General features: G+C 33.0%; 5 protein-coding genes across 5 annotated transcripts; all 5 read left to right on the forward strand.

Annotated features, from left to right (window-relative positions):
• The first annotated feature begins 20090 nt into the window (after positions 1-20090).
• LOC141719954 (cyclin-D2-1-like) lies at positions 20091-20634 on the forward strand. Its single transcript, XM_074522312.1, has 3 exons — positions 20091-20097; positions 20195-20316; positions 20404-20634. Exons 1-3 carry the CDS (start codon positions 20091-20093, stop codon positions 20632-20634), a joined length of 360 nt encoding a protein of 119 aa, XP_074378413.1.
• Positions 20635-26851: 6217 nt separating this feature from the next.
• LOC141719955 (cyclin-D4-2-like) lies at positions 26852-27761 on the forward strand. The gene is made up of 3 exons (XM_074522313.1): positions 26852-27148; positions 27413-27499; positions 27609-27761. Exons 1-3 carry the CDS (start codon positions 26852-26854, stop codon positions 27759-27761), a joined length of 537 nt encoding a protein of 178 aa, XP_074378414.1.
• A 5707-nt stretch (positions 27762-33468) lies between these two features.
• Positions 33469-34012, forward strand: LOC141719956 (cyclin-D2-1-like). Its single transcript, XM_074522314.1, has 3 exons — positions 33469-33475; positions 33573-33694; positions 33782-34012. The coding sequence occupies exons 1-3, from the start codon at positions 33469-33471 to the stop codon at positions 34010-34012; spliced, it is 360 nt and encodes a 119-aa protein (XP_074378415.1).
• A 14957-nt stretch (positions 34013-48969) lies between these two features.
• LOC141719957 (cyclin-D2-1-like) lies at positions 48970-50738 on the forward strand. The gene is made up of 5 exons (XM_074522315.1): positions 48970-49225; positions 49752-49819; positions 49982-50201; positions 50299-50420; positions 50508-50738. Exons 1-5 carry the CDS (start codon positions 48970-48972, stop codon positions 50736-50738), a joined length of 897 nt encoding a protein of 298 aa, XP_074378416.1.
• Positions 50739-60406: 9668 nt separating this feature from the next.
• LOC141719958 (cyclin-D2-1-like) lies at positions 60407-60950 on the forward strand. Its single transcript, XM_074522316.1, has 3 exons — positions 60407-60413; positions 60511-60632; positions 60720-60950. Exons 1-3 carry the CDS (start codon positions 60407-60409, stop codon positions 60948-60950), a joined length of 360 nt encoding a protein of 119 aa, XP_074378417.1.
• The last annotated feature ends 11139 nt before the right edge of the window (positions 60951-72089 follow it).

Consider the following 72089-nt stretch of genomic DNA (forward strand, 5'->3'; position numbering starts at 1 on the left):
TATTGTTAAGGGACTAACAATTGGTATTAGAGCAAGCTCTTAATCTACAAAGAGTTTAAAGATCAAAACAATTCAGCAAGATGAACAAGAAAGATGTTGGAGTCAAGATTCCTTTTCTTGATAAAGATAATTACCATCATGGGAAGGTAAAGATGCATCTTCATATGCTTTCTCAATATGAGGCCTATGTGGACTGCATAGAAAGAGGCCCTCATGTTCCAATGAGAGCTGCAACAGGAAATGAACCATCTGTTCCAAAGCCAAGGCATGAATGGTCTGATCCTGATATTGAACAAGTCAGGAAAGATAAAAAGGCCATGAACATTTTGTTCAATGGTGTTGATGCAGACATGTTTGATAACATTATCAACTGCAAGACTGCCAAGGAAGTTTGGGACACAATACAGATAATTTGTGATGGTACTGAGCAAGTAAGAGAAAATAAAATGCAGCTCCTGATTCAGAAATATGAGCATTTTCACAATGAAGAAAGTGAGTCACTCACTGACATTTTTAGTAGATTCCAAAAGCTACTAAATGCTCTTAAATTGCATGGAAGAGTCTATCAGACTAAAGACTCCAATCTGAAATTTCTCAGATCTCTTCCAAAGGAATGGAAACCAATGACAGTCTCATTAAGAAACTCCCAAGACTATAAGGAGTTTACTTTGGAGAGACTGTATGGCATTCTGAAGACCTATGAGCTTGAAATAGAGCAGGATGAAAGAATGGAGAGAGGAAAGAAGAAAGGAGGATCCATTGCACAAGTTGCTGATCTGGAAAAGGAGAAGGAAGTGAAGATGGAAGCTGTGGAATCAACTTCAAAGGCCTGTGAAAGCAAGGGTAAAGGGCTAGCTGCAGAAAATGAAGATTCATTGAGCCAAGATGACATGGAGGACATTGATGAGCACCTAGCATTCCTTTCAAGAAGATTTTCCAAGCTCAAGTTCAAGAAGAACTTTGGAGCTGCCAAGCCAAATAGAAACATGGTGGATAAATCAAAATTCAAGTGTTTCAAATGTGGCTTGGCAGAGCATTTTGCTAATGAGTGTAAAAAGTCAGATTCCAGTAAGAAAAGATTTGAGTCTGTAGATTACAAGCAAAAATACTTTGATCTACTCAAACAAAAGGAAAGGGCTTTTATTACACAAGAGAATGACTGGGCAGCTGATGGCTTGGATGAAGATGAAGATGTCAGCTATGTCAATCTAGCCCTTATGGCCAAGTTTGATAAAACAGAGACAAGTTCCTCAAGCAATCAGGTAATCACTACAAACCTTGCACATTTATCTAAAGCTAAGTGTAATGATGCAATAAATGACATGTCTACAGAATTGTATCATTTGCGTGTTACACTTAAGTCCCTCACTAAAGAAAATGCTAAAATCAAAGAAAACAACTTATTTTTGAGTGAGAGGAATAATGTGCTTGAGTCTCAATTTGTTGAGTTTGAGAAGCTAAAAATTGAGTGTAGAATTGCCAAGGAGGAATTAACTGAGTCCTTGAAAAAGGAAGAAATTTTTAAGAAGCAGCTCGATCGTGAACAAGAGGTGATTAAAGCATGGAAAACATCCAGAGATGTTCATACTCAAATCACCAAGGTTCAAGGAATTGAGTCTTTTTGTGAAGAAGCCTAGAAAAAGAATAAGGAGAAACTAGAACCTATTTTGGTAGATGGGTTGCTGACAGATGTAGACTCGACAGATGATGAGGACTATCCGTCGGATAACAAAAAGTGTTATCCGTCGAATGATAAAAATCCTCATCCGTCGGCTGCAAGCAAACCCATTAGCAAAGCCAAATTAACCAAGCTAAATGATAAGTATGGGTCTGTTTCCAAGAACTTTGTTTCAGGAGAGTTAAGTCAAGCCAAGAAAGGGAAGAAGGCTAATGTTGGTCACATGACTGTCAAACAGTTAAGTGACAGACTTGAGAAGATAGAGGTAAAAACAGAGACTAAAAGGAAAAACAATAGGAATGGTAAAGTAGGGATTAACAAACACAATAACTACACACCTGACAAATATGCTCCTAGAAAAATCTGTGTCAAGTGTGGTAGTGTAAATCATTTGTCTGTTAATTACAAATCTGCCATGCCTACTCCCATGTCTGTTCAGCCTCAATTCTCTAACATGAATTCCATGCCTCCCATGCCTGTTAATGTTATGCCTACACAGAACATGAATGCACAGTTTTCTAATATGCCATTTACACCTAATCCATATTATGCTGCTTACAATATGCCTCAAATGCCATTTAGCATGCCTTACTGGAATAACATGTTTGTACCAAGCATGCTATTTCCTGTTAGCCATAACATGCATGATAATTCTGTTTCATCTAGAGGTTACAAAGGCCCAACCCAAATGACTAAGGAAGAATCTGAAATTCCTAAGTCAAATGAGTTAAGACCTAAGAGACAGAAGAAGAAAGCTAACAAGGCAGGACCCAAGGAAACTTGGGTACCAAAATCAACTTGATTTGATTTTGATGTGTGCAGGGAAACAGAAGGAATCTTTGGTACATGGATAGTGGTTGTTCAAGACACATGACTGGTGATTCTACCCTACTCACAGAGTTTGAAGAGAGAGCTGGCCCAAGTATCACTTTTGGAGATGACAGCAAAGGTTATACTGTGGGATATGGCTTGATTTCAAAGGACAATGTCATCATTGAAGAGGTTGCCTTAGTGGATGGTCTTTAACACAATCTGTTGAGTATCAGCCAGCTTTGTGACAAAGGCAACTCAGTAACCTTCAACAAAGAAACCTGTGTTGTGATTAATAATCAAAACAACAAAGTGGTTCTCACTGGTGTGAGAAGAGGAAATGTGTATCTAGCTAACTTCAACTCAACTAAAGCAGAATCTGTAACTTGTCTTCTTAGTAAAGCAAGTCAAGATGAAAGTTGGCTATGGCACAAGAAGCTATCCCATTTGAACTTCAAGACCATGAATGAGCTGGTAAAGAAAGAGCTAGTTAGAGGCATTCCTCTGGTGGAGTTTACAAAGGATGGACTGTGTGATGCCTGCCAAAAAGGGAAGCAGATTAAAGCATCATTCAGGAAGAAACTTGATTCAGCAATTGAAGAGCCTCTGCAACTGCTTCACATGGATTTATTTGAACTAGTCAATGTATTGTCAATTTCAAAGAAATGATTTTGCCTAGTAATTGTAGATGATTTCTCAAAGTTCTCTTGGACCTATTTCCTAAAGTCCAAAGATGAGGCTAGTGAAATCATCATCAATCACATAAGGCAAGTTAACAATCATCCTGATTTCAAAGTTAGAAGAATCAGGAGTGACAATGGAACTGAGTTCAAGAACTATGTCATGAGAGTATTTTGTGAGGAAAATGGGATCTTGCATGAGTTTTCCGCAGCAAGGACTCCACAACAGAATGGAGTAGTGGAAAGAAAGAATAGATCTCTTATTGAAGCTGCAAGGACAATGCTTGAAGAATCAAAATTACCAACATATTTCTAGGCTGAAGCTGTAAACAATGCATGCTACACTCAAAACATCTCTGTGATTAATCAAGCAAGATGCATGACACCTTATCAATTATTCAAGAACAAGAAGCCAACTCTAAACTTTCTTCATGTCTTTGGCTGTAAATGTTATATTCTGAGAAATCAAACTGATCAAAATGGGAAGTTTGACGCTAAAGCAGATGAAGGAATTTTTGTTGGATATGCTGTTGGTAAAGCTTATAGAGTCTACAATCTAAGAACCAACATTGTTGTTAAATCTATACATGTTATGTTTGATGATAAAAAGATTGAAGGATTAAAAGATGGAGATTACCATGAAAGCCTCAAATTCGACAATGTTGAGATGGTCAGTGATGAAAGTGATGATGAGAGTGATCAAGAAACAGCGTCTAAGGATAATGCAGACAAATCTACCACAAATGAAGCTCAAAACTCAACATCTGTCGAGTTACATAATGTTTCATCCGTCGGAAGGCAACCCGCCTCATCCGTCGAAAGACAACCCGCCTCATCCGTCGGTACTCAAAATTCACCATCCGTCGGGTTATCAAAAGGAGCAGGAAGTCAAGGCAGATCACCTATAGAAAGTACCCCTATCTCAAATCAAAGATCCACAAACTCAGGGGGAGTTTCTAGCAATCAAAACTCAATCACACATCAAGACAACATTGAGGTCTCTTCATCTAGGGCTAATCTACCTCAACCAAGAAAATGGACAAAAGATCACCCCTTTGAACTGATTATTGGTGATGTTTCTTCCAGAGTTCAAACCAGGAGAGCAACTCAAGAAGAATGTCTATATAGCAGCTTCCTGTCTAAGAAAGAACCAAAGAAGGTAGAAGAAGTCTTGTTAGATCCTGATTGGATTTTAGCTATGCAGGAGGAGCTAAACCAATTTGAAAGGAATAAAGTATGGAAGCTGGTACCCAAACCTAAAGGAAAGAATCCAATAGACACCAAATGGGTATGCAGAAACAAGATGGATGAAAATGGCATAGTAGTAAGGAACAAAGCAAGATTGGTTGCTAAAGGCTATTGCCAGCAAGAAGGGATAGATTTTGATGAAACATTTGCTCCTGTTGCAAGACTTGAAGCCATCAGAATCTTCTTAGCTTATGCAGCCCATGCCAATTTCAAGGTCTATCAAATGGATGTCAAAAGTGCCTTTCTGAATGGAGATTTGGAGGAAGAAGTGTATGTAAGTCAACCTCCTGGCTTTGAAGATCCAAATTTCCCAGAGTATGTCTATTATCTACTGAAAGCTCTTTATGGACTAAAGTAAGCACCTAGAGCCTGGTATGACACTTTATCAAAGTCCCTTTTGGAAAATCACTTTACAAGAGGTACTGTAGATAAAACTTTATTTTTCAGAAATGTTAATGGCTCTAGCATACTTGTTCAAATTTATGTAGATGATATTATATTTGGCTCTACAGATGAGAAACTTTGTAAAAAGTTTGATAAACTGATGCAAAGTAAGTATGAAATGAGTATGATGGGAGAACTAACTTACTTTCTTGGTTTACAAGTTAAGCAAGTTAGTGATGGAATATTCATTAGTCAAACTAAATATATTTTTGATCTTTTAAAGAAGTTTGATCTAATGGATTGCACATCTGCAAAAACTCCCATGGCCACTGCAACTAAGCTTGAACTACACATTACTGAAAAGTCTGTGGATATTTCAAGTTATAGAGGCATGGTTGGCTCACTTCTGTACTTAACAGCTAGTAGGCCAGATATAATGTTTGCTACATGTTTATGTGCTAGATTTCAGGCTGATCCTAGAGAGTCTCACTTGATAGCTATTAAGAGAATTTTCAGATATCTCTCAAAGGAACACCAAAACTTGGCATTTGGTATCCTAGAGATTCTGGCTTTGATCTAACTGGGTATTCAGATGCAGATTATGTAGGTTGCAGAATTGATAGAAAAACCACAACAGGAACCTGTCAATTTTTAGGAGACAAGCTTGTGTCCTGGTTCAGTAAAAAGCAAAATTCAGTTTCTACTTCTACAGCTGAAGCTGAATATATTGTTGCTGGTAGTTGCTGTGCACAGATTTTATGGATGAAAAATCAATTGCTAGACTATGGTTTGCAAGTTGGAAGGATTCCTATTTTCTGTGACAACACAAGTGCAATTGCCATCACTGAAAATCCAGTGCAACATTCAAGGACAAAGCATATAGACATCAAGTACCATTTCATAAGGGAACATGTAATGAATGGTACTGTAGAATTACATTTTGTTCCAAGTGAGAAGCAACTTGCAGATATTTTTACCAAGCCACTGGATGAATCCACCTTTACTAGGTTGGTAAGTGAGTTAGGTATGTTTAATTACTCTTGAATTTATCTGAACTATTTTGCAAGTTGAAAAGTAGCCAGAAATTTAACTGATCTTTAGTCTTGGATGAAATTTTGGCTAAGTCAAAATTTGCATCTCGACGGATGATCATTATCCATCGAGTTGAGTCATCCGTCGATATACAAATTGTAAATAAAAATCAATTACTTTTCTGGAATATTTTAAAGCTCGACGGATAACAGTTTATCCTCATCCGTCGAAGTGTCTAAATCTTAACCGTTAATTCCCTGAATATTATCCATCGAGTATACTTACAGTTTGTAAGCATTACACGACGGATAATGGGTGGAATTGTTATAGTTTATTTCTAAAATGGCTATTTTAGGAAATTTCTATTGGGTAATTTACTTCTCTTTATTATTTTTATCCGTTGATTTTGAGTAAAGTATAAAAGCTTATTTCATTCTAATCATTTTCTTTTATCATTCTCAAATTCAACTATGTTATTTCATTCTCTCTCTCAAGCAAAAATCCTCTTTCTCTTCAAGCTTTTCTTCTCTAACAATGGCACCCGTAGTAAAGATCATGTCACAGACTGGGTTCATATATGAGAAGAACAACTTCACTGCTTTGGTCAATAAGGGTATTCAGCAATCTGAAGACTATCATAAGATGATGGACTTCGTGAAGAACTGCAAGTTAAGTTTTGCCATGCTGGAATCACCCACAATTTGTTGTAAAGTTGTTGAGGAAATGTGGGCAACAGCAATCTACAACTCTACTGACAAAACCATCACTCTGACCATCAAAGGTAATGATTTATGTATCAATAGTGATGTAATAAAAGCATGTTTCAAGATTCCTGATGATAATATAACTGCACCACACACTGACACTGATATTGTCAATATGCTCAATTTCATTCATTATGCACTTCCTACTACAAAACTAAGTGAAATTAGAAGACTAGGTCTTAGGAAGGAATGGAGTTATTTGTGTGATGTTGTAACTAAAGTCTTTTCTGGAAAAATTAGTAATTTTGATTCTGTTAACATTTCCATGCTTAACATGCTATACATGCTAGTTACAGACAAATATTATAATTTCAGTGACCTTGTTGTGTATGAGTTAGGTTTTAAACTAGGTGACTTAGCCAAAAGAGGAAAGAATATTTACTATGCTAGATTTTTTATGCTTTTGGCTAACCATCTTTGTCAAGAGATTGTACTTGAGAACCCAGACAACAAATTAGCTTGTTGGGTTCAAGAGAGAAGAATCATTGCAGACTTGAACAGAGCCAACCATCACAGGGATGTGCCAATATTCTATTTCCCTGCAATGCTGACACCTCAGGTAAGTGAGGTAAGTTCATCCATACCCTCAACTACTCCAATCTCCTCTATTTCTTTGACTTCAGGCATAGCTCTGGCAACTGTGACAATGACCAAATAGTTGCCTACCAAAGCTGTCAAAACAACTGCAATTTCTAAATCCAAATCAAAGAAAACCCCCTCTGGTATCTCTCAAAAGGTACCAGTTGAAAAATCTACCAAAGCCAAAGAGGGGAGTGTGAAGGAGGGTAAGATAGGTGAGGGAAGGGGTGAACATCAAAGAAACCCCAAGGATAAGGTTGGAGAGTTGAGTGAATCCCAGCCTAGCCACACTGCAGTTTCCCAACAAACTGCAGTGCTTAAAAAGGACAAAAGCTCACTTCTAGTTACATCCTCCCAAAAGGATGTGGCTATTGAACAAAGCTCTCATCCAAGAGCACAGGCCAAGAGGGTTAGGGACACAAGCTCACCCCAAACTTACACTAGAAAGAAGAAATCCAAAACAATTGGGGATGCACAGGGCACACACTTAGTGCAAACTGGTGCTAAAGACACAGTCCCTGCACCTTCTCAAATTCAGATTGATGTGGCTCCAATAAATGTGGAGTCACAGCCAAAATCTCTCATTATAGAAGCCACTGAAACATAATACTCACCAACTAACTCACTGGAAGTGGACATGATAAACACTTCAATTCCTAATTCCCCTTCTTTAACTCTATTGGGGAAGCCAAAATCTAGTGCAAGTGAGCACCATCTTTTAGATGATTTGTTGGCTCACTTGCCAATTCTTTCAGATTCTTTTGTGACATCTGTGCCTCAAATAACTTCAATCAACACAGAGTCAACAATAGTTTCTCTTCCCACCTCATTCATTTCTACTCTCTCGATGGATATTGCTCATCCATCGAGTAGTGATTGTATCCCGACGGATAAGCTTAACAGCAGTTATCCGTCGGATAGCTTTACCACTCACCCGACGGATATCACGTATCCGTCGAGTGTCTCTGCACAACTTCAAACTTCAATAATTTCAAGTGCAGAAGATTTAGTGGTAATACAATCACTCTTAGGACTGAGAGAGGAGAGTGCATTGAGTGAGAGGTTGGGTTGCTCCCAGGCAAAAGGAGAGGAAAAGAGTGAATCTCAGCAATCCATTCATTCAGGATTGGCAAAAGTGAGTGAGAGGAGTCCCACCTTAGTAGGTGAAGGTGAGGGTATGAGGGTGGGGAGCCAGGGTGAGACCCTGATGCAACAAAAGAGAGAATATGAGAGAAAGGCATGTACTGGAGAAATAAGGATGGAACCAGCCATTGCTAGTGAGTCGATGATTGTGGATGATGCTGAAAAGGAAAGACAATTTCAGCAACATTACAAAGCTATAATTGATAACATTTCCTTGGATGTTGACACTTTTACTCACCCTGTTTCAGCCTATCAATTGTTGGATGCTCAGGGCAATGTGGAGGCAGAGCAGACTTTGAATTTAGTGCACACCACAGAATCTCTTTAAAGAGATAAAGCTGTTGTGAATATAATGCCTTCTCAAGCTGGAGAGCCATCTGAAGAATTTGGAGTAAATTCTGATGATGATGACTCTGGTTCTTTGGATGGAAGCATGAACTTAGGGGGAGCTGAAGGCCCAAGTTCTGCTTTAAGTTTACCTGAATGGGCATGGGCAAAGGAATCTACACCAGGACAATTTGAGGTGTCTTTGGTCAAACAAGTAATAGCTATTCAACAGGCCCTTCAGGAAGCTTCAGATGCTGGTACCAAGGCTGTTCTTCAAGCTCACCTAGACTCTTTACATTTAATGAAGATCCAGCACTTAAGACAGAATCTCAGTGTGGATGAATTGAAAAGAGATATAGCTGACTTAAAGACCTATAACTCTGAGAAGCTGGATTCAGTTATGCCATATGGTACCATGCAAGATCTATTACTGAGATTAAGGAGAGAATCAGATTCTGACAAGAAGTTAGCCAAGCTGGAGAACAGAGTTCAAGTTATTGAGAATTCAGTGGCTCTACTTCTTCAAAATCAACAGACTCAGACAAATCTTCTTATGTAACTGGCTAAAGCACAAGGCCTAACTCCTCCACTTGATGATAACAAAAAGGGGGAGAGAGAATCAAGTAAGGGGGAGAAAGGACCAACTGAGGGGGAGAAACTTCTAGTTCAAATCAGCAAAGTAATTATACCTTCAATTACAATCTCCAAGCCACCAGTTGTAGATGGTATAGATCTTATCAATGCAGCAGCAGAAAATTTGAAAGATGCTGATAAAGGAAAGTTGACTCTGATCAACTGGAAAAAGATTGATGAGGAAATACAGAAAAAGTTTGAATTAGTCAAGGAACCAGTTCAGTCAGCCATCCATCACTCTCATGTCAAGCCAATCAGTGTGAATGAGATGAGCATGAACTATCTGGAGAAAGGACAATCTTCCTGCATCAAGACTACAAAGGCTGAGATAATTCTTAAACCAAGGGCAAACTATCCAAAGTCATCTTTGAAGAACCCTATGGATACTGTGTATGAGACACCCAAGCCTGATGAAAATAAGCTTCTGTCAAGATCTATTGTCTTCTATAAAGATCCAGCTGATTCAGCCTCAAGAAAGAGAATTGCAAAGATATTCAGAAATGGGAAGGAAATTTGTGTGGTAGCTGGACATCCACAATTTGCTCATGCAAAGAAAGAAGAAAAAACCAGATTGAAGCAGGAAAAGAGGCAAGCCGCTCTAGATGCAAAGAAGTCTAAACAAAAGAAAGAACAGTTTTCTATCTTGGCCAAGCTACAGGCTGTGAATTCTTCTCAACAAATTCCCTCTCAACCATCTCAAGCTACTGAATCAAAGAAGAAGATTGAAGAACAGAAGAAATCCCCAAGAAAGAAAGAACTGGCTAAAAGAACAAAAAGGAAATTGGATGTTGTTGAGAAGGAATTGGAAGATCAATTTCCTAAGGAATCCACTCAAGCTAAAACTCAATCATCAAAGCCCTCTGTGGTATTTGAAAATATAAGGGTGGTGGACCCCTACACGAACATACATGGAGAGCCTATTGTGCCAAAGGATGAGCCAATAGAGTGTTTATAAATTACCAATTCCTGACTTCAACTTGCCAATTCTTACTAAGCCAAGAAGGACAAAGTCAAGGGCAGTCAAGAAAGTGAAGTTGTCACCTCTCAAATCCAAGTCAGTAGTCAAAGCTCAACCCAAGGTCAACAGGGGAGACTACTTGTACTTATGTGACATCAAAGAATTCTCAGATCTAAACCTTTATCTGGAGGAGCTGGATGAGGTAAGGGCAATTGATGCATACAGAAACCTACCTGAAAGGTTGGTGTTCAAGTACAAAGGAGGAAGGGAGATTCAGTGGCCTCTTCATAGGATACTTCAAGAAAGCCAAGCTGTGTTGATCAAAGTCTATTCATCCTTCAAGAAAAACTTTGGGTTCAATGTAACTGCAAGAAGATTAGTATTGAAGAAGATTGAAGAGCTAAGGAGTGTTAGAGCCAAAGATGCACTTCCCAAGACTCTTATCATCCCATACACAGGGAGAAGAGTGCATCTAAGGCCCTACTGGCTGATGGAATTCATGGATGACAAGGGTGTGAGAAGATTCTTCAGATTAGATGCCCAATTGAGCATCTCTAGCAATGAGACTCTCTTGGAGATGCAGGAAATGTTAGATCTCTCAGAATCTGATGAATTAGAATTCCACAGGCAGCTCCAGAATCAAATTGAAGAAAACAACAGAAAGCTTGGAAGAAGATCCAGACCTTCAAGAAACTAGAAAAATCTGCTCAGGCTAGAGGAGCATCTTGAACTGACTGTGAGCCAATCCTTGTATATTTTATTTAATTTGAAGCACTTTCAGTTTTATCTACTTATCTCTAAAGATATATGTTAAGGATGTTTTGTAATCATCAAGTATCTCTTAATTTATGGCTACAATTCCAGTAGACATAAATTGGGGGAGATTGTTTTGAATATGTTCTGTACTTGATGATCACTTAAACAACATGTCTAAGTAGATTTTACTTAGTGAAATTATGTAGCACTCGACGGATAAGAGTTTTAGTCCTGACGGATAACTCATTATAGTCTCGACGGATGATTAACTTATTATCCATCGAGTGAGTAGCTTATGTAATAATAAGTTTGTAGCACAGTGATGTATGCACCTTTGTATAGAATCTGTAGTAGCATATAAGTCATGTTGACTTTAACTAGATATGCAGAATAGGTTGATTAACTGTACATAAGCAATGTCTTGTAATTCTGTATAAGTGAAATGAAGTCAAGTGCCAAAATAGCTACCGACGGATGATTAACAAAGCTTCGACGGATGATCAAATGACTATCAACGGATGTTTAATATAGCAGTCGACGGATGATCAATTAAGTCATCGACGGATGATCTGAAAGTCGACGGATGATCATATCAAGATTCAAACATCAGTTGAACAGTGAAAGCTGACACACAGCCGTCGAGTTGGATACAAACACACTGTGGAAGCCCATTAACTGGGTAATAGAGGACGAAAAGAAGCAAAGATCAAGACTGTTAGATTTTATATTTGTTCAGTTCTTTTGACTTTGTAATCTTGGTAATATATAAACCAAGAGAGTAGCAAATAGAAAAATAACTGAGATAGCTGAGAAACATAAAAACAAAGAAATCTTTGTAAGCACAATCTTTAGTATTTCCTGTATTCTCAGTAGTTCTATTTTGTAAGCAGCTGTGAGCATTTCTGCACACAGAGTCCTCTCGATATATTATATATATCTCTGGTGGAATTGTTTAAATCCACCAGAAAGTTTTTAAAGACTCTTGTTTTTAATTACTTATGTTTTGATTCATTCAAGTTTACATTCCGTATTGTGCTAATCAAAACAAATATATCCATAATCGAGTTGAACATTTTTATTTCAAGAAAAAGTTTCAAGAATTCCATTCAACCCCCCTTCTGAAATTCTTGCTATATTGTTAAGGGACTAACAAATCTAAAAATGTACCACTAATAAACGAACAACCTCCGATGTGAATTCCTTATTCTCCTTATCCTTGGTGTGCAAGTGAACAAAGAGGTCAATTAATTTTGGTTCCATGCCAGTTTTTTCTTCTATATCCTATCGAGTACAAATGCAAGATGAAAGCATATACAAAATAACTTCACTGTTGATTTTTTAATGTAATATTAAATTAACAAGTTTAAATGTAAGTTGTCATACCCAACCACGACGCTAAAAGGAAGTGGCACCGGAAGTGTGAGGAATTTTTTGACATTCTCTCATTTTTTTTAGCAGCATCTGATTTTTTCTGAAATTTGGGTGAATTCCAATTATCAAGCAATGATCATCTTGATACGTGTTTGCTCTTTGCACAAAGTTTTGTGCATATTTCTGTGCATATGCCTATTAAGAGTCTCATGGGCATCATTTTTTATCCCATATTTTGGGTCAAAGGTAGAGTAGGCCTGCACAAAAGAGCCAAATAAAAGATGCATATAGATAATAAACATACAATAGTAATAGGAAATAAAACAAGTTAGATGTAATAATTATAAATATTTTTATAATTATTTAATTAACAATATATTGTTATATGAAATTAATTTATAATGTAATCATTTCACTCAACTTCTTCTTGTCTAAGTTGCCACATCTCGCAATATTTGATGCACAACCATCTGGCATTTTTAGACTATTAATCCATGTATAAACTTGAAGTTGCTGCTCTCAAGAAAGTGTATATGGTGCTTGGGCTTTTGTTTTCCCTCGCATCCATAACTCTTCTCTAATACCAAATGCTTTGAAATCTTTTCTTGCATTATTAGTATCCTTGGATTTTTTTACTACCCATTATTGTGTGAAAGAAATTATCAAAGACATTCTTCTCAGCATGCATGACATCAATACAATGACGTAGACGTAGCGAGTCCCAATATGAAAGCTCAAATAAAATGGAGAAATGTGTAAAATTTTGAGTTACACCAAATCCATCAGCCCTAGACTTTGCATAACCTTTCCCATTTGGTCGAAAAGCAATTTGCACACATTTATTATGAACTTGCCATCCTATTTGCCGCGTATGAATATGGCCCAGTCTTCTAAATTTCTTTACTGTTTCCCAGAAACTAGACTTGAGGAAGTTGTGAGGCGCTGGCATTCCTCATACAAACTAGACAAGCTAGTTTTCCTTTGGTTGACCAACCGCTCAATATTGCCAATGCCAGGAAGTCATTGATTGTCCACAGCAGTGCTGTTCTCAAATTAAAATTAGTTTGTCATATGTTTGTACACCAACACTCTACAACTGTCTCAGCTCATCAATAAGTGGTCTCAAGTAGACATTGATGTCTCTCATGGGATCTTTATCCCCGGGTATGAGTAGTGTCATGAACAAGAATGGATCCTTCATGCACAAAGAAGACGGGAGATTATACACAACCATAATAACGGGCCATGCTGATTAAGTCCTGGAAGATTTGTTGCTGTAGGGAGAGAATCCATCTGCAGCAAGCCCAAGTCTAATATTTCGAATATCATGCGAAACATATGGATAATTCATGTCAAAACTTTTCCACTCTTCCCCGTCCGCTGGGTGTGTCATAATCCCCTCAGTAACCTCTCTATTCTTGTGATACCTCATACTCTCATCAATACGAGATGACATGTACAATCGTTGCAACCGCGATGTAAGTGGAAAATATCTCAAAATCTTCCTCGAAATGCATTTTTTCCTTCCCTCTCTAGCCAGGAAATAGTGCCTACGACATCACCCCTTTAACATCGGTTAAAAATGTCACCGATGTTAAAAGCAGTTTTAACATCGGTCGCTTTAAAAACCGATGTTAAAGGTGTTGTAAGACATCAGTATCTTTATCAACCGATGTCTATAATCATTTTTAAAAAATAGGTGGGGTATTATAAATTACATATTTAAATAAGATTTTAAGAAATTCAGTACTATACAGTGATATTCAACTTGAATTGTAAAATATTATTTAAAGTTTAGACATATTTAATTTATATTTTAAAATATTTTCTTATGTATAATACAAATATACTCATTTTGAATTTGAATATGATCCATTACATTTTATAAATTTTAAAGAATTTTGATATATTAATTAATATATTTTACTATAAAAAATTGAATTCGGCTAAAATCAAGAAATTTTCAATTTTTTGCATCATGTGGGGGATTGTTGGAATTAATATTATTATTTATTCCAATATTTGTTTGCTTCAAAACAAAACTAATCTTTTTAATTGTGAGTCTTTTTATTTAAGACTTTTCACTTGTATGACCTTTTGTTTTTTAGACAGTTACCTTCCTTCATCTCCGCATCATCATTATTTGTGACCTATGACCTTCTAACTATCTTGGAGTTACAAATTTTCACTCTTATAAAAGGAGATCTATACCTATCTTTTTAGATAGACAACCAAAAATCGTATTCTCATACTATATACACATACTTTGGGCAATGATCAAAAGGTGTAGTCTATGTGTCTCCCTGTACTACACCAGTGAGGCGGATGTTGTGTAACGCTGGAAGTTGATTGTCATGAGTCCGTGTGTACGTAGCTGGGAAAATTTAACTTTAGCGCAGTGATTAATTTCACGCCACGAATTTTTATTCAGATAAGTAATCCTAATTTATATTTGTTATCATAGATTCTTTCGTTATTATTACTTTTATCATTCGATAAAGAATGTTTATGATATTGACCACATGAATAAGATTTTTAGCTTTATACTTCTTAAGATATAAGGTCGAGATCTCGAACATATTGATTTTTTGAACATTTAAAAAATATTTTATCTATTTGTTAATTTATAAACTCCGGCTTCGGTATTATTTTTTTTCTCGTATAAATGTTAAGTTAGTATAATCTGTTTAATATTTGGTCTACCGTTGTGACTCAATAACCTTTTCTAACATTCTAAAGTTGAACTTGTGTTTGTTAAACAGATTTATACCAATATATCGAGATTGAGGTGCAATGAATATTATTTTGTTAAGACGATTTATATGATATCAATAATATGATAGTTTAAATAATATGCTTGTTTGATAATATGCCCGGGAAGGGTTGGACATCTTGCTAGAATTACGCTCTTAACTTAAGTGTGTAGTTTTTGACTTCTATTTATTTATATGTCATCTTTTTACGATACACTTGCAATATATATTGTAAAGTTATATGTGATTTTTTGGTATATTCAGACGTACTTGATTAAATATTTGAGGCGTAGTATTGAAAATTTTGTGGCTCTATTTTTTTAAGGAGTAGTAGTGAACAAAAACTGTTAATGATGTATATAATAGTATGTTAGTCTTGTATTTGTTCACAATATTGTGATGGATTGCACAAACTTCATGCTTATTTGATTTTTAAATGAGAATATATATGCTAGACAGTTACATGAGTAATATATCTTGTAAATAATAATAAAAATGTTAATAATATATATATATATATATATATCTTTTTTGTGGTAAGATAATAGGAGTATGAGATTTTTAATCAAAAATTAATTTTTTTAGAGTTTATAATTTTGATGCCCATTTTATTCACTGTGGGGGTTGACAAATATATCAATATTAGTTAATTGATCAATCATTTTTGTGTCTCATGTAATAGTCATTTGCGTTAGATGGACGATTGAGATGCTTGAACATGAATTTTTTTTAAATAATAAATACATGAAAGACTAGTGTAGTCTTGAGGGAGTAATGTAAGGAACATTATACATGACTGATTTCTCATCACTCTAATTATGTAGAAAAATCTTATGAATTTGTACTACTTGTCATTATTGCAGCAAGTATCTCATGTGTGGTGTGTGACCTAAATTTCACTAAATAAATATAAAGGCATTTTTTATAAATTTTATCATGTCAAATTTATTGTGTTTTCATGAATTAATGTGACATAAAATTGATCGTTGATATATATCAGGATGAATACTTTGATATTAAAAAGCTACCACATAACGAGGTTACGTGTTTTATAACTCTCCAATTACTTTGAGAGTTTTTTCCTTCTGTAAAGTAAGTTGCTACTTGAGAATGAGAAGAATAGTTCGTTAATATTTATATTTTTCACTTTATAGATGCATCTACAATATAATAGCTTTGTTAATCAGAATGACCGAGTTACATGCATATTGTTGGAGAGAAATTATATTTATAATTGATCGCAAGCACTAAGAATATACTTGAAGAAAAGAGTTAGGCCATGTGAATTGAGGTTGATAATAGTCTATGTTTATTAGAAAGAGAATATAGACACCTAAGGCATGCCATAGTGTGTAAATTTGATCAGTAGTAATGTGATATCACTCGAGTATGTAAAGTTAAAGGGGAATATTGCAGATCCTCTTTACAAAGGTCTTTGTCAAATATTGTTGCTAGAGTTGGCGTAAAACACGTTTAAACCCTATCGTGGACTAAATTGTGTTAAATCACAAAAGTGCTCATTATGACTTTGGATGGTGCTAATAGTTAGCACAATTGGAATGGTTTTAAAGCCTATGTGGAGTGAATTGTGATGGATACCCATCTTAGAAATTTCAATGGGTCAAACTAAATCTTAAAAGAACTCATATTTTACTACCACCATTCCAATTTAATGAAAAAGTGTAGTATTTTTTTATTGTCATAAATGTTAGGTTGAGTTAATGCTCTTAATAAGTTCATAGCCTTGTAATAGGTGGTTTAAGACAATACAAACTTGATGAACTTACCTATATGAATATGTGAGCTACGCCCAACTCCCGATGAGATCCTGTAGGCTAAGGAATCTAGAGCATTCATGAATATCCAGCTAAAAATGTGGGGCATCTTATAACACAAATTGTTAAAGGCATTATCAAGTTTAATGTCATGCAAGAACACCTTTTGATATGAGAAATGTTTTAGTGCGCATATATATCTTCACTAACTGCCAAGAAAGGTTCAAGAATTTTTATTTTCACCTAATATGGTTGTATGACATATAAGTTTGCACGGGGTATCAATTCAAGTCCACAAGACATTAATACTTACAAAACTGATTATCCGTTGTCCATAAAACTTCTCCTATTACACAAGCTACATTTTCTTTTGCATCATGTGAGAGATTGTTGGAATTAATATTATTATTTATTCCAATATTTGTTTGCTTCAAAAGAAAACTAATCTTTTTAAATGTGAGTCTTTTTATTTAAGACTTTTCACTTGTATGACCTTTTATTTTTGAGATATTTCTCTTTAAGACCTTCTAGATTTCATCTCCCCCTCATCATTATTTGTGACCTATGACCTTCTTACTATCTTGGAGTTACAAATTTTCATTCCTATAAAAGGAGATTGATACCTCTCTTTTTTGATATACAACCAAAAATCGTATTCTCATACTATATACACACACTTTGGGTAATGATCAAAAGGTGTTGTCTATCTGTCTCCCTGTACTACACCAATGAGGCTGATGTCGTGTAACGCCGGAGGTTGATTGTCATGAGTTCGTGTGTACATAGTGGGGCAAATTCAACTTTAGCGCAGTGATTAATTTCACGCCACGACTTTTATTCAGATAAATAATCCTAATTTTTATTTGTTATCATCGATTCTTTCGTTATTATTACTTTTATCATTCGATGAAGAATGTTTATGATATTGACCACATGAATAAGAGTTTTAGCTTTATACTTCTTAAGATATAAGGTCGAGATCTTGAACATATTGATTTTTTGAACATTTAAAAAATATTTTATCTTTTTGTTAATTTATAATCTCCGACTTTGGCATTATTTTTATTTCTCGTATAAATGTTAAGTTAGTATAATCTGTTTAATATTTGGTCTACCATTGTGACTCAATAACCTTTTCTAACAATAATAAGTGATTTTGTTAATTTAACTATTTTGTTGAAAAATTACCACCACTAATAGATGTATGACATATTTTGATCAGTTTTTTAAAAATATTGTTTAAATTTAAAATTAAAGAGTAATGTTTATAACAGTCTTGGCATACTTTCTTCACAATTATAAAATTAATTTTTAAAATATTGTAAAAAATAAAAAACATATTTCTAATTTTTTATAATATATTAAAACTTTTAAGTTCTATATAAGACTTTATTCAAATTTTACAGACTTTATTCATAACTTATGATTTTCCGAGTTTTGAACAAGTATTTTTTTTAAGAAAAACGAATAAAATTAGAAGTAGATGGACATCGCTGACTAAGAATCTGATTTTTTTTAATCAAGGTTAAATTCGAGCTTTTATGGTTTCATTTATGTTATTAGGATTTTATTAATAAATACGTCGTGTCTATGTTACTATAAGTTGAGCCGAGTTTTTTCTCGGTCACACTTTTTCTGAGTTGAATTAAACATATCTTTTGAATTCTTTATATTTTTAGCACGAATTACTATATTTAGTATTTAAATTTACATTTATTTTTGGAATGCGATATTAGGTAAATTATTTTAATATTTTGCACGCGAAAATTTCAATCTAACGAATCATTGGTTTAATTTTATTTATACAAGAGTGTTGAATTATCGATATTTATACCCTAGATCCGAATGGGCCAAATTTTAAAGTCAGAGATCAAAAATGAAAGAAAAAAATATTAAACTCCAAAAAGCGAATACAAATATTTCAAAATAATATGAATATGAGATACTATAATGTTGATTGAAATTAACGAAATATGGTTATTTTTTATAAATTATTAAGTAAATGACAAAAAAGGAGCTTCGATCTAAAAAGTGTTTGTGATAATTATATGAAAGCGTTATTAAATTCATGATTGAATTTGCCCGTAGTGAAACCCAAACTATATACCTTTTCGAAAATCCTTTTCATGATACGATATTAAAATTATCCGAAATATTTTTTTAGAAATATTAAACCGAAACATTACTATATGTTATTATTATTCGTATAAATTAAACTTTGACTTAGTTTTCTTCCTTTTTAATAAAAAAGATTAAACATATATATGTTGTTTTATTTTTCATATTCAATCTTTTTTTAGAAAATTACAATATATGTATCAAAAGAATATTTTTATAGAATTAAAGTAATATCTCAGATAGTCATAACAAAAAAAAGTAACATACATTATTCATTCCTGACCGTTTTTTATGAAAATGCACAAGTCCACGGGACTAGAAATATATTTATGAAAAATATAGTTTTTATGAAAAATATTTATATTTTTGATAATAAACCAAACACACAATTGTATATATTAATAACAATAATAAGCTACAACTTTTTCACTCTTGACATAAACACAAGGCTGCTGGCTATTTTTCTCAACAAAGAGCTTCAGCTTTGTTAACAACTATTCTGTGTTTTTTTCTTTTCAGGTGTGTTTTTTTACAAACAAATACTTAACCTATATTTATACTACTTGATGATACCGCGTGAAACTTAGCCAGCTGCATGCATGCTTTCTTTGACATTTACTGTCTAGTTAATACATGAGGACTTTAAGCTAACATTGTATTACTTCAAACCTAGATGAAGTCTTGTAATCTGCCAGCCTACCATGTTCTACGCCATCATATTTATTTAGCTACTGCGTGTACACTTCTAAGGGTGACACATTTTCCATTTGTGCTTACACATATTTGACCATCAATCTTGCATACTGTAACATTTATTTTGCCCACCATTTATCATGGGTTTAGCTAGCTGCTGATATTGATGCTTGACTTCCTATCATGTTAGATATTTAAAATATTTATTCGAACCAGCTGTTGTGATATCTTCTAGAGAGAGTTTGACTTCTAACAGATGCATGCGTGTACTCCGTTTTCGTATATAGATTTATTCATTAGAAAGCTCAAAAGTGAAGATATGATTCCATCAGAGTCTCTGATGTATGGATCATTGATCTATAAATCATGCCAGTTCATTGTGAACACAATGAAAGGTCTCATAGTTAAAATATTAAAATAAAGTTTCTTAACTGATTTTGGTACTATGATGCTCCAAGTGTTTGATACAGATTTTGGTGGAATAAAATGCAGGTGTTGATTTCCTAGAATTTAGGCCCTCGGAAATCTCAGCTGCTGTTGCAATCTGTGTTACGAGAGAAACACAGGAATCAGAGATTGACAAGGCAATATCTGGTGTCATGCATTTTGAGAAGGTAAACAATTGCGGTGTCCACTGTAATAAAAGACAGGACAAACCTTCTTGTATTTTTCTTAAACATATGATTTGTTGGACTTTGCAGGATAGGCTGCTGAAGTGTGTTCAAATGATTGAAGATTTGACAGAGATAGCAGCGAGTACTGATCTACCTGATGGTACTGTATCAGTAGCAGCTCGAGCAGGGTCCGGGAGTCCTGTTGGGGTGTTGGATGCAGCATTCTTGAGCTATAGAATCTACGGGAGAACAGTTGTTTCAGATCCTAGTTCATCAAACGCTGCTAATCAAGATCCGAAAAGGAGAAGGCTTGATTGATCATTTCAAGAGATCAAGTCATTTAATATGGACCTCTGATGCATTACTCAAGTCCCAACAGTTTCGATTGAATCGTGGTTTTGGTGTGGCTGGCTTCATGCAAGTGCCCGCATAGAAATATATAAACACAGATGACAGAATAGGAGTTACATGTTAGGATATGAATAGGATTGTTAGTTATTCTTTTTATTTCTTAGTTGTGATTCAGACAATTGTTTTAATGTTTTACGGAAGCATTTTGCAATAAACTGCGTGGTCTTTTGAATATTACTTCTATTTGATCTATAAGATACTGGAAGTTATATTTAGTTTTTAAGATACTAAAAGTTATGAAAAAAATTATTTCATATAGATTGTGTTATTCAAACGCATATTTTGGAATATATATCAAAATTTAAAATAATTAACCCTTTTGAAGCTTACATTGTTGTGTTAGATCAAAAAATTCTTTCTTGACCTAACATAAAAGAAAATATTGGAATCCGAATCTAGATATCATTAATATTTTTAGATAATATTATAATTCATTTTCTAAATAAATATTTATATTTATTATTAAATTTACCTATATTTTTTGAATAAAGAGCAGATATTAGTATTTCAAATTTTTTGAAATTAAATTAAATAATAAATTTACTTATGCACTCCTCTTTCGAAAAATTCACTTCAACGTATTTTTTGAAGTATAAATTTTTTATCTTTAAATTTAAATTTATATTTATAGTCCTTGAAATAGAAAAACAATTAAACCATATTAATATAATTTTTTCATAAGAAAAATATTTTGAACAATTAAATGAAATACCATGATTTTAAATTTTATACATATATATATATATATATATATATTATCATATATGTTCAATTTTGTATTGAGATATTACTAGATATTGATATTTGTATTCTATTTTTTTAAATACATATGAATATTATTCAAAAATCAGAATAGAAATAGTAAACAGATATTAAATATTTCATTGCACAGAAATGCACAAAAAATTCTATTAATTTCTTTCGAAAGTTATTGAAACGAGTATTTTTGAAAATCGAACCTGTATATGCCAGCTTTCTCTAAATATGGACGCGCGGCCTGAAACATTTTTTTTCCATTATATATATATATATATATAGATACTCTTTATATTCCTCTCATTTGTTTATACATTCTTTTGTTGGATGTCATTTCCACTTGTTTACATTTCAAAAAAATTTAAAAATAATAAAAAATTTATAGTATGAAAGATAACTACATACTCTACTTCTCTCCAATATAGCAACTTTATACATATAATATTAATCGGTCTCATTTTTTAAACTTTCATCCACTACTTTATTGATATATGTTAGTGGCTTACATATCGGTAAATAATAAATATTTTAAATTGTAAGAGATTGTATTTTGGACACTACAAATTATATTTTGAAGAGTAGAAAGAAATAGGCTAAATATCAGGAAAAAAAAGATATTCTTTTATTTTTTTATTTAACAATTTCCAAGAAAAACTCGTACAAACATATATATCTTATAAAAATAATTATTAACTTTCAACTCTAACAATTGTTATTAAGAATGAATTTAATATAGAAAAAATCGGATCTTGTCAGGATTTTTTAAAAAGCCTAGAATTTAATCTAGGCTGAAAGCTTTTATTCTGATTTTTTAAAATCTGGGTTTTTCTAACTTTGAAATTTTTATCTGAATTTTTCGGATTCGAGCATGACCGAATTTTCAAGAATTAAAATGACTTGTTTAACACTTGTGGGGCCGAGTTTTTTTTCGGATTTGATCGGATCGAATTTTGGGTTTCGGACTTTTTAAAAAATCTTTACCGTGAGTGTATTTTTAAAATTGTTTGCCATGATTAGTAGGACTAAAAATCTTTTATTGTTAAATTTTTTAAAGGTAAGTACATAATTAAATAATTTTTCATGAAATGATGTTAAATTTCGATATATTTAAAAGAATTGGTAAGTTCACAAACTCAACAAAAAAGAATCGATAAACTAGTTCAATTTAACTCGTTTATTAAATAAAGTTGGATGAAACATAATTTTTGAGATTGTTTAGTAGAAACACTTGTTTAACAGACGGGTAGAGTTATGTTTACTTCTGAGTTAAACAAGCCAAGTTTCTCTTGAACTTAATAATTAAAAAATAAAACTTAACTAAAATTTAGTTTATAAATAATAATAAAAAATTCGGAAAAAAAATTCATCTATTAATTTTACATGAATTTGAGCTCGAGTTAGAATCGAGCCGAGTTCTCAAATTCGAGTCGAGTTCTAGTCACAGTTGGTATGCACTCATTGTGACTCATTTTAACTAAATAAATGTGAATGTACAGATCGACTTGTATAGAAGTTCGAGTCAAGTTGAGTTCAGTTAAAAGAGTTCAAGTTCGAGGTGCTCGCAAGTTCGAGTTAGAGGTGCTTGCGAGCAGCCTTGCCAGACACGAATTACAGTCTATAGCCCCAATTTGAAGCCCTTTAGCGGTCATGTGTGTATAATTGAATAGTTTGTGTGAGTTGGTAGGTAGTGTCTTTGACAATTTATGTTGTCAAAAAAGTCGATCAGTCAATTAGAAAGCTAAATAAACTCATGCAATCTTCATAGTTTGTTCAACAACCTGTCATCAAATTAACATTTTCCCTTCTATAAATACCCATGTAAGGTATTACTTCTCAACAACAGAAAAACTGAAGTGCAAAGTTCATCATAACTTCCTCTAAAATATGGTACCTTTATTTTTGGTACTATTACTACTTACCAACCTTGAGATGAGTCTAGGAACAAGGCATCTCTTGCAGAATAGTCCCTCCGCTACCTTTCCCCCAATGATTACAATCTCGTCCCTGCCCAATACTGCATTACCTCCGTTACCAGCCATGCCTACGCTACCCAAGGTCGTATTTCCATCTCTTCCCCCTGTTTCGATGCCTACGATCCCAGCTTTGCCAATCCCCACAATGCCGACCCTCCCAAAACTAATACTACCTCATCTTCCTTCCATCCCTACTTCTAAACCAACTACTATGCCCGCAATTCCTTCAATTCCTTTCTTCTCACCACCACCATCCAATTAACTAGGCTTCACCTGAGAAGATTTTATTGATCTTTTTTCCTCAGGAAATATGTACTACATATATTAGCATTTTGTTTGAATTTCTTGTATCACTCTGTCTCATATGTGAAGTTTGGAATTTGCATTGTAGATTCATTAAAATTTATTTACGGTAAATGTTTACATTCTTATATGCACATACATAATGTTTTTAGCTTTACTCCAAAATTAGCATGCATAAACATCCCTAAATGTTGGAACCATGGGAACATTGAGTTCACACTACAAGAGGAAGGGGTTTTGCCATAGAATAAATACAAAGAATCTAGACAATAAACATCCCTAAATGTTTGAATAGGATTGTTAGTTATTTTTTTTATTTCTTAGTTGTGATCTAGACAATTATTTTGATATTTTATGGAAGCTTTTTACCTGGCGAATATTGCTTTTATTTGGTTTATAAGATACTAAAAATTATGAAAAAAATATTGCATATATATTGTGTTCAATCGAATAGATATTTTGCTATATATATATATATATATATATATATATATATAAATTTAAAACATGTAAAAAAAATATTTGAATTTGAATCTAAATATTATTAATATTTTCAGATAATATTTGAAATATTTCTTAAATATTTTCCTATTTATCATTAAATTTTAATTATCTTTTGTAAATAAATAGTAAATTTTAATATTTCAATTTTTTTTGAAATTAAATTAAATGATTAATTTACTTATGCAATCTTTTTCTGAAAATTGGCTTCAACATATATTTTGAAGTATAGATTTTTTTATCTTAAAATTTAGATTTATAATAAATGTCCTAAAATAGAAAAAACAATTAAACCTATATTACTATAAGTTTTCATAACAAAAATACTAAAAAAATATAATAAATTTTAAATTATATAAGCAATCACATAATTACATTAAATCACATAATTACATTAAAATGATGTATTTTTGGATGTAACAAAAAACAAACTGGTGCTCATTTGGTGTACGGCGGATTACAATATTTTATTAGCTAGATTTTATTTGGATTGTACACAGGGATGGCAATTTATACCGAACTGATTAATACCCGATCTGTACCGCTCCGATCGGGTTTTATCGAACTGAAATATTTCGGGTTTGGATTCGGGTTCGGGTTTGGGTTTGATTTTTAAACCCGAACCATTTTCGGGTCGGGTTTGGGTGTAGGATATACCGTTTCAAACCCGACCCAAAAACCCGAAACTCATTTCGTTCCGATCCGAACCCGAACCCGATCCGATAAACTCATGTTAATATAAAAATAATATATTACATTTTATACGTAATAATATAATATAATATATTACTAATATTAGTATTAACAAGTTATACGTTTTACAAACTATTGCACTAAAGTCGTTTAACATGTTTTCAGCAGCATGTTTATTACAAGTATACTAAAGATCAAGATTATTAAATTATTTCACCAACAGTTTTATTCAAAGAGGTATGATGCATTATCTTCTTTAAACTCTCTTATTCAACCCCAAAAATTTCAAAATTGTCATATTTATGAGCACTTTGCTCAAATCAGATCCTAGTAATCTTTCACTTGAGTTTGTGCAAATTAAGATGCAATTTGATAGAGATCTCAAATCCGAACAATTCGGGTTCGACTGGTACGGGTTTTCGAGGTTCGGATTCGGGTTTGTCACAAAAAAATCGGGTTTGGTTTTTCCTAAACCCGTTTCGATCGATCTGATTTCCATCCCTAATTGTACAAAAAAATATACGGGGAATTATAAATTACATAATTTAAATAAGATTTTGAAAAAATTCAATACTATATGGTGATATTTAACTTGAATTGTAAAATATTATTTAAAATTTAGACATATTTTATTTATATTTTAAAATATTTTTTATTTATAATACAGATGTACTCATTTTGAATTTGATGAGGATCCATTACATTTTATAAAATTCAAAGAATTTTGATATATTAATTAATATTTTTTAATATAAAAATTAAAATTCGGCTAAAATCAAGAAGATTTCAATTTTTTTATATATGATCTTAAGTATCAATCCCAAAAATTTTGTAGATTCAACAAAAATTAGTAAGATATTTTTAAAAAAAACATGTGTTATTCATCATTTTAATAAATATCTAATAAAATTGAATTACTTGCGCACAATTTCAATTTCATTTGACGAATTATTTCATGATACTTTGGAAGGAGGGGGACTCTTACGTCACTACCTCATAATTATAAGGGATTTTGTTTATTTAATTATTTTGTTGGAAAATTACCATCACATGTATGACATATTTTAATTAATTTTTTAAAAAGAATGTTTAAATTTAAAATTAAACAGTAATGTTTATAACATGCTTAACATACTTTCTTCACAATTATAACATTAATTTTTTAACATTTTGTAAAAAATTAAAAAACATATTTCTAATTTTTTTATAATATATTGAGACTTATTGGTTCTATGTAAGACTTTATTAATATTATATAGACTTTATTCATAACTTATGATTTTCCGAGTTTTGAACAAAGAAAAACGAATAAAATTAGAAGTAGATGGACATCATGTACGATGACTAAGATTCTAATTTTTTTTTAAATCGAAGTTAAATTTTAGCTTTCCTGTTTTCGTCTATATGGTTACGATTTTATTAAAAAATACGCCGTGTCTAGGTTATGAGTTAGCCCAGTTTTTTTTCACACTTTTTATGAATTAAATTAAACATATATTTCAAATTCTTTACATTTTTAGCACGAGTTACTATATTGAACATTTAAATTTATATTTATTGTTGGAATGTGATATTAGGTAAATTATTTTAATATTGTGTACGCGGAAATTTAAATCTATCAAATCATTCATTTAATTTTATTTAACAAGAGTGTTAAAATTATCAATATTGATACCCTAGATCCGTATGGGCCAAATCTTAAAGTGAGAGATCAAAAATTAAAAAAAAATATTAAACTTCAAAAAGCAAATATGAATATTTCAAAAAAAATATGAATACGAGATACGTTATTTTTTCATAAATTGTTAAGTAATTTAATTTCTTTCTGTATCATTAGCTCTTTAATCATTCATTCTTTATTTTAATTGTTTTAAAAATCTCCTTTGTTGTTTGTTTTAATGGCGGCCTCAGACCCTTTTAGTCTTGAAAACCTGCTTTGTACTGAAACTGATTGCCTGCATTTTGATGACCTTGAGGCCATTGATGATCTTAACCATCTTATAGATTCTAATAATCTCGTGGACAATGGATCAGAGCCGTTAATTGGTCTTATTCCAATGCAGAGTGATCAAGTTGTGTGTTCTTTGTTTGACAAAGAAAAAGATTTTCTCCCAGCTAGTGATTATTTAGAAAGATTGGCTAATGAGGAACTTGAATTTGTGATATTAGAAGAAGCTGTTGATTGGATGTATAAGGTTGTCTTTGTGTCTTTCTTGAGTTTTGTTGTTTTTTTAAATTGAGTAAAGGACATTCTTCGATTTTTGTTAAATTTTTTGTGTTTGAGAGAAAAAAGTGGTGGATTTTATACCCCTTCAGTCACCATTGTTGTTTGATAAATGCTTTACATGAATTTATAATCTTTATTGCATTTTTTGCTTATGCCCTTGTGAATGATGCCTAATTAGAAGTGATGCCAATGTGGAATTTCTGATTCGGGTTTTTGTGTTTTTTATTAATAGGCTCATGGGCATTTTTGTTCTCGAGCGCCGACTATTTGCTTAGCGATTAATTACTTGAATCACTATCTTTCTGTTTATGAACATCTAGTAAGTCTATGAAATTAATTAAAGTCAATGCTTTTAGCGTAATTTAGTTTTTCTGTGTGTATTAACATGCTAAATTGCTAATTGTCACTTCTTTATATGCATTGCATAGGTTGAAAAATTTTGGAGTGTTCAATTGGTAGCTGTGGCCTGCTTATTGTTAGCAGCAAAATTGGAAGATGTTGGAGTGCCATCTACTGTTGATTTGCAGGCAAGCGAAATTCTTCTAAAGATTATGACATGCCTGTATCGTGTGTGCATGTGATGTTAATGCTAGCTGTGGCCTGTGTGACATACTCTGCTTTAATTTAATGATCAAAGCTTGGTCCGAATCTTTGATAGTTATAAGAAGATGTCATTTTTTTTAATTCAGGTGCAGATCCTAGCTTTATTTTTGAATATCAGTCATTAAAATCGATGGAGCTTAATGTGTTGGCCAGCTTGAAATAGAGGATGCTGTTGGAAACGAAAAAATGGACCTCACAAATATTTATATTTTTGATAATAAACCAAACACACAATTGTATATATTAATAACAATAATAAGCTACAACTTTTTCACTCTTGACATAAACACAAGGCTGCTGGCTATTTTTCTCAACAAAGAGCTTCAGCTTTGTTAACAACTATTCTGTATTTTTTTCTTTTCAGGTGTGTTTTTTTACAAACAAATACTTAACCTATATTTATACTACTTGATGATACCGCGTGAAACTTAGCCAGCTGCATGCATGCTTTCTTTGACATTTACTGTCTAGTTAATACATGTGGACTTTAAGCTAACATTGTATTACTTCAAACCTAGATGAAGTCTTGTAATCTGCCAGCCTACCATGTTCTACGCCATCATATTTATTTAGCTACTGCGTGTACACTTCTAAGGGTGACACCTTTTCCATTTGTGCTTACACATATTTGACCATCAATCTTGCATACTGTAACATTTATTTTGCCCACCATTTATCATGGGTTTAGCTAGCTGCTGATATTGATGCTTGACTTCCTATCATGTTAGATATTTAAAATATTTATTCGAACCAGCTGTTGTGATATCTTCTAGAGAGAGTTTGACTTCTAACACTCCCCCTCAAACTCGACTTTCCATCCCGAGCTTTTCTTTTACTTTTGCAAACACGTCCGGCTTTAATGGCTTCGTAAAGATATCCGCTAAATTTTCTTCGGTCTTGCAGTGTACCAGTTCCACAATTTTATCATTTACTTGTTCGCGAAGAAAATGATATTTTATGTTGATGTGTTTGTTGCGACTGTGTGACACTGGATTTTTCGCGAGAGAAATAGCGGATTTATTATCCACATAAATTTGAACCGGACCTTCCTTCGTAATATTTAACTCTCCCAATATGTAGCCTAGCCACATAGCCTGACATGCGCATGCTGCTGCTGCCATGTACTCCGCCTCACATGTTGAGAGGGCAACTGTCTGCTGCTTTTTTGATGACCACGAAAATATCGCTGAACCAATATGAAAAATATAGCCTGAAGTGCTTTTCCCGTCATCCAAGTCACCGCCATAGTCACTGTCTGAGTAGCCAACTAATTTTGAATTTTGAGAATGCGTGTAAAACAGACCTTGATCAAGTGTACCTTTTATGTACCTCAAAATCCTTTTAGCTGCCATGAAGTGATCTTGTTTCGGCTTTTCCATGTACCTACTGACCAATCCAACTGCATACATTATATCTGGACGAGTAAAAGTTAGGTACCTCAGACTTCCAACCAAACTTTTGAACAACGTCGGATTTACCGAATCCCTTGTTGAATCAACTCTGAGCTTTATGCTCGGTTCTGCTGGCGTGCTTACTGGCTTGCATTCCTCCATTTTGAACTTCTTTAAAATTTGCTCCGCATATTTTTTCTGAGACATAAAAATCCCATCTTTCTTTTGCTTCACCTCGACTCCAAGAAAGTATGACATTTGACCAATATCTGTCATCTCAAATTCGTTAGTCATAACTTTCTTAAAATCATCAAACATACCAGGGTTGTTTCCTGTAAAGATCATGTCATCCACGTACAAGCACACGATCATAATATCTCCCCCTGAATTTGTCTTTGTATAGAGGGCATGCTCGTATGGACTCTTCACGAAACCATTTTTCTGAAAATATTCATCAACCCTTGTATTCCATGCTCGCGGAGCTTGCTTCAAACCATATAATGTTTTTTTCAGCCGATAGACTTTATCTTCCTTGCCTTTATGAACATATCCGGGAGGCTGCTCAATATAGACTTCTTCTTCAAGATAACCATTCAGAAATGCCGACTTCACGTCCATCTGAAAAATCTTCCATTGATTTTGAGCGGCAATTGCTGTAAGAAGTCTGATGGTGTCAACTCGTGCAACTGGAGCAAACACCTCATCATAGTCAATGCCATATCGCTGCTTGTAGCCTTTAGCCACTAGCCTCGCCTTGTGCTTTTCCACTTCACCGTCCTGATTTGTCTTTGTCTTGTAGACCCACTTGACGCCAATTGCTTTATGTCCTTCTGGAAGATCTGTGAGCTCCCATATATCATTTTTCTTGATTGCGCCAATTTCCTCATCCATGGCTTTGTTCCATTTGCTTTCTTCAGAAGCTTCCTCAAATGTAACTGGGTCACATTCAGCCATTAAGCAAAATAAGGAATAATCAAAGGTTGTTTGTACCGGACTTGTTGCTTCATAAATATTATCCAGACTCCGCATCTTTCTCGGTGCTCCCCCTGAACTGCTGCTTCCTCCCGTGGATGGTGTCGATCTAGGTGTTTGTTGATTTGGACTTGGTGGAGGAGTTTGATCATCATCTTCGTCATCTTCATTATTGAGGTTGTCACCGTCATCATCATCACCATTAAAGAATAAGCCGACAACTTTTCTTTCTTCCTCGCTCCATCTCCAATAATCTGATTCATCGAACTCAACATCTCGAGAAATGATTAATTTCTTCGTTAGGGGATTGTAGAGTCTGTATGCCTTGCTTCTTTTGTCATATCCGGTAAAGATGCATTTCTCGCCTTTATCATCCAACTTCTTTCTTTTCTGATCAGGAACATGGGCATATGCAATACATCCAAAAATTCTGAGATGTCCAACTGATGGTTTGCTACCACTCCATGCTTCATTCGGAGTTTTGTTTCTGACACTTTTTGTTGGACAACGATTCAACAAATAAACTGCACATTGAACGGCTTCCGCCCAGAAAGTTCTTGGCATGTGCTTTGCTTTCACCATGCTCCTTGCCATGTCAAGAATAGTGCGATTCTTTCTTTCTGCAACGCCATTTTGTTGAGGAGTATAGGTCGTTGTTAACTGATGATTGATTCCATGTGCTCTACAAAAGCTTCTGAACAGATTAGAAGTATACTCGCCTCCTCTATCTGATCTGAGTACCTTCAAATAATGACCACTTTGCTTTTCTGCCAGTGCTTTGAACTCCTTGAATTTATCAAGAGCTTCTGACTTTTCTTTGATGATATACACCCAACTTTTCCTGCTAAAATCATCGATAAATGTTAGGTAATATCTATTACCTCCAAGTGATGAGATATCAAATGGACCAGCAATATCTGTGTGAACAATCTCCAATGGCCTCCTGGCTCTCCATGATTTTCCAACAGGAAAACTTTGTCGATGTTGTTTTCCCTTTACACATGCTTCACACAAATTTTCTGGTTCATTGATTTCTGGCAAACCGTCCACCATTTTTGTTTTTGACAATAATTTCAGGCCAGAAAATCCAAGATGACCATATCTCAAATGCCACAACCACGAGTCATTTTTAATGACCGACTTTAAGCACTTCTGCATATTCGTTTGCATATCAAGCGTAAACAATCGATTCTTTGACATCTCCACATTTGCAATCAATTCCTCAACTTGATTTCTGATGATGAGGGAATTATCCTGCATCTGTATATTATATCCTTTCTCCACAAGTTGGCCAAGACTGATAATATTATTTTTCAATGCAGGAATATAATAAACATCATTTATATATTTCTTTTCACCTTTCTTTGACATGATCGTGACAGTACCTTTTCCTTTCACCGGAATCTTTGACGAGTCACCAAAAGTAACTTCTCCGCTGATGGTGTCGTCAATCTCCGTGAATAATTCCTTGTGACCAGTCATGTGATTACTGGCCCCTGAGTCAAGATACCAAACATTCTTCTTGCTTTCCTCGTCTCCTTTGTAAGTGAGGAACATAGCAGTGCCAACATCTTTGTCTTCTTTTGCTGCTGCAAAATGGCTTCTTTCTTCCACCTTTGGTGCTCTACACTCATAACTGAAATGACCATATTTATTACAGTTATAGCACTGATATTGAGACTTATCACCTCGTTGTTGATATCCGCCTCGTCCTTGGCCTCTAAAATTTTGACTACGACCAAATGGATGATATCCTTCAGATGTCTGGCCTCTATTGAAAGACTGCCTTCCTCGTCCTCGTCCACCACGGTAGCCACTCTAAAGCCACCTCTGCCACGTGCATAACAGCTACTGCCAGAACTGTCACCAATGGACACCTTACTTTGCAACGCCTTTTCCAAATGGCTTACATCATCATACTGGTTCATTCGCTGCTCGTGGGCTTGAAGAGAACCTACGAGCTCATCAATAGAAATCGTGGACAAGTCTTTTGATTCTTCGATAGAAGTAAAAACATAATCAAATTTTCTTGTTAATGAACGGAGCAACTTTTCTATGACCCGAACATCGTCGAGACTTTCACCATTTCTTTTCATCTCATTTGTCACCGTTTTTAAACGCGTAAAAAATTCACCAATATTTTCAGAACTCTTCATCTTCAAATTTTCGAACTCCCCACGTAGTACTTGGAGACGAACCTTTTTGACTTTCTCGACACCCTGGAATGATTTCTGCAGAATCTCCCACGCGTCTTTCGCCGTTTTTGCATTTGAAATTTTTTCAAAGGTTGATTCGTCAACTCCTTGAATAATTGTATATAACACCTTTTTATCTTTTTTCCGGGTCTCTTTCAAAATCATCTTCTCAGCATTTGACAGGGCTGCTTCAGCGGCTGCATCTGTGGGCTCGTCATACCCGCTTTCGACAATATCCCAATTATCGTAGGAACCGAGTAATACCTTCATTTGAATACTCCAGTTCCCATAATTTGTGGACGTCAATTTTGGAATGTTGGGTTGCACCATATTTGCCATTTTTCACGAACGTAACCTTGGCTCGGATACCACTTGTTGGAAACGAAAAAATGGACCTCACAAATATTTATATTTTTGATAATAAACCAAACACACAATTGTATATATTAATAACAATAATAAGCTACAACTTTTTCACTCTTGACATAAAACAAGGCTGCTGGCTATTTTTCTCAACAAAGAGCTTCAGCTTTGTTAACAACTATTCTGTGTTTTTTCTTTTCAGGTGTGTTTTTTTACAAACAAATACTTAACCTATATTTATACTACTTGATGATACCGCGTTAAACTTAGCCAGCTGCATGCATGCTTTCTTTGACATTTACTGTCTAGTTAATACATGAGGACTTTAAGCTAACATTGTATTACTTCAAACCTAGATGAAGTCTTGTAATCTGCAAGCCTACCATGTTCTACGCCATCATATTTATTTAGCTACTGCGTGTACACTTCTAAGGGTGACACCTTTTCCATTTGTGCTTACACATATTTGACCATCAATCTTGCATACTGTAACATTTATTTTGCCCACCATTTATCATGGGTTTAACTAGCTGCTGATATTGATGCTTGACTTCCTATCATGTTAGATATTTAAAATATTTATTCGAACCAGCTGTTGTGATATCTTCTAGAGAGAGTTTGACTTCTAACAGATGCATGCGTGTACTCCGTTTTCGTATATAGATTTATTCATTAGAAAGCTCAAAAGTGAAGATATGATTCCATCAGAGTCTCTGATGTATGGATCATTGATCTATAAATCATGCCAGTTCATTGTGAACACAATGAAAGGTCTCACAGTTAAAATATTAAAATAAAGTTTCTTAACTGATTTTGGTACTATGATGTTCCAAGTGTTTGATACAGATTTTGGTGGAATAAAATGCAGGTGTTGATTTCCTAGAATTTAGGCCCTCGGAAATCTCAGCTGCTGTTGCAATCTGTGTTACGAGAGAAACACAGGAACCAGAGATTGACAAGGCAATATCTGGTGTCATGCATTTTGAGAAGGTAAACAATTGCGGTGTCCACTGTAATAAAAGACAGGACAAACCTTCTTGTATTTTTCTTAAACATATGATTTGTTGGACTTTGCAGGATAGGCTGCTGAAGTGTGTTCAAATGATTGAAGATTTGATAGAGATAGCAGCGAGTACTGATCTACCTGATGGTACTGTATCAGTAGCAGCTCGAGCAGGGTCCGGGAGTCCTGATGGGGTGTTGGATGCAGCATTCTTGAGCTATAGAATCTACGGGAGAACAGTTGTTTCAGATCCTAGTTCATCAAACGCTGCTAATCAAGATCCGAAAAGGAGAAGGCTTGATTGATCATTTCAAGAGATCAAGTCATTTAATATGGACCTCTGATGCATTACTCAAGTCCCAACAGTTTCGATTGAATCGTGGTTTTGGTGTGGCTGGCTTCATGCAAGTGCCCGCATAGAAATATATAAACACAGATGACAGAATAGGAGTTACATGTTAGGATATGAATAGGATTGTTAGTTATTCTTTTTATTTCTTAGTTGTGATTCAGACAATTGTTTTAATGTTTTACGGAAGCATTTTGCTATAAACTGCGTGGTCTTTTGAATATTACTTCTATTTGATCTATAAGATACTGGAAGTTATATTTAGTTTTTAAGATACTAAAAGTTATGAAAAAAATTATTTCATATAGATTGTGTTATTCAAACGCATATTTTAGAATATATATCAAAATTTAAAATAATTAACCCTTTTGAAGCTTACATTGTTGTGTGAGATCAAAAGATTCTTTCCCGACCTAACATAAAAGAAAATATTGGAATCCGAATCTAGATATCATTAATATTTTTAGATAATATTTTAATTCGTTTTCTAAATAAATATTTATATTTATTATTGAATTTACTTATATTTTTTGAATAAAGAGCAGATATTAGTATTTCAAATTTTTTGAAATTAAATTGAATAATTAATTTACTTATGCACTCCTCTTCCAAAAAATTCACTTCAGCGTATTTTTTGAAGTATAAATTTTTTATCTTAAAATTTAAATTTATATTAATAGTCCTTGAAATAGAAAAACAATTAAACCATATTAATATAATTTTTCATAACAAAAATTTTTTAAACAATTAAATTAAATACCATGATTTTAAATTTTATACATATATATATATATATATATATATTATCATATATGTTCAATTTTTTATTGAGATATTACTAGATATTGAGTTCGAGTTAGAATCGAGCCGAGTTCTCAAATTCGAGTCGAGTTCTAATCACACTTGGTATGCACTCATTGTGACTCATTTTAACTAAATAAATGTGAATGTATAGACCGACTTGTATAGAAGTTCGAGTCAAGTTGAGTTCAGTTAAAAGAGTTCGAGTTCAAAGTGCTCGCAAATTCGAGTTAGAGGTGCTTGCGAGCAGCATTGCCGGACACGAATTACAGTCTATAGCCCCAATTTGAAGCCCTTTAGCGGTCATGTGTGTATAATTGAATACTTTGTGTGAGTTGGTAGGTAGTCAGCCGTATCCAATTTTATGTTTTGACAATTTATGCTGTCAAAAAAATCGATCAGTCAATTAGAAAGCTAAATAAACTCATGCAATCTTTATAGTTTGTTCAACAACCTGTCATCAAATCAATATTTTCCCTTTTATAAACCAACTGAAGTGCAAAGTTCATCATAACTTCCTCTAAAATATAAGTCTCTCCATAAAGTCTAGGAACAAGGCATCTCTTGCAGAATAGTCCCTCCGCTACCTTGCCCCCAATGATTACAATCTCGTCCCCGCCCAATACTGCATTACCTCCGTTACCAGCCATGCCTACGCTACCCAAGGTCGCATTTCCACCTCTTCTCGCTGTTTCGATGCCTACGATCCCAGCTTTGCCAAGCGCACAGGTTCCATCTATGCCAATCCCCACGATGCCGACCCTCCCAAAACTAACACTACCTCATCTTCCTTCCATCCCTACTTCTAAACCAACTACTATGCCCGCAATTCCTTCAATACCTTTCTTCTCACCTGAGAAAATTTTATTGATCTTTTTTCCTCAAGAAATATGTACTACATATATTAGCATTTTTTTTGAATTTCTTGTATCACTCTGTCTCATATGTGAAGTTTGGAATTTGTATTGTAGATTCATTAAAATTTATTTACGATAAATGTTTACATTCTTATATGCACATACATAATGTTTTTATCTTTACTCCAAGATTAGCATGCATAAACATCCCTAAATGTTGGAACCATGGGAACATTGAGTTCACACTACAAGAGGAAGGGGTTTTGCGATAGAATAAATACAAAAAATCTGTCGCAATTGACCGACTTTGTGACGGAAAAAAACTGTCATAAATACATGTGTCATAAGTTCTTATTCTGTCGTACTATCTTATTTAGTCGCAAGTTATTTGTGGGTCTTATACTAAATAAAAACAATCATTAAAAAAAGAAAAAAACACAAAGTGCGACGAAATCAGTCATAATTGTTTTTAAATTTGTGGCGTAATTCGTCAGAACTATTCCCAGAATTACGACATTATCCATCGCATAATTTTTAGAATTGTGACACAATCGGTCATAAAATTGCACAGAAATTATGACGAAATCCGTCATATAGTCCCCTTTTTTGTGACAGGTACCAACATAAATATGCCCAGTAAGTACGCTCATATGCCTACGGTAGCGACGAAATCCGACCTAAAATTCTCAAATAAGCTCAGTACTACGACGGAATTCATCGTTTTAATCACATGTTGTGAAAGATTCTGTGGCTAGTTTATAGTATACCTATGTTTTTACCATTGTCCTCAAATTGTATAATTAAACCAGTGATTCATTCACAGATTTCTCAACACATACAAACTAATAACCCATACAAAATATTACAACACGTTTAGAAAAATTAATCAAGTAGTCAAATCCATATTAAGCATCAGGCAAAAAGAGAAACATCCCAAATCCGACAAACATATGTCGCACAGTTATAAGACAGACATACGTCGCATAGTTATAAGACAAGCATATGTCACACAGTTAAAGCATATGTCACACAGTTATAGCAAATGAAAGCATAATTCTGCCTAAACCCATTAGTCAGCTAATATCCAAAAGAAGGCATAAGTCGCCCCCAAGCTGCAAAAGTTAGCCACTAAACTAATATATTCGAAGTTAACATAAACCAGCCCTATAACTGGAACCAACTGGTATGTCAATCTCCAAACTGATCCAAATCCCGTTAGAGTTACCACTTCGACTACGACTTTGACGTGGAGAACGTGATTGATTTCCATTATCATCTTCATCAGAATGATACTCAGTCTCAAGAGCGATCCTCTTACCCTGCAATATTAAAAAAAGTTATATAAATTTGATTTCCTCAAACCCCCAACAGAATTAGACATAAAGTAAACTTTACACTAAGGATGACCAGGATGTGAAATGATAAATGATAAAGTGAAAGACTGTTACGAAGTTACCAACTATATTGTTCTGATAGTAGTTAGGATATAAAATAAAAAAGTTGCATGAATATATATACAAAATTCCACATGTGTCTAATATTTGTAATTAACTTATCTCGCACTAAAATTTATAACAGACCAACTTAATTAAGAATAAGAACTAGAGTATAGTAGATTTCGATCACAATACACCTAACTGAAATATTAACTTGAGGCATTCTATATAAATATTATAGAGTAATTGATGTTCTAAATACGGTCTGAACCTTACTTGAGCCTGCTAGACTTGCCCATAAATAACAAGATGGCAGAAAGGGTGAAAGTGATTAGTAGCTACAACCTATAGACTGTCCAGGGTCCACGAATATGACCTGGCCAGTTTTGGTGCTATTTTATATAATTTATCTCCTTTGACAAATTTCAGTTTACTAACATATTATGTCGTACCTCAGTAAACCAAAATATTTAAATATAAGTCACTAGTAGCTTGACAACTAAAATTGGTGACTCTTACCCCATAATTACCGATTTTTATTTATCTCTCAATTTGGTGCATCTCGTCTTACCCAAGTTACTAATTTCTAGATAACTTAAAATAGTGACTCTCATTTAATTGTCTTTTTTTTTTTGCTTTTTCTGAATAATATTAGAACAATAAACAAAATATAATGTTTACGAAATGATTGGACCACAATATACCTTTTGGCAGTTTCTAGCAGCAGGGTTACTTTTCTGGACATCGTTTAACACTGACACCATCGCCTGCACAAGTTCCCTCATAGTTGTCGATTGGGTGGTCCGATGGCAGGTCACTTAATCTCGCCACCACAGATTGTGTCAAAATATTGACTTGCTCTGGTGCGAGGTCAAATTAATCAGAATGTGTACGTGCAAATGCTACAATGTGGTCCACTTCTTGCATGACAAGATTGTCTGCCATGCGCTCAACAAAAAATCTTCCAGTGGAAGCACCTGACTCATCATCAACATATTGTCGACGACTCCTTTTACCAGATTCAGGAGAAAGAGCTACACGGGCACACACAAACAAATACATATATATAAGTAGATTAGAAAAAAATGACATAATGAACGATATAAATAGAATGATAAGAATACAAATGCAGTGCATATTATATAATTAATAAACATACGTATAAGTTTGGAAGCACTCGTGCGTGGAATATCGATGATGGCATTTTTTTGAACACCCACAACTTCTACCCATGTATCAATTGGTGCTTCCAAAGGATTCTCGTTGTGCTCTCCACACTTTACTAGATAGTGTTCCTAGATGCATGTGTAAAAAATTACAAACAATAAAAATGTAAAGTCAAATTAAACTGGAAATAAAAAAGGCATTATCTGTAAACAAAATTTCTAAAATGAAAAAAAAATAAAACCATAAAAAAAGAGTTCAAATTAATGCTAAATAAAAAAACAAGGAACATATGATTTTATAAAGTATAAAGGTTGAATTTTTAACCTACCAAATATTACCCATGTGTACATATACAATTTTATAGACAAATATGTTTTTAAAATAAACTGTCAGAACGAGGTTCAAAACTAAAAATATAAGAAACCGAAGCACGGAACAATATAAAAACGTACCACTAATAAACGAACAACCTCCGATGTGAATTCCTTATTCTCCTTATCCTTGGTGTGCAAGTGAACAAAGAGGTCAATTAATTTTGGTTCCATGCAAGTTTTTTCTTCTATATCCTATCGAGTACAAATTCAAGATGAAAGCATATACAAAATAAATTCACTGTTGATATCTTAATGTCATATTAAATTAACAAGTTTAAATGTAAGTTGTCATACCCAACCACACGCTAAAAGGAAGTGGCACCGGAAGTGTGAGGAATTTTTTGACATTCTCTCGTTTTTTTAGCAGCATCTGATTTTTTCTGAAATTTGGGTGAATTCCAATTATCAAGCAATAATCATCTTGATACATGTTTGCTCGTTGCACAAAGTTTTGTGCATATTTCTGTGCATATGCCTATTAACAGTCTCATGGGCATGATTTTTTGTCCCATATTTTGGGTCAAAGGTAGAGTAGGCCTGCACAAAAGAGCCAAATAAGAGATGCATATAGATAATAAACATACAATAGTAATAGGAAATAAAACAAGTTAGATGTAATAATTATAAATATTTTAATAATTATTTAATTAACAATATATTGTTATATGAAATTAATTTATAATGTAATCACTTCACTCAACTTCTTCTTCTCTAACTTGCTACATCTCGCAATATTTGATGCACAACCATCTGGCATTTTTAGACTACTAATCCATGTATAAACTTGAAGTTGTTGCTCTCAAGAAAGTGTATGGTGCTTGGGCTTTTGTTTTCCCTCGCATCCATAACTCTTCTCTAATACCAAATGCTTTGAAATCTTTTCTTGCATTATTAGTATCCTTGGATTTTTTTACTACCCATTATTGTGTGAAAGAAATTATCAAAGACATTCTTCTCAGCATGCATGATATCAATGCAATGACGTAGACGTAGCGAGTCCCAATATGAAAGCTCAAATAAAATGGAGAAATGTGTAAAATTTTGAGTCACACCAAATCCATCAGCCCTAGACTTTGCATAACCTTTCCCATGTGGTCGAAAAGCAATTTGCACACATTTATTACGAACTTGCCATCCTATTTTCCGCGTATGATGATGGCCCAGTCTTCTAAATTTCTTTACTATTTCCCAGAAAGTAGACTTGAGGAAGTTGTGAGGCCCTGGCATTCCTCATACAAACTAGACAAGCTAGTTTTCCTTTTGTTGACCAACCGCTCAATATTGCCAATGCCAGGAAGTCATTGACTGTCCACAGCAGTGTTGCTCTCAAATTAAAATTAGTTTGTCATATGTTTGTACACCAACACTCTACAACTGTCTCTGCTCATCAATAAGTGGTCTCAAGTAGACATTGATGTCTCTCATGGGATCTTTATCCCCGGGTATGAGTAGTGTCATGAACAAGAATGGATCCTTCATGCACATAGAAGGAGGGAGATTGTACACAACCATAATAACAGGCCATGTGGAAGATTTGTTGCTGTAGGGAGAGAATCCATCTGCAGCAAGCCCAAGTCTAATATTTCGAATATCATGCGAAAAATCTGGATAATTCATGTCAAAACTTTTCCACTCTTCCCCGTCCGCTGGGTGTGTCATAATCCTCTCAGTAACCTCTCTATTCTTGTGATACCTCATACTCTCATCAATACGAGATGACATGTACAATCGTTGCAACCGCGATGTAAGTGGAAAATATCTCAAAATCTTCCTCGGAATGCATTTTTTAGCCAGGAAATAGTGCCTACGACATCACCCCTTTAACATCGGTTAAAAATGTCACCGATGTTAAAAGCAGTTTTAACATCGGTCACTTTAAAAACGGATGTTAAAGGTGTTGTAAGACATCAGTATCTTTATCAACCGATGTCTATAATCATTTTTAAAAAATAGGTGGGGTATTATAAATTACATATTTAAATAAGATTTTAAGAAATTCAGTACTATACGGTGATATTCAACTTGAATTGTAAAATATTATTTAAAGTTTAGACATATGTAATTTATATTTTAAAATATTTTCTTATGTATAATACAAATATACTCATTTTGAATTTGAATATGATCCATTACATTTTATAAATTTTAAAGAATTTTGATATATTAATTAATATTTTTTACTATAAAAAATTGAATTCGGCTAAAATCAAGAAATTTTCAATTTTTTGCATCATGTGGGGGATTGTTGAAATTAATATTATTATTTATTCCAATATTTGTTTGCTTCAAAACAAAACTAATCTTTTTAATTGTGAGTCTTTTTATTTAAGACTTTTCACTTGTATGACCTTTTGTTTTTGAGACAGTTACCTTCCTTCATCTCCGCATCATCATTATTTGTGACCTATGACCTTCTAACTATCTTGGAGTTATAAATTTTCACTCTTATAAAAGGAGATCTATACCTCTCTTTTTAGATAGACAACCAAAAATCGTATTCTCATACTATATACACATACTTTGGGCAATGATCAAAAGGTGTGGTCTATGTGTCTCCCTGTACTACACCAGTGAAGCGGATGTTGTGTAATGCTGGAAGTTGATTGTCATGAGTCTGTGTGTACGTAGTTGGAAAAATTCAACTTTAGCGCAGTAATTAATTTCACGCCACGAATTTTTATTCAGATAAGTAATCCTAATTTATATTTGTTATCATAAATTCTTTCGTTATTATTACTTTTATCATTCGATAAAGAATGTTTATGATATTGACCACATGAATAAGAGTTTTAGCTTTATACTTCTTAATATATAAGGTCGAGATCTCGAACATATTGATTTTTTGAACATTTAAAAAATATTTTATCTATTTGTTAATTTATAAACTCCGACTTAGGCATTATTTTTTTTTCTCGTATAAATGTTAAGTTAGTATAATTTGTTTAATATTTGGTCTACTGTTGTGACTCAATAACCTTTTCTAACATTCTAAAGTTGAACTTGTGTTTGTTAAACGGATTTATACCAATATATCGAGATTGAGTTGCAATGAATATTATTTTGTTAAGACGATTTATATGATATTAATAATATGATAGTTTAAATAATATGCTTGTTTGATAATATGCCCGAGAAGGGTTGGATATCTTGCTAGAATTAAGCTCTTAACTTAAGTGTGTAGTTTTTGACTTCTATTTATTTATATGTCATCTTTTTACGATACACTTGCAATATATATTGTAAAGTTATATGTGATTTTTCGGTATATTCAGACATACTTGATTAAATAATTGAGGCGTAGTATTGAAAATTTTGTGGCTCTATTTTTTAAGGAGTAGTAGTGAACAAAAACTGTTAATGATGTATATAACAGTATATTAGTCTTGTATTTGTTCACAATATTGTGATGTATTGCATAAACTTCATGCTTATTTGATTTTTAAATGAGAATATATTTGCTAGACAGTTACATGAGTAATATATCTTGTAAATAATAATAAAAATGTTAAAAATATATATATCTTTTTTGTGGTAAGATAATAAGAGAATGAGATTTTTAATCAAAATTTATTTTTTTTAGAGTTTATAATTTTGATGCCCAGTTAATTCACTGTGGGGGTTGAAAAATATATCAATATTAGTTAATTGAGCAATCATTTTCGTGTCTCATGTAATAGTCATTTGCGTTAGATGGACAATTGGGATGCTTGAACATGAATTTTTTTAAAATAATAAATACATGAAAGACTAGTGTATTCTTGAGGGAGTAATGTAAGGAACGTTATACATGATTGGTTTCTCATCACTCTAATTATGTAGAAAAATCAAATGAATTTGTACTACTTGTCATTATTGCAGCAAGTATCTCATGTGTGGTGTGTGACCTAAATTTTACTAAATAAATATAAAGGCATTTTTTTATAAATTTTATCATGTCAAATTTATTGTGTTTTCATGAATTAATGTGACATAAAATTGATGGTTGATATATATCAGGATGAATACTTTGATATTAAAAAGCTACCACATAATGAGGTTACGTGTTTTATAACTCTCCGATTAGTTTGAAAGTTTTTTCCTTCTGTAAAGTAAGTTGCTACTTGAGAATGAGAAGAATAGTTCGTTAATATTTATATTTTTCACTTTGTAGATGCATCTACAATATAATAACTTTGTTAATCAGAATGACCGAGTTACATGCATATTGTTGGAGAGAAATTATATTTATAATTGATCGCAAGCACTAAGAATATACTTGAAGAAAAGAGTTAGGCCATGTGAATTGAGGTTGATAATAGTCTATGTTTATTAGAAAGAGAATATAGACACCTAAGACATGCCATAGTGTGTAAATTTGATCAGTAGTAATGTGATATCACTCGAGTATGTAAAGTTAAAGGGGAATATTGCAGATCCTCTTTACAAAGGTCTTTATCAAATATTGTTGCCAGAGTTGGCATAAAACACGTTTAAACCCTATCGTGGAGTAAATTGTGTTAAATCACAAAAGTGCTCATTATGACTTTGGATGGTGCTAAGAGTTAGCACAATTGGAATGGTTTTAAAGCCTATGTAGAGTGAATTATGATGGATACCCATCTTAGAAGTTTCAATGGGTCAAACTAAATCATAAAAGAACTTATGTTTTACTACCACCATTCCAATTTAATGAAAAAGTGTAGTATTTTTTTGTTGTCATATGTGTTAGGTTGAGTTAATGCTCTTAATAAGTTCATAGCCTTGTAATAGGTGGTTTAATACAATACAAACTTGATGAACTTACCTATATGAATATGTGAGCTACGCCCAACTCCGTATGAGATCGTGTAGGCTAAGGACTCTGGAGCATTCATAAATATCCACATAAAAATGTAGGGCATCTTATAACACAAATTGTTAAAGGCATTATCAAGGTTAATATCATGCAAGAACACCTTTTGATATGAGAAAGGTTTTAGTGCGCATATATATCTTCACTTACTGCCAAGAAAGGTTCAAGAATTTTTATTTTCACCTAATATGGTTGTATGACATATATGTTTGCACGGGGTATCAATTCAAGTCCACAAGACATTAATACTTACAAAACTGATTATCCGTTGTCCATAAAACTTCTCCTATTACACAAGCTACATTTTCTTTTTCCTCATGTGAGGGATTGTTAGAATTATTATTATCATTTATTTCAATATTTGTTTGCTTCGAAAGAAAACTAATCTTTTTAAATGTGAGTCTTTTTATTTAAGACTTTTCACTTATATGACCTTTTGTTTTTTAGACATTTCTCTTTAAGACCTTCTAGATTTCATCTCCCCCTCATCATTATTTGTGACCTATGACCTTCTTACTATCTTGGAGTTATAAATTTTCATTCCTATAAAAGGAGATCGATACCTCTCTTTTTTGATAGACAAACAAAAATTGTATTCTCATACTATATACACATACTTTGGGTAATGATCAAAAGGTGTTGTCTATCTGTCTCCCTGTACTACACCAATGGGCGGATGTCGTGTAACGCTGTAGGTTGATTGTCATGAGTTCGTGTACATAGTGGGGCAAATTCAACTTTAGCGCAGTGATTAATTTCACGCCACGACTTTTATTCATAAATAATCCTAATTTTTATTTGTTATCATCGATTCTTTCGTTATTATTACTTTTATCATTCGATGAAGAATGTTTATGATATTGACCACATGAATAAGAGTTTTAGCTTTATACTTCTTAATATATAAGGTCGAGATCTCGAACATATTGATTTTTTGAACATTTAAAAAATATTTTATCTATTTGTTAATTTATAAACTCCGACTTAGGCATTATTATTTTTTCTCGTATAAATGTTAAGTTAGTATAATTTGTTTAATATTTGGTCTACCGTTGTGACTCAATAACCTTTTCTAACATTCTAAAGTTGAACTTGTGTTTGTTAAACGGATTTATACCAATATATCGAGATTGAGTTGCAATGAATATTATTTTGTTAAGACGATTTATATGATATCAATAATATGATAGTTTAAATAATATGCTTGTTTGATAATATGCCCGAGAAGGGTGGGACATCTTGCTAGAATTAAGCTCTTAACTTAAGTGTGTAGTTTTTGACTTCTATTTATTTATATGTCATCTTTTTACGATACACTTGCAATATATATTGTAAAGTTATATGTGATTTTTCGGTATATTCAGACATACTTGATTAAATATTTGAGGCGTAGTATTGAAAATTTCGTGGCTCTATTTTTTAAGGAGTAGTAGTGAACAAAAACTGTTAATGATGTATATAATAGTATATTAGTCTTGTATTTGTTCACAATATTGTGATGTATTGCATAAACTTCATGCTTATTTGATTTTTAAATGAGAATATATTTGCTAGACAGTTACATGAGTAATATATCTTGTAAATAATAATAAAAATGTTAAAAATATATATATCTTTTTTGTGGTAAGATAATAAGAGAATGAGATTTTTAATCAAAATTTATTTTTTTTAGAGTTTATAATTTTGATGCCCAGTTAATTCACTGTGGGGGTTAAAAAATATGTCAATATTAGTTAATTGAGCAATCATTTTCGTGTCTCATGTAATAGTCATTTGCGTTAGATGGACGATTGAGATGCTTGAACATGAATTTTTTTTAAATAATAAATACATGAAAGACTAGTGTATTCTTGAGGGAGTAATGTAAGGAACATTATACATGATTGGTTTCTCATCACTCTAATTATGTAGAAAAATCAAATGAATTTGTACTACTTGTCATTATTGCAGCAAGTATCTCATGTGTGGTGTGTGACCTAAATTTTACTAAATAAATATAAAGGCATTTTTTTATAAATTTTATCATGTCAAATTTATTGTGTTTTCATGAATTAATGTGACATAAAATTGATGGTTGATATATATCAGGATGAATACTTTGATATTAAAAAGCTACCACATAATGAGGTTACGTGTTTTATAACTCTCCGATTAGTTTGAAAGTTTTTTCCTTCTGTAAAGTAAGTTGCTACTTGAGAATGAGAAGAATAGTTCGTTAATATTTATATTTTTCACTTTGTAGATGCATCTACAATATAATAACTTTGTTAATCAGAATGACCGAGTTACATGCATATTGTTGGAGAGAAATTATATTTATAATTGATCGCAAGCACTAAGAATATACTTGAAGAAAAGAGTTAGGCCATGTGAATTGAGGTTGATAATAGTCTATGTTTATTAGAAAGAGAATATAGACACCTAAGACATGCCATAGTGTGTAAATTTGATCAGTAGTAATGTGATATCACTCGAGTATGTAAAGTTAAAGGGGAATATTGCAGATCCTCTTTACAAAGGTCTTTATCAAATATTGTTGCCAGAGTTGGCATAAAACACGTTTAAACCCTATCGTGGAGTAAATTATGTTAAATCACAAAAGTGCTCATTATGACTTTGGATGGTGCTAAGAGTTAGCACAATTGGAATGGTTTTAAAGCCTATGTAGAGTGAATTATGATGGATACCCATCTTAGAAATTTCAATGGGTCAAACTAAATCATAAAAGAACTCATGTTTTACTACCACCATTCCAATTTAATGAAAAATTGTAGTATTTTTTTGTTGTCATATGTGTTAGGTTGAGTTAATGCTCTTAATAAGTTCATAGCCTTGTAATAGGTGGTTTAAGACAATACAAACTTGATGAACTTACCTATATGAATATGTGAGCTACGCCCAACTCCCTATGAGATCGTGTAGGCTAAGGACTCTGGAGCATTCATAAATATCCACATAAAAATGTAGGGCATCTTATAACACAAATTGTTAAAGGCATTATCAAGGTTAATGTCATGCAAGAACACCTTTTGATATGAGAAAGGTTTAGTGCGCATATATATCTTCACTTACTGCCAAGAAAGGTTCAAGAATTTTTATTTTCACCTAATATGGTTGTATGACATATATGTTTGCACGGGGTATCAATTCAAGTCCACAAGACATTAATACTTACAAAACTGATTATCCGTTGTCCATAAAACTTCTCCTATTACACAAGCTACATTTTCTTTTGCATCATGTGAGGGATTGTTAGAATTATTATTATCATTTATTTCAATATTTGTTTGCTTCGAAAGAAAACTAATCTTTTTAAATGTGAGTCTTTTTATTTAAGACTTTTCACTTGTATGACCTTTTGTTTTTTAGACATTTCTCTTTAAGACCTTCTAGATTTCATCTCCCCCTCATCATTATTTGTGACCTATGACCTTCTTACTATCTTGGAGTTATAAATTTTCATTCCTATAAAAGGAGATCGATACCTCTCTTTTTTGATAGACAAACAAAAATTGTATTCACATACTATATACACATACTTTGGGTAATGATCAAAAGGTGTTGTCTATCTGTCTCCCTGTACTACACCAATGGGCGGATGTCGTGTAACGCTGTAGGTTGATTGTCATGAGTTCGTGTGTACATAGTGGGGCAAATTCAACTTTAGCGCAGTGATTAATTTCACGCCACGACTTTTATTCATAAATAATCCTAATTTTTATTTGTTATCATCGATTCTTTCGTTATTATTACTTTTATCATTCGATGAAGAATGTTTATGATATTGACCGCATGAATAAGAGTTTTAGCTTTATACTTCTTAAGATATAAGGTCGAGATCTCGAACATATTGATTTTTTGAACATTTAAAAAATATTTTATCTTTTTATTAATTTATAATCTCCGACTTTGGCATTATTTTTCTTTCTCGTATAAATGTTAAGTTAGTATAATCTGTTTAATATTTGGTCTACCATTGTGACTCAATAACCTTTTCTAACAATAATAAGTGATTTTGTTAATTTAACTATTTTGTTGGAAAATTACCACCACTAATAGATGTATGACATATTTTGATCAGTTTTTTAAAAATATTGTTTAAATTTAAAATTAAAGAGTAATGTTTATAACAGTCTTGGCATACTTTCTTCACAATTATAAAATTAATTTTTAAAACTATTGTAAAAAATAAAAAACATATTTCTAATTTTTTATAATATATTAAAACTGTTAAGTTCTATATAAGACTTTATTCAAATTTTACAGACTTTATTCATAACTTATGATTTTCCGAGTTTTGAAAGTATCTTTTTTAAGAAAAACAAATAAAATTTGAAGTAGATGGACATCGCTGACTAAGATTCTGATTTTTTTAAATCAAGGTTAAATTCGAGCTTTTATGGTTTCATTTATGTGATTAGGATTTTATTAATAAATACGTCGTGTCTATGTTACTACAAGTTGAGCCGAATTTTTTCTCGGTCACACTTTTTCTCAGTTGAATTAAACATATCTTTTGAATTCTTTACATTTTTAGCACGAATTACTATATTTAGTATTTAAAATTACATTTATTGTTGGAATGCGATATTAGGTAAATTATTTTAGGTAAATTATTTTAATATTTTGCACGCGAAAATTTCAAACTAACGAATAATTGGTTTAATTTTATTTATACAAGAGTGTTAAATTATCGATATTTATACCCTAGATCCGCATGGGCCAAATCTTAAAGTGAGAGATCAAAAATTAAAAAAAATATTAAACTTCAAAAAGCAAATATGAATATTTCAAAAAAAATATGAATACGAGATACGTTATTTTTTCATTAATTGTTAAGTAAATGACAAAAAAGTAGGTTCGATCTAAAAAGTGTTTGTCATAATTATATGAAAATGTAATTAAATTCATCGTTGAATTTGCTCGTAGTGAAAGTCAAATTATATACCTTTTTCGAAAATCTTTTTACTGATAAACTATGAAAATTAACAGAAATATTTCTTTAGGAAAAAATTATACACAATCATCAGTATATGTTATTATTATTGGTATAAATTAAACTTGACTTAATTTTCTTCCTTTTTAATAAAAAAGATTAAATATATGTTGTTTTATTTTTCTTCAAAAAATAAAACATATTCAATCTTTTTTTAGAAAATTAAAATATATGTATCAAAAGAATATATTTATAGGATTAAAGTAATATCTCATATATTTATAACAAAAAAAAATAGTATCACAGATATTTTTCTTTTCAGCCGTTTTTTATCAAAATGCACTAGTACACAGGTCTCACTTGGACCCTCACCCTACCACAATACCTATATATACCCCAGCTCACTTCTCTATCTCTAGGAGTTCATTTAATTTCTTTCTGTATCATCAGCTCTTTAATCATTCATTCTTTATTTTAATTGTTTTAAAAATCTCCTTTGTTGTTTGTTTTAATGGCAGCCTCAGACCCTTTTAGTCTTGAAAACCTGCTTTGTACTGATAGTCTGCATTTTGATGACCTTGAGGCCATTGATGATCTTAACCATCTTATAGATTCTAATAATCTCGTGGACAATGGATCAGAGCCGTTAATTGGTCTTATTCCAATGCAGAGTGATCAAGTTGTGTGTTCTTTGTTTGACAAAGAAAAAGATTTTCTCCCAGCTAGTGATTATTTAGAAAGATTGGCTAATGAGGAACTTGAATTATGTGATATTAGAAGAAGCTGTTGATTGGATGTATAAGGTTGTCTTTGTGTCTTTCTTGAGTTTTGTTGTTTTTTAAATTGAGTAAAGGACATTCTTCGATTTTTGTTAAATTTTTTGTGTTTGAGAGAAAAAAAGTGGTGGATTTTATACCCCTTTAGTCACCATTGTTGTTTGATAAATGCTTTACATGAATTTATAATCTTTATTGCATTTTTTGCTTATGCCCTTGTGAATGATGCCTAATTAGAAGTGATGCCAATGTGGAATTTCTGATTCGGGTTTTTGTGTTTTTTATTAATAGGCTCATGGGCATTTTTGTTCTGGAGCGCCGACTATTTGCTTAGCGATTAATTACTTGAATCGCTATCTTTCTGTTTATGAACATCTAGTAAGTCTATGAAATTAATTAAAGTCAATGCTTTTAGCGTAATTTAGTTTTTCTGTGTGTATTAACATGCTAAATTGCTAATTGTCTCTTCTTTATATGCATTGCATAGGTTGAAAAATTTGGAGTGTTCAATTGGTAGCTGTGGCCTGCTTATTGTTAGCAGCAAAATTGGAAGATGTTGGAGTGCCATCTACTGTTGATTTGCAGGCAAGCGAAATTCTTCTAAAGATTATGACATGCCTGTATCGTGTGTGCATGTGATGTTTATGCTAGCTGTGGCCTGTGTGACATACTCTGCTTTAATTTAATGATCAAAGCTTGGTCCGAATCTTTGATAGTTATAAGAAGATGTCATTTTTTTTAATTCAGGTGGCAGATCCTAGCTTTATTTTTGAATATCAGTCATTAAAATCGATGGAGCTTAATGTGTTGGCCAGCTTGAAATGGAGGATGTATGCTTGTACTCCGTTTTCGTATATAGATTTCTTCATTAGAAAGCTCAAAAGTGAAGATATGATTCCATCAGAGTCTCTGATGTATGGATCATTGATCTATAAATCATGCCAGTTCATAGTGAACACAATTGAAGGTCTCACAGTTAAAATATTAAAATAAAGTTTCTTAACTGATTTTGGTACTATGATGTTCCAAGTGTTTGATACAGATTTTGGTGGAATAAAATGCAGGTGTTGATTTCCTAGAATTTAGGCCCTCGGAAATCTCAGCTGCTGTTGCAATCTGTGTTACGAGAGAAACACAGGAATCAGAGATTGACAAGGCAATATCTGGTGTCATGCATTTTGAGAAGGTAAACAATTGCGGTGTCCACTGTAATAAAAGACAGGACAAACCTTCTTGTATTTTTCTTAAACATATGATTTGTTGGACTTTGCAGGATAGGCTGCTGAAGTGTGTTCAAATGATTGAAGATTTGACAGAGATAGCAGCGAGTACTGATCTACCTGATGGTACTGTATCAGTAGCAGCTCGAGCAGGGTCCGGGAGTCCTGTTGGGGTGTTGGATGCAGCATTCTTGAGCTATAGAATCTACGGGAGAACAGTTGTTTCAGATCCTAGTTCATCAAACGCTGCTAATCAAGATCCGAAAAGGAGAAGGCTTGATTGATCATTTCAAGAGATCAAGTCATTTAATATGGACCTCTGATGCATTACTCAAGTCCCAACAGTTTCGATTGAATCGTGGTTTTGGTGTGGCTGGCTTCATGCAAGTGCCCGCATAGAAATATATAAACACAGATGACAGAATAGGAGTTACATGTTAGGAAATGAATAGGATTGTTAGTTATTCTTTTTATTTCTTAGTTGTAATTCAGACAATTGTTTTAATGTTTTACGGAAGCATTTTGCTATAAACTGCGTGGTCTTTTGAATATTACTTCTATTTGATCTATAAGATACTGGAAGTTATATTTAGTTTTTAAGATACTAAAAGTTATGAAAAAAATTATTTCATATAGATTGTGTTATTCAAACGCATATTTTGGAATATATATCAAAATTTAAAATAATTAACCCTTTTGAAGCTTACATTGTTGTGTTAGATCAAAAAATTCTTTCTTGACCTAACATAAAAGAAAATATTGGAATCCGAATCTAGATATCATTAATATTTTTAGATAATATTATAATTCGTTTTCTAAATAAATATTTATATTTATTATTAAATTTACTTATATTTATTGAATAAAGAGCAGATATTAGTATTTCAAATTTTTTGAAATTAAATTAAATAATTAATTTACTTATGCACTCCTCTTCCGAAAAATTCACTTCAACGTATTTTTTGAAGTATAAATTTTTTATCTTAAAATTTAAATTTATATTAATAGTCCTTGAAATAGAAAAACAATTAAAACATATTAATATAATTTTTTCATAACAAAAATATTTTAAACAATTAAACTAAATACCATCATTTTAAATTTTATACATATATATATATATTATCATATATGTTCAATTTTGTATTGAGATATTACTAGACATTGATATTTGTATTCTATTTTTTAAAATACATATGAATATTATTCAAAAATGAGAATAGAAATATTAAACAGATATTAAATATTTCATTGCACAGAAATGCACAAAAAATTCTATTAATTTCTTTCGAAAGTTATTGAAACGAGTATTTTTGAAAATTGAACTTGTATAGGCCAGCTTTCTCAAAATATGAGCCCACGCGTGGCCTGAAACATATTTCTTCCATTATATATATATATATATATATATATATCCCTCTCATTTGTTTTTTTTTTTTGACCAAAATGCAGAAGTTTTATTTCTCAACTGAATCAAGCACAATACAATCTTTAACTATGACCGGAATAGAGCTTCCGTCAAATATACGATCAGGATACATATGTGACAATCGAGCAAGTCGTGTGCCGACCTATTCGCAGACCGTTTAATGAAATACAACTCCATGTTGTTTAACCCTTTGATTATCCTCCTGCAAATCCTCAATAGTGCGTCCAAACCTTGAGCGCATGTGGACTGAACTTCGAATGCTCTGGATCGCCACTAGGCAGTCAGATTCCACTACAGTCTTGTCCCATTTCATTTCTTTTATCCAGCTCAAAACTTCTTTGATTGCTACAGCTTCTGCCATACTGGGTTGCAAAAGCTCCTGCAGAAGTTTTGTTTTTCGCGCTCACAAGACCACCTGTATAGTCTCTGGCCACCATTTCCCATCCCTGTGGCATGTCTGTCATTGAATGTGGCTGCATCTACTGAAATCTTCACTGTGTACTGTTGAGGTTTTACCCAAATTTCTGCCCCATCCCCAGGCATCGACGGTTGGAGAGGGACCTTATAGAATCTATTTTGGGCTATCTTCCATTGTGAGAGATATTCTAAAGTAGCTGCAACTACACGCTCTGGCCTCGAAACTTTTTTGTTCCACACCACATCATTTCTATACCGCCATAAAGACCAGCAGAGCATAATCATCTTGACTTTGTTTTCCTTTGATTCATGTAGTAAACACTGCTCAAACCAATTCGCAAATTCCCAAGTCGAGTCCCACACTGGTGAAACCTGCAAAACCTCCCAGCAACTAGCTGCAAAAGGGCAGTGGAGAAAAATATGAGCTGTATTTTCAACACCAGACTTACAAATTTCACACAAAGAGTCAACTTGAACTCTTTTTTGGATAAGCTGCATTTTAGTAGGTAAACAATGAGTCAAGGCTCGCCATAGCACACTTAGAGCCTTCTTGGGAGCTTTAATTTTCCAGAGAGCTTTCCAAGAGCTATCATCATCATGAACTGTCCATGCTCCTTTTTGAACCTGCAATAAGTTATATGCACTTTTCACCGTGTACTGACCAGTGATATCCCAATCCCATTGTAGCATATCAGAATCCAACTCTTCTTCAATGATAGTTGCTTGTATACTTTCCTGATCCCTATTATTGAAGATATCTGCAATCACTTCCCAATCCCAATTCCTGTTCCTGTGCACATTAAGGAGCTGACTTTTTGATTGACAATGATGGAGATACTGTCATGACAAATGCATTCTCCTTGTTTCCCAACCATGGCTGGCCAATAATATTAATATCATTTCCTGTACCAACTCTCCAGCTTGAACCAGTTAAGATGACATTCTTTGCTTCTAACAGACTTCTCCAAATGAAGCTCGGACTAGAACCCAAGCTGGCTTCCAAGAACGACGTGTCCTTAAAATATCTGGCTTTGTAAATTTGAGCTGTAAGACTATTTGGGTTCGTGATCAGCCTCCAACATTGTTTTCCCAACATTGCAAGATTAAAGTCACGAAAACTTCTAAATCCCAAGCCTCCAGAATGTTTGTGTTTAGTCATACGATCCCAGGCCATCCAGTTGATCGTACGGCCACCAGAATCAGTCGAACTCCACAAAAATTAGCAAGCATCTTTTCAATTTCTTTGGTGATTTCGATGGGTAATAAAAACACATTTCATAGCAAATAATGTCATTTCCAATTGTTTACATTTCAAAAAAATTCAAAAATAATAAAAATTTATAGTATGAAAGGTAACCACATACACTACTTCTCTCCACTATAGCGACTTTATACATATAATAGGTAATCGCTCTCCCTGCTTTACTCATTTTTTAAACTTTCATCCACTACTTTATTGATATATGTTAGTGGCTTACATATCGGAAAAATAATAAATATTTTAAATTGTAAGAGATTGTATTTTGGACACTACAAATTATATTTTGAAGAGTAGAAAGAAATAGGCTAAATATCAGGAAAAAAAGATATTCTTTTATTTTTTTTATTTAATAATTTCCAAGAAAAACTCGTACAAACATATATATCTTATAAAAATAATTATTAACTTTCAACTCTAACAATTGTTATTAAGAATGAATTTAATATAGAAAAAATCAGATCTTGTCAGGATTTTTTAAAAAGCCTAGAATTTAATCTAGGCCGAAAGCTTTTATTCTGATTTTTTAAAATCTGGGTTTTTCTAACTCTGAAATTTTTATCTGAATTTTTCGGGTTCGAGCATGACCGAATTTTCAAGAATTAAAAATGACTCGTTTAACGCTTGTGGGGCCGAGTTTTTTTTCCGGATCAGAAATTTTTCCGGATCTGATCGGGATCGAATTTTGGGTTTCGGACATTTTAAAATCTTTACCGTGAGCTTATTTTTAAAATTGTTTGCCATGATTGGTAGGACTAAAAATCTTTTTATAGTTAAAATTTTTAAAGGTAAGTACATAATTAAATAATGTTTTCGTGAAATGATGTCACATTTCGATATATTTAAAAGAATTGGTAAGTTCACAAACTCAACAAAAAATAATCGATAAACTAGTTCAATTTAACTCGTTAATTTAAATAAAGTTGAATGAACATAATTTTTGAGATTGATAATTTTAACTCCGATTAACCCACCAACAAGACAAACGTTTCACCATATTCGATAATGCAAAAACCAAACTCTGATACTTGGCAACCGTTTGAGTGATGATGTCAAAAAGAGTTTGAAATTGGATATTTTTAAGTTTAAATTAAGCAAGCTCAATTTTTGAAATACTTATTTAGTCGAAACACCTTGTTTAACAGACGGGTAGAGTTAAGTTTACTTCTGAGTTAAAACAAGCCAAGTTTCTCGTGAACTTAATAATTAAAAAATAAAACTTAACTAAAATTTAGTTTATAAATAATAATAAAAATTCGGAAAAAAAAATCATCTATTAATTTTACATGAATTTGAGTTCGAGTTAGAATCGAGCCGAGTTCTTCAAATTCGAGTCGAGTTCTAGTCACACTTGGTATTCACTCATTGTGACTCATTTTAACTAATAAATGTGAATGTATAGACCGACTTGTATAGAAGTTCGAGTCAAGTTGAGTTCAGTTTAAAAGAGTTCGAGTTCGAGGTGCTCGCAAGTTCGAGTTAGAGGTGCTTGCGAGCAGCCTTGCCGGACACGAATTACAGTCTAGAGCGCCAATTTGAAGCCCTTTAGTGGTCATGTGTGTATAATAGAATAATTGTATGAGTCTTGGAGCAAGGCATCTCTTGCAGAATAGTCCCTCCGCTACCTTGCCCCCAATGACTACAATCTCGTCCCTGCCCAATACTGCATTACCTCCGTTACCAGCCATGCTACGCTACCAAGGTCGCATTTTCCACCTTCTTCCCGCTATTTCGATGCCTACGATCCCAGCTTTGCCAAGCGCACAGGTTCCATCTATGCCAATCCCCACGATGCCGACCCTCCAAAACTAACACTACCTCATCTTCCTTCCATCCTACTTCTCTAAAACCAACTACTATGCATGCAATTCCTTCAATTCCTTTCTTCTCCCACCACCATCCAATTAACTAGGCCTTCACCTGAGAAGATTTAATTGATCTTTTTTTCCTCAGAAATATGTACTACATATATTAGCATTTTTTTTTGAATTTCTTGTATTCACTCTGTCTCATAGTGAAGTTTGGAATTTGTATTGTAGATTCATTAAAATTTATTTACGATAAATGTTTACCTTCTTATATGCACATACATAATGTTTTTAGCTTTACTCCAAGATAGCATGCATAGACATCCCTAAATTGTTGGAACCACGGGAACATGAGTTCACACTACAAGAGGAAGGGGTTTTGCGATAGAATAAATACCAAAGAATCTGTCGCAATTGACCGACTTTGTGATGGAAAAAAACTGTCATAATACATGTGTCATAGTTCTTATTCTGTAGTACTATCTTATTCAGTCGCAAGTTATTTGTGGGTCTCATACTAAATAAAAACAATCATTAAAAAAGAAAATCCAGTAAGTACGTCATATGCCTACGGTAGCGACGAAATCCGACCTAAAATTCTCAAATAAGCTCCGTACTACGACGGAATTCATCGTTTTTAATCACATTGTTGTGAAAGCTTTCGTGGCTAGTTATAGTATACCTATGTTTTTACCATTGTCCTCAAATTGTGTATTGAACCAGGTGATTCATTCACAGATTTCTCAAACCATACAAACTAATAACCCATACAAAATATTATAACACGTTTAGAAAAATAATCAAGTAGTCAAATCCATATTAAGCATCAGGAAAAAAAGAGAAACATCCCAAATCCGACAAACATATGTCGCACAGTTATAAGACAGACATATGTCGCATAGTTTATAAGACAAGCATATGTCACACTTAAGGCATATGTCACAGGAGTTATAGCAAATGAAAGCATAATTCTGCCTAAACCCATAGTCAGCTTAATATCCAAAAGAAGGCATAAGTCGCCCCCAAGCTGCAAAAGTTATGCCACTAAACTAATATATTCGAAGTTACATAAACTAGCCCTATAACTGGAACCCAACTGGTATGTCAATCTCCAAACTGATCCAGATTCCCGTTAGAGTTACCACTTCAACTACAACTTTGACGTGGAGAACGTGATTGATTTCCATTATCATCTTCATCAGAATGATACTCAGTCTCACGAGCGATCCCCTTACCCTGCAATATTTAAAAAAGTTATATAAATTTGATTTCCTCAAACACCCAACAGAATTAGACATAAAGTAAACTTTACACTAAGGATGACCAGGATGTGAAATGATAAATGATAAAGTTGCATGAATATATATACACAATTCCACATGTGTCTAATATTGTAATTAACTTATCTCGCACTAAAATTTATAACAAACCAACTTAATTAAGAATAAGAATTAGAGTATAATAGATTTCGATCACAATACACCTAACTGAAATATTAACTTGGCATTCTATATAAATATTATAGAGTAATTGATGTTCTAAATACGGTCTGAACCATACTTGAGGCTGCTAGACTTGCCCATAAATAACAAGATGGCAGAAAGGGTGAAAGTGATTAGTAGCTACAGCCTATAGATTGTCCACAGCCTATAGATTGTCCAGGGTCCACGAATATGACCTGGCCAGTTTTGGTGCTATTTTATATAATTTCTCCTTTGACAAATTTCAGTTTACTAACATATTATGTCGTACCTCACTAAACCAAAATATTTGAACATAAGTCACTAGTAGCTTGACAACTAAATTGTGTGACTCTTACCCCACAATTACCGATTTTTATTTATCTCTCAATTTGGTGCATCTCGTCTTACCCAAGTTACTAGTTTCTAGATAACTTAAAATATTGACTCTCATTTAATTGTCTTTTTTTTTTGCTTTTTTCTGAATAATATTAGAACAATAAACAAAATATAATGTTTACGAAATGATGGACCACATATACCTTTTGCAGTTTCTAGTAGCAGGTTACTTTTCTCGACATCGTTTAACACTGACACCATCGTCTGCACAAGTTCCCTCATAGTTGTCGATTGGGTGGTCGATGCAGGTCACTTAATTCTCGCACCACAGACTGTGCCAAAATTTGACTTGCTCTAGTGCAAGGTTAATTAATCAGAATGTGTACGTGCAAATGCTACAATGCGGTCCACTTCTTGCATGACAAGATTGTCTGTATGTGCTCAACAAAAACTCTTCCAGTGGAAGCACCTGACTCATCATCAACATATCGTCGACGACTTCCTTTTACCAGATTCAGGAGAAAAGAGCTACACGGGCACACACAAACAAATACATATATATAAGTAGATTAGAAAAAATGACATAATGAACGATATAAATAGAATGATAAGAATACAAATGCAGTGCATATTATATAATTAATAAACATACGTATAAGTTTGGAAGCACTCGTGCGTGGAATATCGATGATGGCATTTTTTTCGAACACCCACAACTTCTACCCATGTATCAATTGGTGCTTCCAAAGGATTCTCGTTGTGCTCGTCCAATAGTGTTCCTAGATGGCATGTGTAAAAAATTACAAACAATAAAAATGTAAAGTCAAATTAAACTGGAAATAAAAAAGGCATTATCTGTAAACAAAATTCCTAAATGAAAAAAAAAATAAAACCATAAAAAAAGAGTTCAGTTCAGATTAATGCTAATAAAAAAACAAGGAACATTGATTCTGGCAAACCGTCCACCATTTTTGTTTTTGACAATAATTTCAGGCCAGAAAATCCAAGATTGACCATATCTCAAATGCCACAACCACGAGTCAGTTTTTAATGACCACTTTAAGCACTTCTGCATATTCGTTTGCATATCAAGCGTAAACAATCGATTCTTTGACATCTCCACATTTGCAATCAATTCCTCAACTTGATTTCTGATGATGAGGGAATTGTCCTGCATCTGTATATTATATCCTTTCTCCACAAGTTGGCCAAGACTGATAATATTATTTTTCAATGCAGGAAATATAATAAACATCATTTATATATTTCTTTTCACCTTTCTTTGACATGATCGTGACAGTACCTTTTCCTTTCACCGGAATCCTTTGACGAGTCACCAAAAGTAACTTCTCCGCTGATGGTGTCGTCAATCTCCCGTGAATAATTCCTTGTGACCAGTCATGTGATTACTGGCCCCTGAGTCAAGATACCAAAACATTCTTCTTGCTTTCCTCGTCTCCTTTGTAAGTGAGGAACATAGCAGTGCCAACATCTTTGTCTTCTTTTGCTGCTGCAAATGGCTTCTTTCTTCCACCTTTGGTGCTCTACACTCATAACTGAAATGACCATATTTATTACAGTTATAGCACTGATATTGAGACTTATCACCTCGTTGTTGATATCCGCCTCGTCCTTGGCCTCTAAAATTTTGACTACGACCAAATGGATGATATCCTTCAGATGTCTGGCCTCTATTGAAAGACTGCCTTCCTCGTCCTCGTCCACCACGGTAGCCACTCTAAAGCCACCTCTGCCACGTGCATAACTGCTACTGCCAGAACTGTCACCAATGGACACCTTACTTTGCAACGCCTTTTCCAAATGGCTTACATCATCATACTGGTTCATTCGCTGCTCGTGGGCTTGAAGAGAACCTACGAGCTCATCAATAGAAATCGTGGACAAGTCTTTTGATTCTTCGATAGAAGTAAAAACATAATCAAATTTTCTTGTTAATGAACGGAGCAACTTTTCTATGACCCGAACATCGTCGAGACTTTCACCATTTCTTTTCATCTCATTTGTCACCGTTTTTAAACGCGTAAAAATTCACCAATATTTTCAGAACTCTTCATCTTCAAATTTTCGAACTCCCCACGTAGTACTTGGAGACGAACCTTTTGACTTTCTCGACACCCTGGAATGATTTCTGCAGAATCTCCCACGCGTCTTTCGCCGTTTTTGCATTTGAAATTTTTTCAAAGGTTGATTCGTCAACTCCTTGAATAATTGTATATAACACCTTTTTATCTTTTTTCCGGGTCTCTTTCAAAATCATCTTCTCAGCATTTGACAGGGCTGCTTCAGCGGCTGCATCTGTGGGCTCGTCATACCCGCTTTCGACAATATCCCAATTATCGTAGGAACCGAGTAATACCTTCATTTGAATACTCCAGTTCCCATAATTTGTGGACGTCAATTTTGGAATGTTGGGTTGCACCATATTTGCCATTTTTCACGAACGTAACCTTGGCTCGGATACCACTTGTTGGAAACGAAAAAATGGACCTCACAAATATTTATATTTTTGATAATAAACCAAACACACAATTGTATATATTAATAACAATAATAAGCTACAACTTTTTCACTCTTGACATAAAACAAGGCTGCTGGCTATTTTTCTCAACAAAGAGCTTCAGCTTTGTTAACAACTATTCTGTGTTTTTTCTTTTCAGGTGTGTTTTTTTTACAAACAAATACTTAACCTATATTTATACTACTTGATGATACCGCGTTAAACTTAGCCAGCTGCATGCATGCTTTCTTTGACATTTACTGTCTAGTTAATACATGAGGACTTTAAGCTAACATTGTATTACTTCAAACCTAGATGAAGTCTTGTAATCTGCAAGCCTACCATGTTCTACGCCATCATATTTATTTAGCTACTGCGTGTACACTTCTAAGGGTGACACCTTTTCCATTTGTGCTTACACATATTTGACCATCAATCTTGCATACTGTAACATTTATTTTGCCCACCATTTATCATGGGTTTAACTAGCTGCTGATATTGATGCTTGACTTCCTATCATGTTAGATATTTAAAATATTTATTCGAACCAGCTGTTGTGATATCTTCTAGAGAGAGTTTGACTTCTAACAGATGCATGCGTGTACTCCGTTTTCGTATATAGATTTATTCATTAGAAAGCTCAAAAGTGAAGATATGATTCCATCAGAGTCTCTGATGTATGGATCATTGATCTATAAATCATGCCAGTTCATTGTGAACACAATGAAAGGTCTCACAGTTAAAATATTAAAATAAAGTTTCTTAACTGATTTTGGTACTATGATGTTCCAAGTGTTTGATACAGATTTTGGTGGAATAAAATGCAGGTGTTGATTTCCTAGAATTTAGGCCCTCGGAAATCTCAGCTGCTGTTGCAATCTGTGTTACGAGAGAAACACAGGAACCAGAGATTGACAAGGCAATATCTGGTGTCATGCATTTTGAGAAGGTAAACAATTGCGGTGTCCACTGTAATAAAAGACAGGACAAACCTTCTTGTATTTTTCTTAAACATATGATTTGTTGGACTTTGCAGGATAGGCTGCTGAAGTGTGTTCAAATGATTGAAGATTTGATAGAGATAGCAGCGAGTACTGATCTACCTGATGGTACTGTATCAGTAGCAGCTCGAGCAGGGTCCGGGAGTCCTGATGGGGTGTTGGATGCAGCATTCTTGAGCTATAGAATCTACGGGAGAACAGTTGTTTCAGATCCTAGTTCATCAAACGCTGCTAATCAAGATCCGAAAAGGAGAAGGCTTGATTGATCATTTCAAGAGATCAAGTCATTTAATATGGACCTCTGATGCATTACTCAAGTCCCAACAGTTTCGATTGAATCGTGGTTTTGGTGTGGCTGGCTTCATGCAAGTGCCCGCATAGAAATATATAAACACAGATGACAGAATAGGAGTTACATGTTAGGATATGAATAGGATTGTTAGTTATTCTTTTTATTTCTTAGTTGTGATTCAGACAATTGTTTTAATGTTTTACGGAAGCATTTTGCTATAAACTGCGTGGTCTTTTGAATATTACTTCTATTTGATCTATAAGATACTGGAAGTTATATTTAGTTTTTAAGATACTAAAAGTTATGAAAAAAATTATTTCATATAGATTGTGTTATTCAAACGCATATTTTAGAATATATATCAAAATTTAAAATAATTAACCCTTTTGAAGCTTACATTGTTGTGTGAGATCAAAAGATTCTTTCCCGACCTAACATAAAAGAAAATATTGGAATCCGAATCTAGATATCATTAATATTTTTAGATAATATTTTAATTCGTTTTCTAAATAAATATTTATATTTATTATTGAATTTACTTATATTTTTTGAATAAAGAGCAGATATTAGTATTTCAAATTTTTTGAAATTAAATTGAATAATTAATTTACTTATGCACTCCTCTTCCAAAAAATTCACTTCAGCGTATTTTTTGAAGTATAAATTTTTTATCTTAAAATTTAAATTTATATTAATAGTCCTTGAAATAGAAAAACAATTAAACCATATTAATATAATTTTTCATAACAAAAATTTTTTAAACAATTAAATTAAATACCATGATTTTAAATTTTATACATATATATATATATATATATATATTATCATATATGTTCAATTTTTTATTGAGATATTACTAGATATTGAGTTCGAGTTAGAATCGAGCCGAGTTCTCAAATTCGAGTCGAGTTCTAATCACACTTGGTATGCACTCATTGTGACTCATTTTAACTAAATAAATGTGAATGTATAGACCGACTTGTATAGAAGTTCGAGTCAAGTTGAGTTCAGTTAAAAGAGTTCGAGTTCAAAGTGCTCGCAAATTCGAGTTAGAGGTGCTTGCGAGCAGCATTGCCGGACACGAATTACAGTCTATAGCCCCAATTTGAAGCCCTTTAGCGGTCATGTGTGTATAATTGAATACTTTGTGTGAGTTGGTAGGTAGTCAGCCGTATCCAATTTTATGTTTTGACAATTTATGCTGTCAAAAAAATCGATCAGTCAATTAGAAAGCTAAATAAACTCATGCAATCTTTATAGTTTGTTCAACAACCTGTCATCAAATCAATATTTTCCCTTTTATAAACCAACTGAAGTGCAAAGTTCATCATAACTTCCTCTAAAATATAAGTCTCTCCATAAAGTCTAGGAACAAGGCATCTCTTGCAGAATAGTCCCTCCGCTACCTTGCCCCCAATGATTACAATCTCGTCCCCGCCCAATACTGCATTACCTCCGTTACCAGCCATGCCTACGCTACCCAAGGTCGCATTTCCACCTCTTCTCGCTGTTTCGATGCCTACGATCCCAGCTTTGCCAAGCGCACAGGTTCCATCTATGCCAATCCCCACGATGCCGACCCTCCCAAAACTAACACTACCTCATCTTCCTTCCATCCCTACTTCTAAACCAACTACTATGCCCGCAATTCCTTCAATACCTTTCTTCTCACCTGAGAAAATTTTATTGATCTTTTTTCCTCAAGAAATATGTACTACATATATTAGCATTTTTTTTGAATTTCTTGTATCACTCTGTCTCATATGTGAAGTTTGGAATTTGTATTGTAGATTCATTAAAATTTATTTACGATAAATGTTTACATTCTTATATGCACATACATAATGTTTTTATCTTTACTCCAAGATTAGCATGCATAAACATCCCTAAATGTTGGAACCATGGGAACATTGAGTTCACACTACAAGAGGAAGGGGTTTTGCGATAGAATAAATACAAAGAATCTGTCGCAATTGACCGACTTTGTGACGGAAAAAAACTGTCATAAATACATGTGTCATAAGTTCTTATTCTGTCGTACTATCTTATTCAGTCGCAAGTTATTTGTGGGTCTTATACTAAATAAAAACAATCATTAAAAAAAGAAAAAAACACAAAGTGCGACGAAATCAGTCATAATTGTTTTTAAATTTGTGGCGTAATTCGTCAGAACTATTCCCAGAATTACGACATTATCCATCGCATAATTTTTAGAATTGTGACACAATCGGTCATAAAATTGCACAGAAATTATGACGAAATCCGTCATATAGTCCCCTTTTTTGTGACAGGTACCAACATAAATATGCCCAGTAAGTACGCTCATATGCCTACGGTAGCGACGAAATCCGACCTAAAATTCTCAAATAAGCTCAGTACTACGACGGAATTCATCGTTTTAATCACATGTTGTGAAAGATTCTGTGGCTAGTTTATAGTATACCTATGTTTTTACCATTGTCCTCAAATTGTATAATTAAACCAGTGATTCATTCACAGATTTCTCAACACATACAAACTAATAACCCATACAAAATATTACAACACGTTTAGAAAAATTAATCAAGTAGTCAAATCCATATTAAGCATCAGGCAAAAAGAGAAACATCCCAAATCCGACAAACATATGTCGCACAGTTATAAGACAGACATACGTCGCATAGTTATAAGACAAGCATATGTCACACAGTTAAAGCATATGTCACACAGTTATAGCAAATGAAAGCATAATTCTGCCTAAACCCATTAGTCAGCTAATATCCAAAAGAAGGCATAAGTCGCCCCCAAGCTGCAAAAGTTAGCCACTAAACTAATATATTCGAAGTTAACATAAACCAGCCCTATAACTGGAACCAACTGGTATGTCAATCTCCAAACTGATCCAAATCCCGTTAGAGTTACCACTTCGACTACGACTTTGACGTGGAGAACGTGATTGATTTCCATTATCATCTTCATCAGAATGATACTCAGTCTCAAGAGCGATCCTCTTACCCTGCAATATTAAAAAAAGTTATATAAATTTGATTTCCTCAAACCCCCAACAGAATTAGACATAAAGTAAACTTTACACTAAGGATGACCAGGATGTGAAATGATAAATGATAAAGTGAAAGACTGTTACGAAGTTACCAACTATATTGTTCTGATAGTAGTTAGGATATAAAATAAAAAAGTTGCATGAATATATATACAAAATTCCACATGTGTCTAATATTTGTAATTAACTTATCTCGCACTAAAATTTATAACAGACCAACTTAATTAAGAATAAGAACTAGAGTATAGTAGATTTCGATCACAATACACCTAACTGAAATATTAACTTGAGGCATTCTATATAAATATTATAGAGTAATTGATGTTCTAAATACGGTCTGAACCTTACTTGAGCCTGCTAGACTTGCCCATAAATAACAAGATGGCAGAAAGGGTGAAAGTGATTAGTAGCTACAACCTATAGACTGTCCAGGGTCCACGAATATGACCTGGCCAGTTTTGGTGCTATTTTATATAATTTATCTCCTTTGACAAATTTCAGTTTACTAACATATTATGTCGTACCTCAGTAAACCAAAATATTTAAATATAAGTCACTAGTAGCTTGACAACTAAAATTGGTGACTCTTACCCCATAATTACCGATTTTTATTTATCTCTCAATTTGGTGCATCTCGTCTTACCCAAGTTACTAATTTCTAGATAACTTAAAATAGTGACTCTCATTTAATTGTCTTTTTTTTTTGCTTTTTCTGAATAATATTAGAACAATAAACAAAATATAATGTTTACGAAATGATTGGACCACAATATACCTTTTGGCAGTTTCTAGCAGCAGGGTTACTTTTCTGGACATCGTTTAACACTGACACCATCGCCTGCACAAGTTCCCTCATAGTTGTCGATTGGGTGGTCCGATGGCAGGTCACTTAATCTCGCCACCACAGATTGTGTCAAAATATTGACTTGCTCTGGTGCGAGGTCAAATTAATCAGAATGTGTACGTGCAAATGCTACAATGTGGTCCACTTCTTGCATGACAAGATTGTCTGCCATGCGCTCAACAAAAAATCTTCCAGTGGAAGCACCTGACTCATCATCAACATATTGTCGACGACTCCTTTTACCAGATTCAGGAGAAAGAGCTACACGGGCACACACAAACAAATACATATATATAAGTAGATTAGAAAAAAATGACATAATGAACGATATAAATAGAATGATAAGAATACAAATGCAGTGCATATTATATAATTAATAAACATACGTATAAGTTTGGAAGCACTCGTGCGTGGAATATCGATGATGGCATTTTTTTGAACACCCACAACTTCTACCCATGTATCAATTGGTGCTTCCAAAGGATTCTCGTTGTGCTCTCCACACTTTACTAGATAGTGTTCCTAGATGCATGTGTAAAAAATTACAAACAATAAAAATGTAAAGTCAAATTAAACTGGAAATAAAAAAGGCATTATCTGTAAACAAAATTTCTAAAATGAAAAAAAAATAAAACCATAAAAAAAGAGTTCAAATTAATGCTAAATAAAAAAACAAGGAACATATGATTTTATAAAGTATAAAGGTTGAATTTTTAACCTACCAAATATTACCCATGTGTACATATACAATTTTATAGACAAATATGTTTTTAAAATAAACTGTCAGAACGAGGTTCAAAACTAAAAATATAAGAAACCGAAGCACGGAACAATATAAAAACGTACCACTAATAAACGAACAACCTCCGATGTGAATTCCTTATTCTCCTTATCCTTGGTGTGCAAGTGAACAAAGAGGTCAATTAATTTTGGTTCCATGCAAGTTTTTTCTTCTATATCCTATCGAGTACAAATTCAAGATGAAAGCATATACAAAATAAATTCACTGTTGATATCTTAATGTCATATTAAATTAACAAGTTTAAATGTAAGTTGTCATACCCAACCACACGCTAAAAGGAAGTGGCACCGGAAGTGTGAGGAATTTTTTGACATTCTCTCGTTTTTTTAGCAGCATCTGATTTTTTCTGAAATTTGGGTGAATTCCAATTATCAAGCAATAATCATCTTGATACATGTTTGCTCGTTGCACAAAGTTTTGTGCATATTTCTGTGCATATGCCTATTAACAGTCTCATGGGCATGATTTTTTGTCCCATATTTTGGGTCAAAGGTAGAGTAGGCCTGCACAAAAGAGCCAAATAAGAGATGCATATAGATAATAAACATACAATAGTAATAGGAAATAAAACAAGTTAGATGTAATAATTATAAATATTTTAATAATTATTTAATTAACAATATATTGTTATATGAAATTAATTTATAATGTAATCACTTCACTCAACTTCTTCTTCTCTAACTTGCTACATCTCGCAATATTTGATGCACAACCATCTGGCATTTTTAGACTACTAATCCATGTATAAACTTGAAGTTGTTGCTCTCAAGAAAGTGTATGGTGCTTGGGCTTTTGTTTTCCCTCGCATCCATAACTCTTCTCTAATACCAAATGCTTTGAAATCTTTTCTTGCATTATTAGTATCCTTGGATTTTTTTACTACCCATTATTGTGTGAAAGAAATTATCAAAGACATTCTTCTCAGCATGCATGATATCAATGCAATGACGTAGACGTAGCGAGTCCCAATATGAAAGCTCAAATAAAATGGAGAAATGTGTAAAATTTTGAGTCACACCAAATCCATCAGCCCTAGACTTTGCATAACCTTTCCCATGTGGTCGAAAAGCAATTTGCACACATTTATTACGAACTTGCCATCCTATTTTCCGCGTATGATGATGGCCCAGTCTTCTAAATTTCTTTACTATTTCCCAGAAAGTAGACTTGAGGAAGTTGTGAGGCCCTGGCATTCCTCATACAAACTAGACAAGCTAGTTTTCCTTTTGTTGACCAACCGCTCAATATTGCCAATGCCAGGAAGTCATTGACTGTCCACAGCAGTGTTGCTCTCAAATTAAAATTAGTTTGTCATATGTTTGTACACCAACACTCTACAACTGTCTCTGCTCATCAATAAGTGGTCTCAAGTAGACATTGATGTCTCTCATGGGATCTTTATCCCCGGGTATGAGTAGTGTCATGAACAAGAATGGATCCTTCATGCACATAGAAGGAGGGAGATTGTACACAACCATAATAACAGGCCATGTGGAAGATTTGTTGCTGTAGGGAGAGAATCCATCTGCAGCAAGCCCAAGTCTAATATTTCGAATATCATGCGAAAAATCTGGATAATTCATGTCAAAACTTTTCCACTCTTCCCCGTCCGCTGGGTGTGTCATAATCCTCTCAGTAACCTCTCTATTCTTGTGATACCTCATACTCTCATCAATACGAGATGACATGTACAATCGTTGCAACCGCGATGTAAGTGGAAAATATCTCAAAATCTTCCTCGGAATGCATTTTTTAGCCAGGAAATAGTGCCTACGACATCACCCCTTTAACATCGGTTAAAAATGTCACCGATGTTAAAAGCAGTTTTAACATCGGTCACTTTAAAAACGGATGTTAAAGGTGTTGTAAGACATCAGTATCTTTATCAACCGATGTCTATAATCATTTTTAAAAAATAGGTGGGGTATTATAAATTACATATTTAAATAAGATTTTAAGAAATTCAGTACTATACGGTGATATTCAACTTGAATTGTAAAATATTATTTAAAGTTTAGACATATGTAATTTATATTTTAAAATATTTTCTTATGTATAATACAAATATACTCATTTTGAATTTGAATATGATCCATTACATTTTATAAATTTTAAAGAATTTTGATATATTAATTAATATTTTTTACTATAAAAAATTGAATTCGGCTAAAATCAAGAAATTTTCAATTTTTTGCATCATGTGGGGGATTGTTGAAATTAATATTATTATTTATTCCAATATTTGTTTGCTTCAAAACAAAACTAATCTTTTTAATTGTGAGTCTTTTTATTTAAGACTTTTCACTTGTATGACCTTTTGTTTTTGAGACAGTTACCTTCCTTCATCTCCGCATCATCATTATTTGTGACCTATGACCTTCTAACTATCTTGGAGTTATAAATTTTCACTCTTATAAAAGGAGATCTATACCTCTCTTTTTAGATAGACAACCAAAAATCGTATTCTCATACTATATACACATACTTTGGGCAATGATCAAAAGGTGTGGTCTATGTGTCTCCCTGTACTACACCAGTGAAGCGGATGTTGTGTAATGCTGGAAGTTGATTGTCATGAGTCTGTGTGTACGTAGTTGGAAAAATTCAACTTTAGCGCAGTAATTAATTTCACGCCACGAATTTTTATTCAGATAAGTAATCCTAATTTATATTTGTTATCATAAATTCTTTCGTTATTATTACTTTTATCATTCGATAAAGAATGTTTATGATATTGACCACATGAATAAGAGTTTTAGCTTTATACTTCTTAATATATAAGGTCGAGATCTCGAACATATTGATTTTTTGAACATTTAAAAAATATTTTATCTATTTGTTAATTTATAAACTCCGACTTAGGCATTATTTTTTTTTCTCGTATAAATGTTAAGTTAGTATAATTTGTTTAATATTTGGTCTACTGTTGTGACTCAATAACCTTTTCTAACATTCTAAAGTTGAACTTGTGTTTGTTAAACGGATTTATACCAATATATCGAGATTGAGTTGCAATGAATATTATTTTGTTAAGACGATTTATATGATATTAATAATATGATAGTTTAAATAATATGCTTGTTTGATAATATGCCCGAGAAGGGTTGGATATCTTGCTAGAATTAAGCTCTTAACTTAAGTGTGTAGTTTTTGACTTCTATTTATTTATATGTCATCTTTTTACGATACACTTGCAATATATATTGTAAAGTTATATGTGATTTTTTCGGTATATTCAGACATACTTGATTAAATAATTGAGGCGTAGTATTGAAAATTTTGTGGCTCTATTTTTTAAGGAGTAGTAGTGAACAAAAACTGTTAATGATGTATATAACAGTATATTAGTCTTGTATTTGTTCACAATATTGTGATGTATTGCATAAACTTCATGCTTATTTGATTTTTAAATGAGAATATATTTGCTAGACAGTTACATGAGTAATATATCTTGTAAATAATAATAAAAATGTTAAAAATATATATATCTTTTTTGTGGTAAGATAATAAGAGAATGAGATTTTTAATCAAAATTTATTTTTTTTAGAGTTTATAATTTTGATGCCCAGTTAATTCACTGTGGGGGTTGAAAAATATATCAATATTAGTTAATTGAGCAATCATTTTCGTGTCTCATGTAATAGTCATTTGCGTTAGATGGACAATTGGGATGCTTGAACATGAATTTTTTTAAAATAATAAATACATGAAAGACTAGTGTATTCTTGAGGGAGTAATGTAAGGAACGTTATACATGATTGGTTTCTCATCACTCTAATTATGTAGAAAAATCAAATGAATTTGTACTACTTGTCATTATTGCAGCAAGTATCTCATGTGTGGTGTGTGACCTAAATTTTACTAAATAAATATAAAGGCATTTTTTTATAAATTTTATCATGTCAAATTTATTGTGTTTTCATGAATTAATGTGACATAAAATTGATGGTTGATATATATCAGGATGAATACTTTGATATTAAAAAGCTACCACATAATGAGGTTACGTGTTTTATAACTCTCCGATTAGTTTGAAAGTTTTTTCCTTCTGTAAAGTAAGTTGCTACTTGAGAATGAGAAGAATAGTTCGTTAATATTTATATTTTTCACTTTGTAGATGCATCTACAATATAATAACTTTGTTAATCAGAATGACCGAGTTACATGCATATTGTTGGAGAGAAATTATATTTATAATTGATCGCAAGCACTAAGAATATACTTGAAGAAAAGAGTTAGGCCATGTGAATTGAGGTTGATAATAGTCTATGTTTATTAGAAAGAGAATATAGACACCTAAGACATGCCATAGTGTGTAAATTTGATCAGTAGTAATGTGATATCACTCGAGTATGTAAAGTTAAAGGGGAATATTGCAGATCCTCTTTACAAAGGTCTTTATCAAATATTGTTGCCAGAGTTGGCATAAAACACGTTTAAACCCTATCGTGGAGTAAATTGTGTTAAATCACAAAAGTGCTCATTATGACTTTGGATGGTGCTAAGAGTTAGCACAATTGGAATGGTTTTAAAGCCTATGTAGAGTGAATTATGATGGATACCCATCTTAGAAGTTTCAATGGGTCAAACTAAATCATAAAAGAACTTATGTTTTACTACCACCATTCCAATTTAATGAAAAAGTGTAGTATTTTTTTGTTGTCATATGTGTTAGGTTGAGTTAATGCTCTTAATAAGTTCATAGCCTTGTAATAGGTGGTTTAATACAATACAAACTTGATGAACTTACCTATATGAATATGTGAGCTACGCCCAACTCCGTATGAGATCGTGTAGGCTAAGGACTCTGGAGCATTCATAAATATCCACATAAAAATGTAGGGCATCTTATAACACAAATTGTTAAAGGCATTATCAAGGTTAATATCATGCAAGAACACCTTTTGATATGAGAAAGGTTTTAGTGCGCATATATATCTTCACTTACTGCCAAGAAAGGTTCAAGAATTTTTATTTTCACCTAATATGGTTGTATGACATATATGTTTGCACGGGGTATCAATTCAAGTCCACAAGACATTAATACTTACAAAACTGATTATCCGTTGTCCATAAAACTTCTCCTATTACACAAGCTACATTTTCTTTTTCCTCATGTGAGGGATTGTTAGAATTATTATTATCATTTATTTCAATATTTGTTTGCTTCGAAAGAAAACTAATCTTTTTAAATGTGAGTCTTTTTATTTAAGACTTTTCACTTATATGACCTTTTGTTTTTTAGACATTTCTCTTTAAGACCTTCTAGATTTCATCTCCCCCTCATCATTATTTGTGACCTATGACCTTCTTACTATCTTGGAGTTATAAATTTTCATTCCTATAAAAGGAGATCGATACCTCTCTTTTTTGATAGACAAACAAAAATTGTATTCTCATACTATATACACATACTTTGGGTAATGATCAAAAGGTGTTGTCTATCTGTCTCCCTGTACTACACCAATGGGCGGATGTCGTGTAACGCTGTAGGTTGATTGTCATGAGTTCGTGTACATAGTGGGGCAAATTCAACTTTAGCGCAGTGATTAATTTCACGCCACGACTTTTATTCATAAATAATCCTAATTTTTATTTGTTATCATCGATTCTTTCGTTATTATTACTTTTATCATTCGATGAAGAATGTTTATGATATTGACCACATGAATAAGAGTTTTAGCTTTATACTTCTTAATATATAAGGTCGAGATCTCGAACATATTGATTTTTTGAACATTTAAAAAATATTTTATCTATTTGTTAATTTATAAACTCCGACTTAGGCATTATTATTTTTTCTCGTATAAATGTTAAGTTAGTATAATTTGTTTAATATTTGGTCTACCGTTGTGACTCAATAACCTTTTCTAACATTCTAAAGTTGAACTTGTGTTTGTTAAACGGATTTATACCAATATATCGAGATTGAGTTGCAATGAATATTATTTTGTTAAGACGATTTATATGATATCAATAATATGATAGTTTAAATAATATGCTTGTTTGATAATATGCCCGAGAAGGGTGGGACATCTTGCTAGAATTAAGCTCTTAACTTAAGTGTGTAGTTTTTGACTTCTATTTATTTATATGTCATCTTTTTACGATACACTTGCAATATATATTGTAAAGTTATATGTGATTTTTCGGTATATTCAGACATACTTGATTAAATATTTGAGGCGTAGTATTGAAAATTTCGTGGCTCTATTTTTTAAGGAGTAGTAGTGAACAAAAACTGTTAATGATGTATATAATAGTATATTAGTCTTGTATTTGTTCACAATATTGTGATGTATTGCATAAACTTCATGCTTATTTGATTTTTAAATGAGAATATATTTGCTAGACAGTTACATGAGTAATATATCTTGTAAATAATAATAAAAATGTTAAAAATATATATATCTTTTTTGTGGTAAGA

Source organism: Apium graveolens, chromosome 4, assembly GCF_009905375.1.
Source record: "Apium graveolens cultivar Ventura chromosome 4, ASM990537v1, whole genome shotgun sequence".
Classification (NCBI taxonomy): domain Eukaryota; kingdom Viridiplantae; phylum Streptophyta; class Magnoliopsida; order Apiales; family Apiaceae; genus Apium; species Apium graveolens.

Coding starts and splice junctions, on each gene's coding strand:
- LOC141719954 (XM_074522312.1), top strand. Junction 20,317..20,403: donor GTGTCATGCATTTTGAGAAG/GTAAACAATTGC, acceptor TGGACTTTGCAG/GATAGGCTGCTGAAGTGTGT.
- LOC141719955 (XM_074522313.1), top strand. CDS start 26,852: ATGGCGGCCTCAGACCCTTTTAGTCTTGAAAACCTGCTTTGTACTGAA. Junction 27,149..27,412: donor CTGTTGATTGGATGTATAAG/GTTGTCTTTGTG, acceptor TTTTATTAATAG/GCTCATGGGCATTTTTGTTC. Junction 27,500..27,608: donor TTTCTGTTTATGAACATCTA/GTAAGTCTATGA, acceptor TGCATTGCATAG/GTTGAAAAATTTTGGAGTGT.
- LOC141719956 (XM_074522314.1), top strand. Junction 33,695..33,781: donor GTGTCATGCATTTTGAGAAG/GTAAACAATTGC, acceptor TGGACTTTGCAG/GATAGGCTGCTGAAGTGTGT.
- LOC141719957 (XM_074522315.1), top strand. CDS start 48,970: ATGGCAGCCTCAGACCCTTTTAGTCTTGAAAACCTGCTTTGTACTGAT. Junction 49,226..49,751: donor TAATGAGGAACTTGAATTAT/GTGATATTAGAA, acceptor TTCAATTGGTAG/CTGTGGCCTGCTTATTGTTA. Junction 50,202..50,298: donor CATAGTGAACACAATTGAAG/GTCTCACAGTTA, acceptor AATAAAATGCAG/GTGTTGATTTCCTAGAATTT.
- LOC141719958 (XM_074522316.1), top strand. Junction 60,633..60,719: donor GTGTCATGCATTTTGAGAAG/GTAAACAATTGC, acceptor TGGACTTTGCAG/GATAGGCTGCTGAAGTGTGT.